The following is a 68,674-nucleotide window of genomic DNA, read 5'->3' on the forward strand; positions in this document are numbered from 1 at the left end:
CCGATCGCGCTAGCCAATTGCGCCACGAAGACAGTGAGGCTCCACTTTCACCACCATCAGAACATATCTTCAAAGCTATCAGCTATCAGCAAAGCTATCAGCGCAAAAAAAAAGCGACACACCGTCCCCAGTGGGCTCGAAACTCCAAGCTTTCGGTTAACAGCCGATCACGCTAGCCAATTGCGCCACGGAGACAGTCCTGCTCTACTCTCACCACCATCAGAACATATCTTCAAAGCTATCAGCCCAAAGAAAAAAAGCGCCGCACCACCACCGGGTGGGCTCGAACCTCAAACCTTTTGGTTAACAGTCGATCGCGCTAGCCAATTGCGCCACAGAGACAGTCGTGTCCCACTTTCACCACCATCAGAACATATCTTCAGAGCTATCAGCGCAAAGAAAAAAGCAACACACCACTCCCGGGAGGGCTCGAAACTCCAACCTTTCGGTTAACAGCCAATTGCGCTAGCCAATTGCGCCACGGAGACAGTCCTGCTCCACTCTCACCACCATCAGAACATATCTTCAAAGCTATCAGCCCAAAGAAAAAAAAGCGCCGCACCACCACCGGGTGTGGTCGAAACTCCAACCTTTCGGTTAACAGCCGATCGCGCTAGCCAATTGCGCCACGGAAACAGTCCTGCTCCAAACTCACCACCATCAGAACATATCTTGAAAGCTATCAGACCAAAGAAAAAAAAGCGCCAAACCACCACCGGGTGGGCTCGAACCTCCAACCTTTCGGTTAACAGCCGATCGGACTAGCCAATTCCGCCACGGAAACTGTCGTGCTCCACTTTCACCACCATCAGAACATATCTTCAAAGCTATCAAAGCAAAGAAAAAAGCAACACACCACTCCCGGGAGGGCTCGAAACTCCAAACTTTCGGTTAACAGCCGATCGCGCTAGCCAATTGCGCCGCGAAGACAGTCGTGCTCCACTCTCACCACCATCAGAACATATCTTCAAAGCTATCAGTGCAAAGAAAAAAGCAACACACCACTCCCGGGAGCGCTCGAACCTCCAACTTTTCGGTTAACAGCCGATCGCACTAGCCAATGGCGCCACGGAGACAGTCCTGCTCCACACTCACCACCATAAGAACATTTCTTCAAAGCTATCAGGCCAAACAAAAAGAGCGCCAAACAACCACCTAGTGGGCTCGAACCTCCAACCTTTCGGTTAACAGCCGATCGCACTAGCCAATTCCGCCACGGAAACAGTCGTGCTCCACTCTCACCACCATCAGAACATATCTTCAAAGCTATCAGACCAACGAAAAAAAGCGCCGCACCACCCCCGGGTGGCCTCGAAACTTCAACCTTTCAGTTAACAGCCGATCGCGCTAGCCGATTGCCCTACGGAGACAGTCGTGCTCCACTCTCATCACCATCAAAACATATCTTCAAAGCTATCAGCCCGAAAAAAAGCGCTGCACCACCAAAGGGTGGGCTCAAACCTCCAATGTTTCGGTTAACCGCCGATCGCGCTAGCCAATTGCGCCACGGAGACAGTCCTGCTCCACTCTCACCACCATCAGAACATATCTTCAAAGTTATCAGCCCAAAGAAAAAAAGCGCAGCACCAATACCGGGTTGGCTCGAAACTCCAAGCTTTCAGTTAACAGCCGATCACGCTAGCCCATTGCGCCACGGAGACAGTCCTGCTCCACTCTCACCACCATCATAACATATCTTCAAAGCTATCAGCCCAAAGAAAAAAAGCGCCGCACCACCACCGGGTGGGCACGAACCTCCAACCTTTCGGTTAACAGTCGATCGCGCTAGCCAATTGCGCCACGGAGAAAGTCCTGCTTCACTCTCACCACCATCAGAACATATCTTCAAAGCTATCAGCCCATAGAAAAAAGCCAGCACCACCACCGGGTGTGCTCGAACCTCCAACCTTTCGGTTAACGGCCGAACGCGCTAGCCCATTGCGCCACGGAGACAGTCCTGCTCCACTCTAGCCACCATCAGAACATATCTTTAAAGCTATCAGCGCAAAGAAAAAAGCAACACACCACTCCCGGGAGGGCTCAAACCTCCAACCTTTCGCTTAACAGCCGATCGCGCTAGCAAATTGCGCCACGGAGGCAGTCCTGCTATACTCTCACCACCATCAGAACATATCTTCAAAGCTATCAGCCCAAAGAAAAAAAAGTGCCGCACCACCACCGTGTGGGCTCGAACCTCCAACTTTTCGGTTAACTGCAAATCGCGCTAGCCAACTGCGTCACGGAGACAGTCGTGCTGAACTCTCACCACCACCAGGACATTTCTTCAGAGTTATCAACCCAAAGAAAAAGAAGCGCCGCACCACCACCAGGTGGGCTCGAACCTCCAAGCTTTCGGTTAACAGCCGATCACGCTAGCCAATTGCGCAACGGAGACAGTCCTGCTCCACTCTCAACACCATCACAACATATCTTCAAAGCTATCAGCCCAAAGAAAAAAAAGCGCCGCACTACCACCGGGTGGGCTCGAACCTGCAACCTTTCGGTTAACAGCCGATCGCGCTAGCCAATTGCGCCACGGAGACAGTCGTGCTCCACTCTCACCACCATCAGAACATATCTTCAAAGCTATCAGCGCAAAGAAAAAAAACTGCCGAACCACCGGGTGTGCTCGAACCTCCAACTTTTCTGTTAACTGCAAATCGCGCTAGCCAACTGCGCCACGGAGACAGTCGTGCTCCACTCTCACCACCGTCAAAACATTTCTTCACAGCTATCAGCCCAAAGAAAAAGAAGCGCCACACAACCACCGGGTGAGCTCGAACCTCCAACCAATCGGTCAACAGCAGATCGAGCTACCCAATTGCGCCACGGACACAGTCGTGCTCCACTCTCACCACCATCAGAACATATCTTCAAAGTTATCAGCGAAAAAAAAAGCGACACACCGTCCCCGGGTGGGCTCAAACCTCCAACCTCTCGGTTACCAGCCGATCGTGCAAGTCAATTGCGGCACGGAGACAGTCCTGCTACACTCTCACCACCGTCAGAACATATCTTCGAAGCTATCAGCCCAAAGAAAAAAAGCGCCGCACCACCCCCAGGTGGGCTCGAACCTCCAACCTATCGGCTAACAGCCGATCGCGCTAGCCAATTGCGCCACGGAGACAGTCGTGCTCCACTTTCACCACCATCAGAACATATCTTCAAAGCTATCACCGCAAAGAAAAAAAAGCGACACACCGTCCCCGGGTGGGCTCAAAACTCCAACCTTTCGGTTAACAGCCGATCGCGCTCGCCAATTGCGCCATGGAGAAAGTCGTGCTCCACTCTCACCAACATCAAAACGTATCTTCAAAGCTATCAGCCCAAAGAAAAAAAAGCGCCGCACCACCCCCGGCCGGGCTCGAACCTCCATCCTTTCTGTTAACAGCCGATCGCGATAGCCAATTGCGTCACGGAGACAGTCGTGCTCCACTCTCACCACCATTAGAACATATCTTCAAAGCAATCAGCGCAAAGAAAAAAAAGCGACACACTGTCCCCAGGTGGGCTCGAAACTCCAACTTTTCGGTTAACAGCCGATCGCGCTAGCAAATTGCGCCACGGAGACAGTCCTGCTCTACTCTCACCACCATCAGAACATATCTTCAAAGCTATCAGCTCAAAGAAAAAAAAGCGCCGCACCACTACCGGGTGGGCTCGAAACTCCAAGCTTTCAGTTAACAGCCGATCGCGCTAGCCAATTGCGCCACGGAGGCAGTCCTGCTCCACTCTCACCACCATCAGAACATATCTTCAAAGCTATCAGCCCAAAGAAAAAAAGCACCGCACCACCACTGGGTGGGCTCGAACCTCCAACCTTTCGGTTAACAGTCGATCGCGCTAGCCAATTGCGCCACGGAGACAGTCCTGCTTCACTCTCACCACCATCAGAACATATCTTCAAAGCTATCAGCCCATAGAAAAAAGCCAGCACCACCACCGGGTGTGCTCGAACCTCCAACCTTTCGGTTAACGGCCGAACGCGCTAGCCAATTGCGCCACGGAGACAGTCCTGCTCCACTCTAGCCACCATCAGAACATATCTTTAAAGCTATCAGCCTAAAGAAAAAAAGGCAACACACCACTCCCGGGAGGGCTCGAACCTCCAACCTTCCGGTTAACAGCCGATCGCGCTAGCCAATGGTGCCACGGAGACAGTCGTGCTCCACGCTCACCACCGTCAGAACATTTCTTCGGAGCTATCAGCCCAAAGAAAAAAAAGCGCCGCACCACCACCTGGTGGGCTCAAACCTCCAACCTTTACGTTAAAAGCGGATCGCGCTAGCCAATTGGGCCACGGAGACAGTCGTGCTCCACTCTCACCACCGTGAGAACATGTCCCTCAAGTTATCAGCGCAAAGAAAAAAGCAACACACCACTCCCAGGAGGGCTCCAACCTCCAACCTTTCGCTTAACAGCCGATCGCGCTAGCAAATTGCGCCATGGAGGCAGTCCTGCTATACTCTCACCACCATCACAACATATCTTCAAAGCTATCAGCCCAAAGAAAAAAAGTGCCGCACCACCACCGGGTGGGCTCAAACCTCCAACTTTTCGGTTAACTGCAAATCGCGTTAGCCAACTGCGCCACGCAGACAGTCGTGCTCCACTCTCACCACCGCCAGGACATTTCTTCAGAGCTATCAGCCCAAAGAAAAAGAAGCGCCGCACCACCACCAGGTGGGCTCGAACCTCCAACCTTTCAGTCAACAGCAGATCGCGCTAGCCAATTGCGCCACAGAGACAGTCGTGCTCCACTCTCACCACCATCAGGACATATCTTCAAAGCTATCAGCGAAATGAAAAAAAGTGACACACCGTCCCCGGGTGGGCTCAAACCTCCAACCTCTCAGTTAACAGCCGATCGCGCTAGCCAATTGCGCCACGGAGACAGTCCTGCTATACTCTCACCACCCTCAGAACATATCTTCAAAGCTATCAGTCTAAAGAAAAAAAGCGCTGCACCACTCCGGGTGGGCTCGAACCTCCCACTTTTCGTCTAACAGCCGATCGCGCTAGCCAATTGCGCCACGGAGACAGTGAGGCTCCACTTTCACCACCATCACAACATATCTTCAAAGCTTTCAGCGCAAAAAAAACGACACACCGTCCCCAGTGGGCTCGAAACTCCAAGCTTTCGGTTAATAGCCGATCACGCTAGCCAATTGCGCAACGGAGACAGTCCTGCTCCACTCTCACCACCATCAGAACATATCTTCAAAGCTATCAGCCCAAAGAAAAAAAGCGCCGCACTACCACCGGGTGGGCTCGAACCTCCAACCTTTCGGTTAACAGCCGATCACGCTCGCCAATTGCGCCATGGAGACAGTCGGGCTCCACTCTCACTAACGTCAGAACATATGTTCAACGCTATCAGCCCAAAGAAAAAAAAGCGGCGCACCACCCCCGGGTGGGCTCGAACCTCCATCCTTTCTGTTAACAGCCGATCGCGCTAGCCAATTGCGCCACGGAGAGAGTCGTGCTCCACTCTCACCACCATCAGAACATATCTTCAAAGCTATCAGCGCAAAGAAAAAAAAAGCGACACACCGTCCCCGGGTGGGCTCGAAACTCCAACCTTTCGGTTAACAGCCGATCGCGCTAGCCAATTGCGCCACGGAGACAGTCCTGCTCTACTCACACCACCATCAGAACATATCTTCAAAGCTATCAGCTCAAAGAAAAAAAAAGCGCCGCGATACTACCGGGTGGCCTCGAAACTCCAAGCTTTCGGTTAACAGCCGATCGCGCTAGCCAATTGTGCCACGGAGACAGTCGTGCTCAGATCTCACCACCGTGAGAACATGTCTCCAAAGTTATCAGCGCAAAAAAAAGCAACACACCACTCCCGGGAGGGCTCGAACCTCCAACCTTTCGCTTAACAGCCGATCGCGCTAGCAAATTGCGCCACGGAGACAGTCCTGCTATACTCTCAATACCATCAGAACATATCTTCAAAGCTATCAGCCCAAAGAAAAAGAAGCGCCCCACCACCACCGGGTGGGCTCGAACCTGCAACCTTTCGGTCAACAGCAGAACGCGCTAGCCAATTGCGCCACGGAGACAGTCGTGCTCCACTCTCACCACCATCAGAACATATTTTCAAAGCTGTCAGCGAAAAGAAAAAAAAAGCGACACACCGTCCCCGGGTGGGCTCAAACCTCCAACCTCTCGGTTAACAGCCGATCGCGCTAGCCAATTGCGTCACGGAGACAGTCCTGCTATACTCTCACCACCATCAGAACATATCTTCAAAGCTATCAGCCCAAAGAAAAAAAGCGCCGCACCACCCCCGGGTGGGCTCGAGCCTCCAACCTTTCGGCTATAAGCCGATCGCGCTAGCCAATTGCGCCACGGAGACAGTCGTGCTCCACTTTCACCACCATCAGAACATATCTTCAAAGCTATCACCGCAAAGAAAAAAAAGCGACACACCGTCCCCAGTGGGCTCGAAACTCCAAGCTTTCGGTTAACAGCCGATCACGCTAGCCAATTGCGCAACGGAGACAGTCCTGCTCCACTCTCACCACCATCAGAACATATCTTCAACGCTATCAGCCCAAAGGAAAAAAGGCGGCGCACCACCCCCGGGTGGGCTCGAACCTCCATCCTTTCTGTCAACAGCCGATCGCGCAAGCCAATTGCGCCACGGAGACAGTCGTGCTCCACTCTCACCACCATCAGAGCATATCCTCAAAGCTATCAGCTCAAAGAAAAAAAAAAGCGCCGCGATACTACCGGGTGGGCTCCAAACCCCAAGCTTTCGGTTAACAGCCGATCGCGCTAGCCTATTGCGCCACGGAGACAGCCCTGCTCTACTCTCACCACCATCAGAACATATCTTCAAAGCTATCAGCCCAAAAAAAAAGCGCCGCACCACCACCGGGTGGGCTCGAACCTCAAACCTTTTGGTTAACAGTCGATCGCGCTAGCCAATTGCGCCACAGAGACAGTCCTGCTTCACTCTCACCACCATCAGAACATATCTTCGAAGCTATCAGCCCATAGAAAAATAAGCCCACACCACCACCGAGTGGGCTCGAACCTCCAACCTTTTGGTTAACAGCCGATTGCGCTAGCCAATTACTCCACGGAGAGATTCGTGCTCCACTCTCACCACCATTCGAACATGTTTTCAAAGCTATCAGCGCAAAGAAAAAAGCAACACACCACTCCTGGGAGGGCTCAAACCTCCAATTCTTCGGTTAACAGCCGAACGAGCTAGCCAATTGCGCCACGGAGACAGCCGTGCTCAGATCTCACCACCATGAGAACATATCTTCAAAGCTATCAGCCCCAAAAAATAGCACCGCACCACCACCTGGTGGGCTCGAACCGCCAACCTTTCGGTTAACAGTCGATCGCGCTAGCCAATTGCGCCACGGAGACAGTCCTGCTTCACTCTCACCACCATCAGAACATATCTTCAAAGCTATCAGCCCATAGAAAAAAGCCAGCACCACCACCGGGTGTGCTCGAACCTCCAATATTTCGGTTAACGGCCGAACGCGCTAGCCAATTGCGCCACGGAGACAGTCCTGCTCCACTCTAGCAACCATCAGAACATATCTTCAAAGCTATCAGCCCAAAGAAAAAAACCGCCGCCTCACCACCGGGTGGGCTCGAACCTCAAACCTTTTCGTTAACAGTCGATCGCGCTAGCCGATTGCGCCACGGAGACAGTCCTGCTTCACTCTCACCACCATCAGAACATATCTTCAAAGCTATCAGCCCATAGAAAAATAAGCCCTCACCACCACCGGGTGGGCTCGAACCTCCAACCTTTTGGTTAACAGCCGATCGCACTAGCCAATGGCGCCACGGAGAGAGTCGTGCTCCACTCTCACCACCATTCGAACATGTTTTCAAAGCTATCAGCGCAAAGAAAAAAGCAACACCCCACTCCTGGGAGGGCTCAAACCTCCAATTCTTCGGTTAACAGCCGAACGGGCTAGCCAATTGCGCCACGGAGACAGCCGTGCTCAGATCTCACCACCGTGAGAACATGTCTCCAAAGTTATCAGTGCAAAATAAAGCAACACACCACTCCCGGAAGGGCTCGAACCTCCAACCTTTCGCTTAACAGCCGATCGCGCTAGCAAATTGCGCCACGGAGACAGTCCTGCTATACTCTCAATACCATCAGAAAATATCTTCAAACCTATCAGCCCAAAGAAAAAAAAAGTGCCGCACCACCACCGGGTGGGCTCGAACCTCCAACTTTTTGGTTAACTGCAAATCGCGCTAGCCAACTGCCCCACGGAGACAGTCGTGCTCCACTCTCACCACCGTCCGAACATTTCTTCACAGCTATCAGCCCAAAGAAAAAGAAGCACCCCACCACAACCGGGTGGGCTCGAACCTGCAACCTTTCGGTCAACAGCAGATCGCGCTAGCCAATTGCGCCACGGAGACAGTCGTGCTCACCTCTCACCACCTTCAGAACATATTTTCAAAGCTGTCACCGAAAAGAAAAAAAAAGCGACACACCGTCCCCGGGTGGGCTCAAACCTCCAACCTCTCGGTTAACAGCCGATTGCGCTAGCCAATTGCGTCACGGAGACAGTCCTGCTATACTCTCACCACCATCAGAACATATCTTCAGAGCTATCAGCCCAAAGAAAAAGAAGCGCCGCACCACCACCAGGTGGGCTCGAACCTCCAACCTTTCAGTCAACAGCAGATCGCGCTAGCCAATTGCGCCACAGAGACAGTCGTGCTCCCCTCTCTCCACCATCAGAACATATCTTCAAAGCTATCAGCGAAAAGAAAAAAAAAGCGACACACCGTCCCCGGGTGGGCTCAAACCTCCAACCTCTCGGTTAACAGCCGATCGCGCTAGCCAATTGCGCCACGGAGACAGTCCTGCTATACTCTCACCACCATCAGAACATATCTTCAAAGCTATCAGTCCAAAGAAAAAAAGCGCCGCACCACTCCGGGTGGGCTCGAACCTCAAACCTTTCGTCTAACAGCCGATTGCGCTCGCCAATTGCGCCATGGAGACAGTCGTGCTCCACTCTCACTAACAACAGAACATATCTCCAACGCTATCAGCCCAAAGAAAAAAAAGCGGCGCACCACCCCCGGGTGGGCTCGAACCTCCATCCTTTCTGTTAACAGCCGATCGCGCTAGCCAATTGCGCCACGGAGACAGTCCTGCTCTACTCTCACCACCATCAGAACATATCTTCAAAGCTATCAGCTCAAAGAAAAAAAAGCGCCGCACCACTACCGGGGGGGCTCGAAACTCCAAGCTTTCAGTTAACAGCCGATCGCGCTAGCCAATTGCGTCACGGAGACAGTCCTGCTCCACTCACACCACCATCAGAACAAATCTTCAAAGCTATCAGCTCAAAGAAAAAAAGCGCCGCGATACTACCGGGTGGGCTCGAAACTCCAAGCTTTCGGTTAACAGCCGATCGCGCTAGCCAATTGCGCCACGGAGACAGTCCTGCTCTACTCTCACCACCATCAGAACATATCTTCAAAGCTATCAGCCCAAAGAAAAAAAGCGCCGCACCACCACCGGGTGGGCTCGAACCTCCAACCTTTCGGTTCAAAGCCGATCGCGCTAGCCAATGGCGCCACGGAGACAGTCGTGCTCCACCCTCACCACCGTCAGAACATTTCTTCAGAGCTATCAGCCCAAAGAAAAAAAAGCGCCGCACCACCACCGGGTGGGCTCGAACCTCCAACCTTTACGTTAACAGCGGATCGCGCTAGCCAATTGGGCCACGGAGACAGTCGTGCTCCACTCTCACCACCATTAGAACATATCTTCAAAGCTATCAGCGCAAAGAAAAAAGCAACACACCACTCCCGGGAGGGCTCAAACCTCCAACCTTTCGCTTAACAGCCGATCGCGCTAGCAAATTGCGCCATGGAGGCAGTCCTGCTATACTCTCACCACCATCAGAACATATCTTCAAAGCTATCAGCCCAAAGAAAAAAGCAACACACCACTCCCGGGTGTGCTCGAAACTCCAACTTTTCGGTTAACAGCCGATCGCGCTAGCCAATTGCCCTACGGAGACAGTCGTATTCCACTCTCACCACCGTAAGAACATTTCTTCGGAGCTATCAGCCCAAAGAAAAAAACGCCGAACCACCACCGGGTGGGCTCGAACCTCCAACCTTTCGGTTAAAAGCCGATCGCGCTAGCCAATGGCGCCACGGAGACAGTCGTCCTCCACGCTCACCACCGTCAGAACATTTCTTCAGAGCTATCAGCCCAAAGAAAAAAAAGCGCCGCACCCTCACCGGGTGGGCTCGAACCTCCAACCTTTACGTTAACAGCGGATCGCGCTAGCCAATTGGGCCACGGAGACAGTCGTGCTCCACTCTCACCACCATTAGAACATATCTTCAAAGCTATCAGCGCAAAGAAAAAAGCAACACACCACTCCCGGGAGGGCTCAAACCTCCAACCTTTCGCTTAACAGCCGATCGCGCTAGCAAATTGCGCCATGGAGGCAGTCCTGCTATACTCTCACCACCATCAGAACATATCTTCAAAGCTATCAGCCCAAAGAAAAAAAAGCGCCAAACCACCACCGGGTGGGCTCGAACCTCCAACCTTTCGGTTAACAGCCGATCGCGCTAGCCAATTGCGCCGCGGAGACAGTCGTGCTCCACTCTCACCACCATCAGAACATATCTTCAAAGCTATCAGTGCAAAGAAAAAAGCAACACACCACTCCCGGTAGCGCTCGAACCTCCAACTTTTCGGTTAACAGCCGATCGCACTAGCCAATTGCGCCACGGAGACATTCCTGCTCCACACTCACCACCATAAGAACATTTCTTCAAAGCTATCAGCCCAAACAAAAAGAGCGCTAAACCACCACCGGGTGGGCTCGAACCTCCAACCTTTCGGTTAACAGCCGATCGCACTAGCCAATTCCGCCACGGAAACAGTCGTGCTCCACTTTCACCACCATCAGAACATATCTTCAAAGCTATCAAAGCAAAAAAAAAAGCAACAGACCACTCCCGGGAGGGCTCAAAACTCCAACCTTATGGTTAACAGCCGATCGCGCTAGCCAATTGCGCCACCGAGACAGTCCTGCTCCACTCTCACCACCATCAGAACATATCTTCAAAGCTAACAGCCCAAAGAAAAAAAGCGCCGAACCACCACCGGGTGGGCTCGAACCTCCAACCTTTCGGTTTAAAGCCGATCGCGCTAGCCAATGGCGCCACGGAGACAGTCGTGCTCCACCCTCACCACCGTCAGAACATTTCTTCAGAGCTATCAGCCCAAAGAAAAAAAAGCGCCGCACCACCACCGGGTGGGCTCGAACCTCCAACTTCTCGGTTAACTGCAAATCGCGCTAGCCAACTGCGTCACGGAGACAGTCGTGCTCAACTCTCACCACCACCGGGACATTTCTTCAGAGCTATCAGCCCAAAGAAAAAGAAGCGCCGCACCACCACCAGGTGGGCTCGAACCTCCAACCTATCAGTCAACAGCAGATCGCGCTAGCCAATTGCGCCACAGAGACAGTCGTGCTCAACTCTCACCACCATCAGAACATATCTTTAAAGCTATCAGCGAAAAGAAAAAAAAGCGACACACCGTCCCCAGTGGGCTCGAAACTCCAAGCTTTCGGTTAACAGCCGATCACGCTAGCCAATTGCGCAACGGAGACAATCCTGCTCCACTCTCAACACCATCACAACATATCTTCAAAGCTATCAGCCCAAAGAAAAAAAAGCGCCGCACTACCACCGGGTGGGCTCGAACCTGCAACCTTTCGGTTAACAGCCGATCGCGCTAGCCAATTGCGCCACGGAGACTGTCGTGCTCCACTCTCACCACCATCAGAACATATCTCCAAAGCTATCAGCGCAAAGAAAAAAAACTGCCGAACCACCGGGTGGGCTCGAACCTCCAACTTTTCGGTTAACTGCAAATCGCGCTAGCCAACTGCGCCACGGAGACAGTCGTGCTCCGCTCTCACCACCGTCAAAACATTTCTTCACAGCTATCAGCCCAAAGAAAAAGAAGCGCCACACAACCACCGGGTGAGCTCGAACCTCCAACCAATCGGTCAACAACAGATCGCGCTAGCCAATTGCGCCACGGACACAGTCGTGCTCCACTCTCACCACCATCAGAACATATCTTCAAAGTTATCAGCGAAAAAAAAAGCGACACACCGTCCCCGGGTGGGCTCAAACCTCCAACCTCTCGGTTACCAGCCGATCGCGCAAGTCAATTGCGGCACGGAGACAGTCCTGCTACACTCTCACCACCGTCAGAACATATCTTCAAAGCTATCAGCCCAAAGAAAAAAAGCGCCGCACCACCCCCGGGTGGGCTCAAACCTCCAACCTTTCGGCTAACAGCCGATCGCGCTAGCCAATTGCGCCACGGAGACAGCCGTGCTCCACTTTCACCACCATCAGAACATATCTTCAAAGCTATCACCGCAAAAAAAAAAAGCGACACACCGTCCCCGGGTGGGCTCGAAACTCCAACCTTTCGGTTAACAGCCGAACGCGCTCGCCAATTTCACCATGGAGACAGTCGTGCTCCACTCTCACCAACATCAAAACATATCTTCAAAGCTATCAGCCCAAAGAAAAAAAAAGCGCCGCAACACCCCCGGCCGGGCTCGAACCTCCAACCTTTCTGTTAACAGCCGATCGCGATAGCCAATTGCGTCACGGAGACAGTCGTGCTCCACTCTCACCACCGTCAGAACATATCTTCAAAGCTATCAGCTCAAAGAAAAAAAGCGCCGCACCACTACCTGGTGGGCTCGAAACTCCAAGCTTACAGTTAACAGCCGATCGCGCTAGCCAATTGCGCCACGGAGACAGTCCTGCTCCACTCTCACCACCATCAGAACATATCTTCAAAGCTATCAGCCCAAAGAAAAAAAGCGCCGCACCACCACCGGGTGGGCTCGAACCTCCAACCTTTCGGTTAACAGTCGATCGCGCTAGCCAATTGCGCCACGGAGACAGTCCTGCTTCACTCTCACCACCATCAGAACATATCTTCAAAGCTATCAGCCCATAGAAAAAAGCCAGCACCACCACCGGGTGTGCTCGAACCTCCAACCTTTCGGTTAACGGCCGAACGCGCTAGCCAATTGCGCCACGGAGACAGTCCTGCTCCACTCTAGCCACCATCAGAACATATCTTTAAAGCTATCAGCCCAAAGAAAAAAAAGCAACACACCACTCCCAGGAGGGCTCGAACCTCCAACCTTTCGGTTAACAGCCGATAGCGCTAGCCACTTGCGCCACGGAGACAGTCGTGCTCCACTCTCACCACCGTCAAAACATTTCTTCGGAGCTATCAGCCCAAAGAAAAAAAAGCGCCGAACCACCACCGGGTGGGCTCGAACCTCCAACCTTTCGGTTAACAGGCGATCGCGCTAGCCAATGGTGCCACGGAGACAGTCGTGCTCCACGCTCACCACCGTCAGAACATTTCTTCAGAGCTATCTGCCCAAAGAAAAAAAAGCGCCGCACCACCACCTGGTGGGCTCGAACCTCCAACCTTTACGTTAACAGCGGATCGCGCTAGCCAATTGGGCCACGGAGACAGTCGTGCTCCACTCTCACCACCGTGAGAACATGTCTCTAAAGTTATCAGCGCAAAGAAAAAAGCAACACACCACTCCCAGGAGGGCTCGAACCTCCAACCTTTCGGTTAACAGTCGATCGCGCTAGCCAATTGCGCCACGGAGACAGTCCTGCTTCACTCTCACCACCATCAGAACATATCTTCAAAGCTATCAGCCCATAGAAAAAAGCCAGCACCACCACCGGGTGTGCTCGAACCTCCAACCTTTCGGTTAACGGCCGAACGCGCTAGCCAATTGCGCCACGGAGACAGTCCTGCTCCACTCTAGCCACCATCAGAACATATCTTTAAAGCTATCAGCCCAAAGAAAAAAAAGCAACACACCACTCCCGGGAGGGCTCGAACCTCCAACCTTTCGCTTAACAGCCGATCGCGCTAGCAAATTGCGCCACGGAGGCAGTCCTACTATACTCTCACCACCATCAGAACATATCTTCAAAGCTATCAGCCCAAAGAAAAAAAAGTGCCGCACCACCACCGGGTGGGCTCAAACCTCCAACTTTTCGGTTAACTGCAAATCGCGTTAGCCAACTGCGCCACGCAGACAGTCGTGCTCCACTCTCACCACCGCCAGGACATTTCTTCAGAGCTATCAGCCCAAAGAAAAAGAAGCGCCACACCACCACCAGGTGGGCTCGAACTTCCAACCTTTCAGTCAACAGCAGATCGCGCTAGCCAATTGCGCCACAGAGACAGTCGTGCTCCACTCTCACCACCATCAGGACATATCTTCAAAGCTTTCAGCGCAAAAAAAAAAACGACACACCGTCCCCAGTGGGCTCGAAACTCCAAGCTTTCGGTTAACAGCCGATCGCGCTAGCCCATTGCGCCACGGAGACAGTCCTGCTCTACTCTCACCACCATCAGAACATATCTTCAAAGCTATCAGCCCAAAGAAAAAAAGCGCCGCACCACCACCGGGTGGGGTCGAACCTCAAACCTTTCGGTTAACAGCCGATCGCACTAGCCAATTGCGCCACGGAGACAGTCCTGCTCCACACTCACCACCATAAGAACATTTCTTCAAAGCTATCAGCCCAAACAAAAAGAGCGCCAAACCACCACCGGGTGGGCCCGAACCTCCAACCTTTCGGTTAACAGCCAATCGCACTAGCCAATTCCGCCACGGAAACAGTCGTGCTCCACTTTCACCACCATCAGAACATATCTTCAAAGCTATCAAAGCAAAGAAAAAAGCAACAGACCACTCCCGGGAGGGCTCAAAACTCCAACCTTATGGTTAACAGCCGATCGCGCTAGCCAATTGCGCCACCGAGACAGTCCTGCTCCACTCTCACCACCATCAGAACATATCTTCAAAGCTATCAGACCAACAAAAAAAAAGCGCCGCACCACCACCGGGTGGCCTCAAAACTTCAACCTTTCGGTTAACCAGCGATCGCGCTAGCCAATTGCCCTACGGAGACAGTCGTGCTCCACTCTCACCACCATCAGAACATATCTTCAAAGCTATCAGCCCGAAAAAAAGCGCTGCACCACCAAAGGGTGGGCTCAAACCTCCAATTTTTCGGTTAACAGCCGATCGCGCTAGCCAATTGCGCCACGGAGACAGTCCTGCTCCACTCTCACCACCATCAGAACATATCTTCAAAGTTATCAGCCTATAGAAAAAAGCCAGCACCACCACCGGGTGTGCTCGAACCTCCAACCTTTCGGTTAACGGCCGAACGCGCTAGCCCATTGCGCCACGGAGACAGTCCTGCTCCACTCCAGCCACCATCAGAACATATCTCTAAAGCTATCAGCCCAAAGAAAAAAAAGCAACACACCACTCCCGGGAGGGCTCGAACCTCCAACCTTTCGGTTAACAGCCGATAGCGCTAGCCAATCGCGCCACGGAGACAGTCGTGCTCCACTCTCACCACCGTAAGAACATTTCTTCGGAGCTATCAGCCCAAAGAAAAAAAGCGCCGAACCACCACCGGGTGGGCTCGAACCTCCAACCTTTCGGTTAAAAGCCGATCGCGCTAGCCAATGGCGCCACGGAGACAGTCGTGCTCCACGCTCACCACCGTCAGAACATTTCTTCAGAGCTATCAGCCCAAAGAAAAAAAATCGCCGCACCCTCACCGGGTGGGCTCGAACCTCCAACCTTTACGTTAACAGCGGATCGCGCTAGCCAATTGGGCCACGGAGACAGTCGTGCTCCACTCTCACCACCATTAGAACATATCTTCAAAGCTATCAGCGCAAAGAAAAAAGCAACACACCACTCCCGGGAGGGCTCAAACCTCCAACCTTTCGCTTAACAGCCGATCGCGCTAGCAAATTGCGCCATGGAGGCAGTCCTGCTATACTCTCACCACCATCAGAACATATCTTCAAAGCTATCAGCCCAAAGAAAAAAAGCGCCAAACCACCACCGGGTGGGCTCGAACCTCCAACCTTTCGGTTAACAGCCGATCGGACTAGCCAATTCCGCCACGGAAACAGTCGTGCTCTACTTTCACCACCATCAGAACATATCTTCAAAGCTATCAAAGCAAAGAAAAAAGCCACACACCACTCCCGGGAGGGGTCGAAACTCCAAACTTTCGGTTAACAGCCGATCGCGCTAGCCAATTGCGCCGCGGAGACAGTCGTGCTCCACTCTCACCACCATCAGAACATATCTTCAAAGCTATCAGTGCAAAGAAAAAAGCAACACACCACTCCCGGGAGCGCTCGAACCTCCAACTTTTCGGTTAACAGCCGATCGCACTAGCCAATTGCGCCACGGAGACATTCCTGCTCCACACTCACCACCATAAGAACATTTCTTCAAAGCTATCAGCCCAAACAAAAAGAGCGCTAAACCACCACCGGGTGGGCTCGAACCTCCAACCTTTCGGTTAACAGCCGATCGCACTAGCCAATTCCGCCACGGAAACAGTCGTGCTCCACTTTCACCACCATCAGAACATATCTTCAAAGCTATCAAAGCAAAAAAAAAAGCAACAGACCACTCCCGGGAGGGCTCAAAACTCCAACCTTATGGTTAACAGCCGATCGCGCTAGCCAATTGCGCCACCGAGACAGTCCTGCTCCACTCTCACCACCATCAGAACATACCTTCAAAGCTAACAGCCCAAAGAAAAAAAGCGCCGAACCACCACCGGGTGGGCTCGAACCTCCAACCTTTCGGTTTAAAGCCGATCGCGCTAGCCAATGGCGCCACGACGACAGTCGTGCTCCACCCTCACCACCGTCAGAACATTTCTTCAGAGCTATCAGCCCAAAGAAAAAAAAGCGCCGCACCACCGCCGGGTGGGCTCGAACCTCCAACTTTTCGGTTAACTGCAAATCGCGCTAGCCAACTGCGTCACGGAGACAGTCGTGCTCAACTCTCACCACCACCGGGACATTTCTTCAGAGCTATCAGCCCAAAGAAAAAGAAGCGCCGCACCACCACCAGGTGGGCTCGAACCTCCAACCTATCAGTCAACAGCAGATCGCGCTAGCCAATTGCGCCACAGAGACAGTCGTGCTCAACTCTCACCACCATCAGAACATATCTTTAAAGCTATCAGCGAAAAGAAAAAAAAGCGACACACCGTCCCCAGTGGGCTCGAAACTCCAAGCTTTCGGTTAACAGCCAATCACGCTAGCCAATTGCGCAACGGAGACAATCCTGCTCCACTCTCAACACCATCACAACATATCTTCAAAGCTATCAGCCCAAAGAAAAAAAAGCGCCGCACTACCACCGGGTGGGCTCGAACCTGCAACCTTTCGGTTAACAGCCGATCGCGCTAGCCAATTGCGCCACGGAGACAGTCGTGCTCCACTCTCACCACCATCAGAACATATCTCCAAAGCTATTAGCGCAAAGAAAAAAAACTGCCGAACCACCGGGTGGGCTCGAACCTCCAACTTTTCGGTTAACTGCAAATCGCGCTAGCCAACTGCGCCACGGAGACAGTCGTGCTCCGCTCTCACCACCGTCAAAACATTTCTTCACAGCTATCAGCCCAAAGAAAAAGAAGCGCCACACAACCACCGGGTGAGCTCGAACCTCCAACCAATCGGTCAACAGCAGATCGCGCTAGCCAATTGCGCCACGGACACAGTCGTGCTCCACTCTCACCACCATCAGAACATATCTTCAAAGTTATCAGCGAAAAAAAAAGCGACACACCGTCCCCGGGTGGGCTCAAACCTCCAACCTCTCGGTTACCAGCCGATCGCGCAAGTCAATTGCGGCACGGAGACAGTCCTGCTACACTCTCACCACCGTCAGAACATATCTTCAAAGCTATCAGCCCAAAGAAAAAAAGCGCCGCACCACCCCCGGGTGGGCTCGAACCTCCAACCTTTTGGCTAACAGCCGATCGCGCTAGCCAATTGCGCCACGGAGACAGCCGTGCTCCACTTTCACCACCATGAGAACATATCTTCAAAGCTATCACCGCAAAGAAAAAAAAAGCGACACACCGTCCCCGGGTGGGCTCGAAACTCCAACCTTTCGGTTAACAGCCGAACGCGCTCGCCAATTTCGCCATGGAGACAGTCGTGCTCCACTCTCACCAACATCAAAACATATCTTCAAAGCTATCAGCCCAAAGAAAAAAAAAGCGCCGCAACACCCCCGGCCGGGCTCGAACCTCCATCCTTTCTGTTAACAGCCTATCGCGATAGCCAATTGCGTCACGGAGACAGTCGTGCTCCACTCTCACCACCATTAGAACATATCTTCAAAGCTATCAGCCCAAAGAAAAAAAAAGCGCCGCAACACCCCCGGCCGGGCTCGAACCTCCATCCTTTCTGTTAACAGCCTATCGCGATAGCCAATTGCGTCATGGAGACAGTCGTGCTCCACTCTCACCACCATTAGAACATATCTTCAAAGCAATCAGCGCAAAGAAAAAAAAGCGACACACTGTCCCCGGGTGGGCTCGAAACTCCAACTTTTCGGTTAGCGGCCGATCGCGCTAGCGAATTGCGCCACGGAGACAGTCCTGCTCCACTCTCACCACCGTCAGAACATATCTTCAAAGCTATCAGCTCAAAGAAAAAAAGCGCCGCACCACTACCTGGTGGGCTCGAAACTCCAAGCTTACAGTTAACAGCCGATCGCGCTAGCCAATTGCGCCACGGAGACAGTCCTGCTCCACTCTCACCACCATCAGAACATATCTTCAAAGCTATCAGCCCAAAGAAAAAAAAGCGCCGCACCACCACCGGGTGGGCTCGAACCTCCAACCTTTCGGTTAACAGTCGATCGCGCTAGCCAATTGCGCCACGGAGACAGTCCTGCTTCACTCTCACCACCATCAGAACATATCTTCAAAGCTATCAGCCCATAGAAAAAAGCCAGCACCACCACCGGGTGTGCTCGAACCTCCAACCTTTCGGTTAACGGCCGAACGCGCTAGCCAATTGCGCCACGGAGACAGTCCTGCTCCACTCTAGCCACCATCAGAACATATCTTTAAAGCTATCAGCCCAAAGAAAAAAAAGCAACACACCACTCCCGGGAGGGCTCGAACCTCCAACCTTTCGGTTAACAGCCGATAGCGCTAGCCACTTGCGCCACGGAGACAGTCGTGCTCCACTCTCACCACCGTCAGAACATTTCTTCAGAGCTATCTGCCCAAAGAAAAAAAAGCGCCGCACCACCACCTGGTGGGCTCGAACCTCCAACCTTTACGTTAACAGCGGATCGCGCTAGCCAATTGGGCCACGGAGACAGTCGTGCTCCACTCTCACCACCGTGAGAACATGTCTCTAAAGTTATCAGCGCAAATAAAAAAGCAACACACCACTCCCAGGAGGGCTCGAACCTCCAACCTTTCGGTTAACAGTCGATCGCGCTAGCCAATTGCGCCACGGAGACAGTCCTGCTTCACTCTCACCACCATCAGAACATATCTTCAAAGCTATCAGCCCATAGAAAAAAGCCAGCACCACCACCGGGTGTGCTCGAACCTCCAACCTTTCGGTTAACGGCCGAACGCGCTAGCCAATTGCGCCACGGAGACAGTCCTGCTCCACTCTAGCCACCATCAGAACATATTGCCGCATGAATTCGCGTGGTTTTCGTGTGGAAGAGGACGAAGAGGTTGGGATTGAGCCGCTTTTTAATGCCGCATGAATTCGCGTGGTTTTCGTGTGGAAGAGGACGAAGAGGTTGGGTTGGAGCAGTTCTTCTTTTTGTCCTAGCTTGACGAGCAGTTCTGCGGAAGGTTTCCTTGAGTGAGACAAGATTGGTGACAAGATTGGTGGAGCTGCTGGGTACGACAACTGACGACGCACCCCATGCACAAGAGCCCATCCAGGAGCCGGAACACAAGCCCTGTGCCCGTGGACACGCCAGTTCACAGAACAAGCCGCCGCCAACGAGGCCTACCACCAGAGACACCGGCACAGCTTATCCATAGAGCGACTATGACTTCGCCTCAAGGCGTCATGGAAACTCCTACGTCGTCGGCACCAATTTATTGCACTGTCCAGAACCCGCTGATGCCTAGTCCCTTTCACGGAGAGCTGTTTGAGGATGTGGACGACTGGCTGAGCGAGTTCGAACACGTCGCAGCGATCAACTACTGGGACGAAGCCGCCAAACTCCGCAACGTCTACGCGTGTTTGAAAGACGGCGCCCGAACGTGGTTCATGAACAGAAGTGATGTCTTGACATCCTGGCGCGAGTTCCAGCATCGCCTCTTGGAGACCTACCGGAGCCCCGACCGCCGCGATCGTGCTGAACGTGCATTGCATTCACGCATCCAGATGCCTAATGAGACCGTCACCATGTACGTGGAGGACATGACGCAGCTTTTCAGGCGAGCGGATCCGGCAATGCCAGAAGAAAAAAAGCTACGCTATCTGATGCGAGGCGTGAAGGAGCAGCTTTTTGCTGGTCTAGTGCGGAGTCCTCCGAAGAGTGTAGCAGAATTCCTGACCGAAGCCACTACGATGGAGAGGGTACTTCATCAGCGGTCAGCCCTACTCAACCGGCAAGTGAATTCTGCATCACCTACTGAATTCTCCGCCAGCTTCGGGAGCAACAGCATTGAGTGGATTCGCGAAATCGTCCGCTCCGTCGTCCGCGAGGAAATCGCGAAACTACACGGGGCGAGACAGCCGGAGGTAAGCAGCATCACCAATATTATTCGGGACGAGGTCCAGCAGGTGCTTCACAGCCGTCGCCCTCAACCAACGGTTACAAATCTAGAACCACCTCCTGCGTCCACTGATGTTGGGAACCGCACATATGCCGAAGCTCTGCGCACTTCCATGCCGGTCTCAAGCCCTGCAGTCCCAATCCAGACGATGCCGCCAGTTTCAATTCAATCTGCGCATGCTGGTTTGGACATCGACGGTCGCCGTGCCCCTCCGCGGAAGTCCGATATTTGGCGTACGTCGGATAGAAGACCCCTCTGCTTCCATTGCGGTGAAGCCGGTCACATCTACCGGGAATGTCCATACCGACAACTTGGACTGCGCGGTTTCTCTATTCATTCGCCTCGTCCCCTAGTTGGTCAGAGGCCAAGAGAAATTGAGGACTACCTCGCGCAGCAACGTCTGCCTTTCCCACGGCGTCAATCGCGGTCTCCATCTCCACGACGACCCGCAGCTATTGGACCACGTCTCAGTACGATGGCACGGGGACGTTCCCCAAGCCCTCGTCGGGAAAACTGAAGGCAGCGACCTTCGGGGGCGAGGTCGCTGGGACTAAAAGTGCGGAAGACCTCCTATCGACGCTTCCACAAAACGCTGCAGACATTGAATTGACGTCTGAGTGCAGTGCGAGAGAAATGCCGGATTGTGCGTCTGAACCCAGTGGCCGAGTCTCACTCGACATTCCCGTGCTGATAGACGGTCTTCAGGTCAGCGCATTGGTGGACACAGGTGCAGATTATTCTATTATGAGCGGAAAATTGGCAACCAGTCTTAAGAAAGTGATGACACCTTGGAATGGGACGCGTATTCGCACTGCTGGAGGCCACGTTATTACTCCATTGGGTCGCTGTACCGCAAGAGTGGAAATACGCGAGTCAACGTTTGTGGTAACCTGCCTCGTACTACGCGACTGTTCTCGTCAGCTCATCCTTGGAATGGACTTCCTTCGAGAGAATGGCGCGATCATAAATCTCCGCGAGCGAATGGTGACTTTCTCGACGCAACTTGCAACCGATCGAGGCGCTGATAGCTGTCGTAGACCTGCGCTGCGTGTTGCCGACGAAAGCGTGACGTTGCCTCCCCGAGCGACTGCTTTCGTAGAAGTCACCTGTGAAGACCTCCAAGACGGTGACGTGGTCGCCGAGAGCAACGTATCCCTTTTACTGCTTCAAGGTGTGTGTGCAGTGCGAAGCATTCTGCGTGTGCGTGACGGACGGTCGCAGATACTCGTCACAAATTTTAACTTCGAGCACCGACATCTTTTCCGCGGCACCACCGTGGCCTTCGGAGACCGTGTAGCGGATGTCACCGAGTGCTTCGCATCCGAGGAAATGGTTGATGGAGATAAGTTTCTGGACCACATCGACGTCAGTTCGAAGCTTTCGGACGAGAAGAAGGCCGCACTGCATACCCTGCTGAAGGAATTTAAATCTTGCTTCGCCTCTTCATCTAGAGTCGGTCAAACACCCCTCATAAAGCACCGAATTATTACCGACGATGATGTTCGCCCAATCCGCCAGCAACCTTACCGTGTTTCGGCTAAAGAACGCGAGACTATACAGACGCAGGTAAAGGAGATGCTTGACGACGGGGTGATACAACCGTCGAGCAGCCCGTGGTCCTCGCCAGTCGTTCTAGTAAAGAAGAAAGACGGAACGCTGCGATTCTGTGTTGACTACAGGAAACTCAATAGCGTCACCAAAAAAGACGTCTACCCGCTTCCACGGGTTGATGATTCTCTCGACAGGCTACGACACGCGAAGTATTTTTCATCGATAGATTTGAAGAGCGGCTATTGGCAGATAGAGGTCGATGAGCGAGACAGAGAGAAGACAGCGTTTGTAACTCCCGATGGGCTTTATGAATTCAGAGTTCTTCCTTTCGGCCTCTGTTCGGCTCCCGCAACATTCCAGCGAATGATGGATACCGTCCTCGCTGGCTTGAAGTGGCAAAGCTGCCTTGTATACCTTGATGATGTGGTCATCTTTGCCGAGAGTTTCGAAGAACATCTGAAGCGTCTAAGAATGGTTCTGGAAGCTATTCGTTCGGCCGAACTCACGCTAAAACCCCAGAAGTGCCATTTCGGCTACGATGAGCTGAAATTTCTGGGACATGTTGTGAGTGCGGATGGAGTGCGGCCTGACCCAGAAAAAACTGCAGCAGTCGCCACCTTTCCTGTGCCGTCAGACAAAAAAGCGGTACGGCGTTTTCTCGGCTTGTGTGCTTATTATCGCCGATTCATTACCAACTTCTCGACGATAGCCGAACCGCTCACGCGACTCACCCGAGATGATGTACCGTTTGCCTGGACTACAGAGCAAGAAGCAGCTTTCACAGAGTTACGGCAGCGAATGCAAGAGGCACCTGTTCTTGCGCATTTTGATGAGGACGCTGATACCGAAGTTCACACGGATGCAAGCAACGTCGGACTTGGCGCTGTCCTTGTACAACGGCACAACGGCGTAGAACATGTCATAGCTTACGCCAGTCGTACTCTCTCTCGAGCCGAGGCCAACTACTCCACTTCAGAGAAGGAATGCCTCGCAGTCGTGTGGGCAACGGCAAAGTTTCGACCTTACCTCTACGGCCGTCCCTTCAAGGTGGTGACCGATCACCATTCGCTGTGTTGGCTGGCCAATCTCCGTGACCCGTCTGGTCGTCTCGCTCGGTGGAGTTTGCGCTTGCAAGAGTTTGACATCATGATTGTGTATAGGTCTGGGCGCAAGCACGAAGATGCCGACGCACTTTCTCGAGCACCCGTGGGACATCCTGATATGGACTCGGAATATGCTGATGGTTTTCTCGGAGCCCTCAGTGATTCTGACTTTATGTCTAGACAGAGAGCCGATCAGGAATTGCGCCCTATTATTGATTCCTTAGAAGGCCGAAATTCTCACACTCCTCGGCGCATCGCTCGCGAATTGTCATCCTTTTGTCTAAGGAGGGGCATTCTTTACAAGAAAAATGCTCGAGGTAGCAACAAAGCCTTCCTCCTCGTTGTACCAGCCGACATGCGGGATGACATCCTCCTCGCGTGCCATGACGAGCCCACGTCGGGACACTTGGGCTACTCGCGGACTCTCGCCAGAGTGCGCCAGCAGTACTATTGGCCACGACTTTCGACCAGTGTACACCGCTACGTGCAAGGCTGCCGCGAGTGCCAGCGTCGCAAGACGCCACCCGTGAAACCTGCGGGCCTTCTCCACCCTATTACACCACCACGGACACCTTTCGACCTCGTGGGAATGGACCTTCTAGGACCCTTCCCTTTGTCGGCCACTGGTAACAAATGGATTATAGTGGCAACCGATTACTTGACCCGGTATGCTGAGACAAAGGCATTACCCCGCGGCACGGCGTCTGAAGTGGCGAAGTTCTTCGTGCAGCACATCGTCCTCCGGCACGGCGCGCCGTCATGTGTGATTACGGATAGAGGAACATCATTTACGGCACAAATGCTAGAGGACATTTTCAGACTGAGCTGCACGAGTCACCGAAAAACAACGGCTTACCACCCACAAAGTAATGGACTGACGGAAAGGCTCAACAAGACCATAGCGGACATGCTGTCAATGTACGTGGACGTGCAGCACAAAACCTGGGACGATATCCTCCCATACGTCACGTTCGCATACAATACGGCAATGCAGGAAACAACCCGATTTTCACCTTTCCACCTTGTTTATGGACGCAACGTACAAACGATGCTTGACGCTATGCTGCCGTACGATAATAGCGATGCTCTTGCTCCAGAAGCCGAGCAATACACGCAGTACGCCGAAGAGGCTCGTCAACTGGCTCGCGTGAACATCGGTCACCAACAAGACGCAGATGCACGACGTTACAACCTTCGCCGTCGAAACGTCGCATACCACCCGGGTGAACGAGTGTGGGTGTGGACTCCTGTCCGACGACCAGGCTTGTCTGAAAAGCTTCTGAGCCGTTATTTCGGACCATACAAGGTTATCCGACGTGTGAGTGACCTTACATACGAAGTACTTCCGGACGGCACAGTGTCGTCACGTCGACAACATCGGCCCGAAACTGTGCATGTCGTACGACTCAAGCCGTACTACACACAATAGTCTCTGTGCTTGCGAGTTACTTCGCAAACGTGACAGTGATCTCATGTGGTGTTTTTTTTTTCTTGACTCTTCCACTGGTGCTGTTGTGTTCGCGCATGGTCCAAGTGCTTGTGCGCCCTCTTTGTTTTCCCTGGCACTCACTTTGTCATTCTCTGCGTCAACGCGTGTTCTAATTATGGGTTTTTTTTTTCTTCTTCTTTTTATTTAGAAGCATCGAGTCGATGCTTTTTAAAAGGGGGGACTAATGCCGCATGAATTCGCGTGGTTTTCGTGTGGAAGAGGACGAAGAGGTTGGGATTGAGCCGCTTTTTAATGCCGCATGAATTCGCGTGGTTTTCGTGTGGAAGAGGACGAAGAGGTTGGGTTGGAGCAGTTCTTCTTTTTGTCCTAGCTTGACGAGCAGTTCTGCGGAAGGTTTCCTTGAGTGAGACAAGATTGGTGACAATATCTTTAAAGCTATCAGCCCAAAGAAAAAAAAGCAACACACCACTCCCGGGAGGGCTCGAACCTCCAACCTTTCGCTTAACAGCCGATCGCGCTAGCAAATTGCGCCACGGAGGCAGTCCTGCTATACTCTCACCACCATCAGAACATATCTTCAAAGCTATCAGCCCAAAGAAAAAAAAGTGCCGCACCACCACCGGGTGGGCTCAAACCTCCAACTTTTCGGTTAACTGCAAATCGCGTTAGCCAACTGCGCCACGCAGACAGTCGTGCTCCACTCTCACCACCGCCAGGACATTTCTTCAGAGCTATCAGCCCAAAGAAAAAGAAGCGCCACACCACCACCAGGTGGGCTCGAACCTCCAACCTTTCAGTCAACAGCAGATCGCGCTAGCCAATTGCGCCACAGAGACAGTCGTGCTCCACTCTCACCACCATCAGGACATATCTTCAAAGCTTTCAGCGCAAAAAAACGACACACCGTCCCCAGTGGGCTCGAAACTCCAAGCTTTCGGTTAACAGCCGATCGCGCTAGCCCATGGCGCCACGGAGACAGTCCTGCTCTACTCTCACCACCATCAGAACATATCTTCAAAGCTGTCAGCCCAAAGAAAAAAAGCGCCGCACCACCACCGGGTGGGCTCGAACTTCAAACCTTTCGGTTAACAGCCGATCGCACTAGCCAATTGCGCCACGGAGACAGTCCTGCTCCACACTCACCACCATAAGAACATTTCTTCAAAGCTATCAGCCCAAACAAAAAGAGCGCCAAACCACCACCGGGTGGGCCCGAACCTCCAACCTTTCGGTTAACAGCCGATCGCACTAGCCAATTCCGCCACGGAAACAGTCGTGCTCCACTTTCACCACCATCAGAACATATCTTCAAAGCTATCAAAGCAAAGAAAAAAGCAACAGACCACTCCCGGGAGGGCTCAAAACTCCAACCTTATGGTTAACAGCCGATCGCGCTAGCCAATTGCGCCACCGAGACAGTCCTGCTCCACTCTCACCACCATCAGAACATATCTTCAAAGCTATCAGACCAACAAAAAAAAGCGCCGCACCACCACCGGGTGGCCTCGAAACTTCAACCTTTCGGTTAACAACCGATCGCGCTAGCCAATTGCCCTACGGAGACAGTCGTGCTCCACTCTCACCACCATCAGAACATATCTTCAAAGCTATCAGCCCGAAAAAAAGCGCTGCACCACCAAAGGGTGGGCTCAAACCTCCAATTTTTCGGTTAACAGCCGATCGCGCTAGCCAATTGCGCCACGGAGACAGTCCTGCTCCACTCTCACCACCATCAGAACATATCTTCAAAGTTATCAGCCTATAGAAAAAAGCCAGCACCACCACCGGGTGTGCTCGAACCTCCAACCTTTCGGTTAACGGCCGAACGCGCTAGCCCATTGCGCCACGGAGACAGTCCTGCTCCACTCCAGCCACCATCAGAACATATCTCTAAAGCTATCAGCCCAAAGAAAAAAAAGCAACACACCACTCCCGGGAGGGCTCGAACCTCCAACCTTTCGGTTAACAGCCGATAGCGCTAGCCAATCGCGCCACGGAGACAGTCGTGCTCCACTCTCACCACCGTAAGAACATTTCTTCGGAGCTATCAGCCCAAAGAAAAAAAGCGCCGAACCACCACCGGGTGGGCTCGAACCTACAACCTTTCGGTTAAAAGCCGATCGCGCTAGCCAATGGCGCCACGGAGACAGTCGTGCTCCACGCTCACCACCGTCAGAACATTTCTTCAGAGCTATCAGCCCAAAGGAAAAAAAGCGCCGCACCCTCACCGGGTGGGCTCGAACCTCCAACCTTTACGTTAACAGCGGATCGCGCTAGCCAATTGGGCCACGGAGACAGTCGTGCTCCACTCTCACCACCATTAGAACATATCTTCAAAGCTATCAGCGCAAAGAAAAAAGCAACACACCACTCCAGGGAGGGCTCAAACCTCCAACCTTTCGCTTAACAGCCGATCGCGCTAGCAAATTGCGCCATTGAGGCAGTCCTGCTATACTCTCACCACCATCAGAACATATCTTCAAAGCTATCAGCCCAAAGAAAAAAAAGCGCCAAACCACCACCGGGTGGGCTCGAACCTCCAACCTTTCGGTTAACAGCCGATCGGACTAGCCAATTCCGCCACGGAAACAGTCGTGCTCCACTTTCACCACCATCAGAACATATCTTCAAAGCTATCAAAGCAAAGAAAAAAGCAACACACCACTCCCGGGAGGGGTCGAAACTCCAAAAGTTCGGTTAACAGCCGATCGCGCTAGCCAATTGCGCCGCGGAGACAGTCGTGCTCCACTCTCACCACCATCAGAACATATCTTCAAAGCTATCAGTGCAAAGAAAAAAGCAACACACCACTCCCGGGAGCGCTCGAACCTCCAACTTTTCGGTTAACAGCCGATCGCACTAGCCAATTGTGCCACGGAGACATTCCTGCTCCACACTCACCACCATAAGAACATTTCTTCAAAGCTATCAGCCCAAACAAAAAGAGCGCTAAACCACCACCGGGTGGGCTCGAACCTCCAACCTTTCGGTTAACAGCCGATCGCACTAGCCAATTCCGCCACGGAAACAGTCGTGCTCCACTTTCACCACCATCAGAACATATCTTCAAAGCTATCAAAGCAAAAAAAAAGCAACAGACCACTCCCGGGAGGGCTCAAAACTCCAACCTTATGGTTAACAGCCGATCGCGCTAGCCAATTGCGCCACCGAGACAGTCCTGCTCCACTCTCACCACCATCAGAACATATCTTCAAAGCTAACAGCCCAAAGAAAAAAAGCGCCGAACCACCACCGGGTGGGCTCGAACCTCCAACCATTCGGTTTAAAGCCGATCGCGCTAGCCAATGGCGCCACGGAGACAGTCGTGCTCCACCCTCACCACCGTCAGAACATTTCTTCAGAGCTATCAGCCCAAAGAAAAAAAAGCGCCGCACCACCACCGGGTGGGCTCGAACCTCCAACTTTTCGGTTAACTGCAAATCGCGCTAGCCAACTGCGTCACGGAGACAGTCGTGCTCAACTCTCACCACCACCGGGACATTTCTTCAGAGCTATCAGCCCAAAGAAAAAGAAGCGCCGCACCACCACCAGGTGGGCTCGAACCTCCAACCTATCAGTCAACAGCAGATCGCGCTAGCCAATTGCGCCACAGAGACAGTCGTGCTCAACTCTCACCACCATCAGAACATGTCTTTAAAGCTATCAGCAAAAAGAAAAAAAAGCAACACACCGTTTCAGTGGGCTCGAAACTCCAAGCTTTCGGTTAACAGCCGATCACGCTAGCCAATTGCGCAACGGAGACAGTTCTGTTCCACTCTCAACACCATCACAACATATCTTCAAAGCTGTCAGCCCAAAGAAAAAAAAGCGCCGCACTACCACCGGGTGGGCTCGAACCTGCAACCTTTCGGTTAAGAGCCGATCGCGCTAGCCAATTGCGCCACGGAGACAGTCGTGCTCCACTCTCACCACCATCAGAACATATCTCCAAAGCTATCAGCGCAAAGAAAAAAAACTGCCGAACCACCGGGTGGGCTCGAACCTCCAACTTTTCGGTTAACTGCAAATCGCGCTAGCCAACTGCGCCACGGAGACAGTCGTGCTCCGCTCTCACCACCGTCAAAACATTTCTTCACAGCTATCAGCCCAAAGAAAAAGAAGCGCCACACAACCACCGGGTGAGCTCGAACCTCCAACCAATCGGTCAACAGCAGATCGCGCTAGCCAATTGCGCCACGGACACAGTCGTGCTCCACTCTCACCACCATCAGAACATAACTTCAAAGCTATCACCGCAAAGAAAAAAAAGCGACACACCGTCCCCGGGTGGGCTCGAAACTCCAACCTTTCGGTTAACAGCCGAACGCGCTCGCCAATTTCGCCATGGAGACAGTCGTGCTCCACTCTCACCAACATCAAAACATATCTTCAAAGCTATCAGCCCAAAGAAAAAAAAAAGCGCCGCAACACCCCCGGCCGGGCTCGAACCTCCATCCTTTCTGTTAACAGCTGATCGCGATAGCCAATTGCGTCACGGAGACAGTCGTGCTCCACTCTCACCACCATTAGAACATATCTTCAAAGCAATCAGCGCAAAGAAAAAAAAGCGACACACTGTCCCCGGGTGGGCTCGAAACTCCAACTTTTCGGTTAGCGGCCGATCGCGCTAGCGAATTGCGCCACGGAGACAGTCCTGCTCTACTCTCACCACCGTCAGAACATATCTTCAAAGCTATCAGCTCAAAGAAAAAAAGCGCCGCACCACTACCTGGTGGGCTCGAAACTCCAAGCTTACAGTTAACAGCCGATCGCGCTAGCCAATTGCGCCACGGAGACAGTCCTGCTCCACTCTCACCACCATCAGAACTTATCTTCAAAGCTATCAGCCCAAAGAAAAAAAGCGCCGCACCACCACCGGGTGGGCTCGAACCTCCAACCTTTCGGTTAACAGTCGATCGCGCTAGCCAATTGCGCCACGGAGACAGTCCTGCTTCACTCTCACCACCATCAGAACATATCTTCAAAGCTATCAGCCCATAGAAAAAAGCCAGCACCACCACCGGGTGTGCTCGAACCTCCAACCTTTCGGTTAACGGCCGAACGCGCTAGCCAATTGCGCCACGGAGACAGTCCTGCTCCCCTCTAGCCACCATCAGAACATATCTTTAGAGCTATCAGCCCAAAGAAAAAAAGCAACACACCACTCCCGGGAGGGTTCGAACCTCCATCCTTTCGGTTAACAGCCGATAGCGCTAGCCAATTGCGCCACGGAGACAGTCGTGCTCCACTCTCACCACCGTCAAAACATTTCTTCGGAGCTATCAGCCCAAAGAAAAAAAAGCGCCGAACCACCACCGGGTGGGCTCGAACCTCCAACCTTTCGGTTAACAGGCGATCGCGCTAGCCAATGGTGCCACGGAGACAGTCGTGCTCCACGCTCACCACCGTCAGAACATTTCTTCAGAGCTATCTGCCCAAAGAAAAAAAAGCGCCGCACCACCACCTGGTGGGCTCGAACCTCCAACCTTTACGTTAACAGCGGATCGCGCTAGCCAATTGGGCCACGGAGACAGTCGTGCTCCACTCTCACCACCGTGAGAACATGTCTCTAAAGTTATCAGCGCAAATAAAAAAGCAACACACCACTCCCAGGAGGGCTCGAACCTCCAACCTTTCGGTTAACAGTCGATCGCGCTAGCCAATTGCGCCACGGAGACAGTCCTGCTTCACTCTCACCACCATCAGAACATATCTTCAAAGCTATCAGCCCATAGAAAAAAGCCAGCACCACCACCGGGTGTGCTCGAACCTCCAACCTTTCGGTTAACGGCCGAACGCGCTAGCCAATTGCGCCACGGAGACAGTCCTGCTCCACTCTAGCCACCATCAGAACATATCTTTAAAGCTATCAGCCCAAAGAAAAAAAAGCAACACACCACTCCCGGGAGGGCTCGAACCTCCAACCTTTCGCTTAACAGCCGATCGCGCTAGCAAATTGCGCCACGGAGGCAGTCCTGCTATACTCTCACCACCATCAGAACATATCTTCAAAGCTATCAGCCCAAAGAAAAAAAAGTGCCGCACCACCACCGGGTGGGCTCAAACCTCCAACTTTTCGGTTAACTGCAAATCGCGTTAGCCAACTGCGCCACGCAGACAGTCGTGCTCCACTCTCACCACCGCCAGGACATTTCTTCAGAGCTATCAGCCCAAAGAAAAAGAAGCGCCACACCACCACCAGGTGGGCTCGAACCTCCAACCTTTCAGTCAACAGCAGATCGCGCTAGCCAATTGCGCCACAGAGACAGTCGTGCTCCACTCTCACCACCATCAGGACATATCTTCAAAGCTTTCAGCGCAAAAAAACGACACACCGTCCCCAGTGGGCTCGAAACTCCAAGCTTTCGGTTAACAGCCGATCGCGCTAGCCCATTGCGCCACGGAGACAGTCCTGCTCTACTCTCACCACCATCAGAACATATCTTCAAAGCTGTCAGCCCAAAGAAAAAAAGCGCCGCACCACCACCGGGTGGGCTCGAACTTCAAACCTTTCGGTTAACAGCCGATCGCACTAGCCAATTGCGCCACGGAGACAGTCCTGCTCCACACTCACCACCATAAGAACATTTCTTCAAAGCTATCAGCCCAAACAAAAAGAGCGCCAAACCACCACCGGGTGGGCCCGAACCTCCAACCTTTCGGTTAACAGCCGATCGCACTAGCCAATTCCGCCACGGAAACAGTCGTGCTCCACTTTCACCACCATCAGAACATATCTTCAAAGCTATCAAAGCAAAGAAAAAAGCAACAGACCACTCCCGGGAGGGCTCAAAACTCCAACCTTATGGTTAACAGCCGATCGCGCTAGCCAATTGCGCCACCGAGACAGTCCTGCTCCACTCTCACCACCATCAGAACATATCTTCAAAGCTATCAGACCAACAAAAAAAAGCGCCGCACCACCACCGGGTGGCCTCGAAACTTCAACCTTTCGGTTAACAACCGATCGCGCTAGCCAATTGCCCTACGGAGACAGTCGTGCTCCACTCTCACCACCATCAGAACATATCTTCAAAGCTATCAGCCCGAAAAAAAGCGCTGCACCACCAAAGGGTGGGCTCAAACCTCCAATTTTTCGGTTAACAGCCGATCGCGCTAGCCAATTGCGCCACGGAGACAGTCCTGCTCCACTCTCACCACCATCAGAACATATCTTCAAAGTTATCAGCCTATAGAAAAAAGCCAGCACCACCACCGGGTGTGCTCGAACCTCCAACCTTTCGGTTAACGGCCGAACGCGCTAGCCCATTGCGCCACGGAGACAGTCCTGCTCCACTCCAGCCACCATCAGAACATATCTCTAAAGCTATCAGCCCAAAGAAAAAAAAGCAACACACCACTCCCGGGAGGGCTCGAACCTCCAACCTTTCGGTTAACAGCCGATAGCGCTAGCCAATCGCGCCACGGAGACAGTCGTGCTCCACTCTCACCACCGTAAGAACATTTCTTCGGAGCTATCAGCCCAAAGAAAAAAAGCGCCGAACCACCACCGGGTGGGCTCGAACCTACAACCTTTCGGTTAAAAGCCGATCGCGCTAGCCAATGGCGCCACGGAGACAGTCGTGCTCCACGCTCACCACCGTCAGAACATTTCTTCAGAGCTATCAGCCCAAAGGAAAAAAAGCGCCGCACCCTCACCGGGTGGGCTCGAACCTCCAACCTTTACGTTAACAGCGGATCGCGCTAGCCAATTGGGCCACGGAGACAGTCGTGCTCCACTCTCACCACCATTAGAACATATCTTCAAAGCTATCAGCGCAAAGAAAAAAGCAACACACCACTCCAGGGAGGGCTCAAACCTCCAACCTTTCGCTTAACAGCCGATCGCGCTAGCAAATTGCGCCATTGAGGCAGTCCTGCTATACTCTCACCACCATCAGAACATATCTTCAAAGCTATCAGCCCAAAGAAAAAAAAGCGCCAAACCACCACCGGGTGGGCTCGAACCTCCAACCTTTCGGTTAACAGCCGATCGGACTAGCCAATTCCGCCACGGAAACAGTCGTGCTCCACTTTCACCACCATCAGAACATATCTTCAAAGCTATCAAAGCAAAGAAAAAAGCAACACACCACTCCCGGGAGGGGTCGAAACTCCAAAAGTTCGGTTAACAGCCGATCGCGCTAGCCAATTGCGCCGCGGAGACAGTCGTGCTCCACTCTCACCACCATCAGAACATATCTTCAAAGCTATCAGTGCAAAGAAAAAAGCAACACACCACTCCCGGGAGCGCTCGAACCTCCAACTTTTCGGTTAACAGCCGATCGCACTAGCCAATTGTGCCACGGAGACATTCCTGCTCCACACTCACCACCATAAGAACATTTCTTCAAAGCTATCAGCCCAAACAAAAAGAGCGCTAAACCACCACCGGGTGGGCTCGAACCTCCAACCTTTCGGTTAACAGCCGATCGCACTAGCCAATTCCGCCACGGAAACAGTCGTGCTCCACTTTCACCACCATCAGAACATATCTTCAAAGCTATCAAAGCAAAAAAAAAGCAACAGACCACTCCCGGGAGGGCTCAAAACTCCAACCTTATGGTTAACAGCCGATCGCGCTAGCCAATTGCGCCACCGAGACAGTCCTGCTCCACTCTCACCACCATCAGAACATATCTTCAAAGCTAACAGCCCAAAGAAAAAAAGCGCCGAACCACCACCGGGTGGGCTCGAACCTCCAACCATTCGGTTTAAAGCCGATCGCGCTAGCCAATGGCGCCACGGAGACAGTCGTGCTCCACCCTCACCACCGTCAGAACATTTCTTCAGAGCTATCAGCCCAAAGAAAAAAAAGCGCCGCACCACCACCGGGTGGGCTCGAACCTCCAACTTTTCGGTTAACTGCAAATCGCGCTAGCCAACTGCGTCACGGAGACAGTCGTGCTCAACTCTCACCACCACCGGGACATTTCTTCAGAGCTATCAGCCCAAAGAAAAAGAAGCGCCGCACCACCACCAGGTGGGCTCGAACCTCCAACCTATCAGTCAACAGCAGATCGCGCTAGCCAATTGCGCCACAGAGACAGTCGTGCTCAACTCTCACCACCATCAGAACATGTCTTTAAAGCTATCAGCAAAAAGAAAAAAAAGCAACACACCGTTTCAGTGGGCTCGAAACTCCAAGCTTTCGGTTAACAGCCGATCACGCTAGCCAATTGCGCAACGGAGACAGTTCTGTTCCACTCTCAACACCATCACAACATATCTTCAAAGCTGTCAGCCCAAAGAAAAAAAAGCGCCGCACTACCACCGGGTGGGCTCGAACCTGCAACCTTTCGGTTAAGAGCCGATCGCGCTAGCCAATTGCGCCACGGAGACAGTCGTGCTCCACTCTCACCACCATCAGAACATATCTCCAAAGCTATCAGCGCAAAGAAAAAAAACTGCCGAACCACCGGGTGGGCTCGAACCTCCAACTTTTCGGTTAACTGCAAATCGCGCTAGCCAACTGCGCCACGGAGACAGTCGTGCTCCGCTCTCACCACCGTCAAAACATTTCTTCACAGCTATCAGCCCAAAGAAAAAGAAGCGCCACACAACCACCGGGTGAGCTCGAACCTCCAACCAATCGGTCAACAGCAGATCGCGCTAGCCAATTGCGCCACGGACACAGTCGTGCTCCACTCTCACCACCATCAGAACATAACTTCAAAGCTATCACCGCAAAGAAAAAAAAGCGACACACCGTCCCCGGGTGGGCTCGAAACTCCAACCTTTCGGTTAACAGCCGAACGCGCTCGCCAATTTCGCCATGGAGACAGTCGTGCTCCACTCTCACCAACATCAAAACATATCTTCAAAGCTATCAGCCCAAAGAAAAAAAAAAGCGCCGCAACACCCCCGGCCGGGCTCGAACCTCCATCCTTTCTGTTAACAGCTGATCGCGATAGCCAATTGCGTCACGGAGACAGTCGTGCTCCACTCTCACCACCATTAGAACATATCTTCAAAGCAATCAGCGCAAAGAAAAAAAAGCGACACACTGTCCCCGGGTGGGCTCGAAACTCCAACTTTTCGGTTAGCGGCCGATCGCGCTAGCGAATTGCGCCACGGAGACAGTCCTGCTCTACTCTCACCACCGTCAGAACATATCTTCAAAGCTATCAGCTCAAAGAAAAAAAGCGCCGCACCACTACCTGGTGGGCTCGAAACTCCAAGCTTACAGTTAACAGCCGATCGCGCTAGCCAATTGCGCCACGGAGACAGTCCTGCTCCACTCTCACCACCATCAGAACTTATCTTCAAAGCTATCAGCCCAAAGAAAAAAAGCGCCGCACCACCACCGGGTGGGCTCGAACCTCCAACCTTTCGGTTAACAGTCGATCGCGCTAGCCAATTGCGCCACGGAGACAGTCCTGCTTCACTCTCACCACCATCAGAACATATCTTCAAAGCTATCAGCCCATAGAAAAAAGCCAGCACCACCACCGGGTGTGCTCGAACCTCCAACCTTTCGGTTAACGGCCGAACGCGCTAGCCAATTGCGCCACGGAGACAGTCCTGCTCCCCTCTAGCCACCATCAGAACATATCTTTAGAGCTATCAGCCCAAAGAAAAAAAGCAACACACCACTCCCGGGAGGGTTCGAACCTCCATCCTTTCGGTTAACAGCCGATAGCGCTAGCCAATTGCGCCACGGAGACAGTCGTGCTCCACTCTCACCACCGTCAAAACATTTCTTCGGAGCTATCAGCCCAAAGAAAAAAAAGCGCCGAACCACCACCGGGTGGGCTCGAACCTCCAACCTTTCGGTTAACAGGCGATCGCGCTAGCCAATGGTGCCACGGAGACAGTCGTGCTCCACGCTCACCACCGTCAGAACATTTCTTCAGAGCTATCTGCCCAAAGAAAAAAAAGCGCCGCACCACCACCTGGTGGGCTCGAACCTCCAACCTTTACGTTAACAGCGGATCGCGCTAGCCAATTGGGCCACGGAGACAGTCGTGCTCCACTCTCACCACCGTGAGAACATGTCTCTAAAGTTATCAGCGCAAAGAAAAAAGCAACACACCACTCCCAGGAGGGCTCGAACCTCCAACCTTTCGGTTAACAGTCGATCGCGCTAGCCAATTGCGCCACGGAGACAGTCCTGCTTCACTCTCACCACCATCAGAACATATCTTCAAAGCTATCAGCCCATAGAAAAAAGCCAGCACCACCACCGGGTGTGCTCGAACCTCCAACCTTTCGGGTAACGGCCGAACGCGCTAGCCAATTGCGCCACGGAGACAGTCCTGCTCCACTCTAGCCACCATCAGAACATATCTTTAAAGCTATCAGCCCAAAGAAAAAAAAGCAACACACCACTCCCGGGAGGGCTCGAACCTCCAACCTTTCGCTTAACAGCCGATCGCGCTAGCAAATTGCGCCACGGAGCCAGTCCTGCTATACTCTCACCACCATCAGAACATATCTTCAAAGCTATCAGCCCAAAGAAAAAAAAGTGCCGCACCACCACCGGGTGGGCTCAAACCTCCAACTTTTCGGTTAACTGCAAATCGCGTTAGCCAACTGCGCCACGCAGACAGTCGTGCTCCACTCTCACCACCGCCAGGACATTTCTTCAGAGCTATCAGCCCAAAGAAAAAGAAGCGCCACACCACCACCAGGTGGGCTCGAACCTCCAACCTTTCAGTCAACAGCAGATCGCGCTAGCCAATTGCGCCACAGAGACAGTCGTGCTCCACTCTCACCACCATCAGGACATATCTTCAAAGCTTTCAGCGCAAAAAAACGACACACCGTCCCCAGTGGGCTCGAAACTCCAAGCTTTCGGTTAACAGCCGATCGCGCTAGCCCATTGCGCCACGGAGACAGTCCTGCTCTACCCTCACCACCATCAGAACATATCTTCAAAGCTATCAGCCCAAAGAAAAAAAGCGCCGCACCACCACCGGGTGAGCTCGAACCTCAAACCTTTCGGTTAACAGCCGATCGCACTAGCCAATTGCGCCACGGAGACAGTCCTGCTCCACACTCACCACCATAAGAACATTTCTTCAAAGCTATCAGCCCAAACAAAAAGAGCGCCAAACCACCACCGGGTGGGCTCGAACCTCCAACCTTTCGGTTAACAACCGATCGCGCTAGCCAATTGCCCTACGGAGACAGTCGTGCTCCACTCTCACCACCATCAGAACATATCTTCAAAGCTATCAGCCCGAAAAAAAGCGCTGCACCACCAAAGGGTGGGCTCAAACCTCCAATTTTTCGGTTAACAGCCGATCGCGCTAGCCAATTGCGCCACGGAAACAGTCGTGCTCCACTTTCACCACCATCAGAACATATCTTCAAAGCTATCAAAGCAAAGAAAAAAGCAACAGACCACTCCCGGGAGGGCTCAAAACTCCAACCTTATGATTAACAGCCGATCGCGCTAGCCAATTGCGCCACCGAGACAGTCCTGCTCCACTCTCACCACCATCAGAACATATCTTCAAAGCTATCAGACCAACAAAAAAAAGCGCCGCACCACCACCGGGTGGCCTCGAAACTTCAACCTTTCGGTAAACAACCGATCGCGCTAGCCAATTGCCCTACGGAGACAGTCGTGCTCCACTCTCACCACCATCAGAACATATCTTCAAAGCTATCAGCCCGAAAAAAAGCGCTGCACCACCAAAGGGTGGGCTCAAACCTCCAATTTTTCGGTTAACAGCCGATCGCGCTAGCCAATTGCGCCAGGGAGACAGTCCTGCTCCACTCTCACCACCATCAGAACATATCTTCAAAGTTATCAGCCTATAGAAAAAAGCCAGCACCACCACCGGGTGTGCTCGAACCTCCAACCTTTCGGTTAACGGCCGAACGCGCTAGCCCATTGCGCCACGGAGACAGTCCTGCTCCACTCCAGCCACCATCAGAACATATCTCTAAAGCTATCAGCCCAAAGAAAAAAAAGCAACACACCACTCCCGGGAGGGCTTGAACCTCCAACCTTTCGGTTACCAGCCGAGAGCGCTAGCCAATCGCGCCACGGAGACAGTCGTGCTCCACTCTCACCACCGTAAGAACATTTCTTCGGAGCTATCAGCCCAAAGAAAAAAAGCGCCGAACCACCACCGGGTGGGCTCGAACCTCCAACCTTTCGGTTAAAAGCCGATCGCGCTAGCCAATGGCGCCACGGAGACAGTCGTGCTCCACGCTCACCACCGTCAAAACATTTCTTCAGAGCTATCAGCCCAAACAAAAAGAGCGCTAAACCACCACCGGGTGGGCTCGAACCTCCAACCTTTCGGTTAACAGCCGATCGCACTAGCCAATTCCGCCACGGAAACAGTCGTGCTCCACTTTCACCACCATCAGAACATATCTTCAAAGCTATCAAAGCAAAAAAAAAGCAACAGACCATTCCCGGGAGGGCTCAAAACTCCAACCTTATGGTTAACAGCCGATCGCGCTAGCCAATTGCGCCACCGAGACAGTCCTGCTCCACTCTCACCACCATCAGAACATATCTTCAAAGCTAACAGCCCAAAGAAAAAAAGCGCCGAACCACCACCGGGTGGGCTCGAACCTCCAACCTTTCGGTTTAAAGCCGATCGCGCTAGCCAATGGCGCCACGGAGACAGTCGTGCTCCACCCTCACCACCGTCAGAACATTTCTTCAGAGCTATCAGCCCAAAGAAAAAAAAGCGCCGCATCACCACCGGGTGGGCTCGAACCTCCAACTTTTCGGTTAACTGCAAATCGCGCTAGCCAACTGCGTCACGGAGACAGTCGTGCTCAACTCTCACCACCACCGGGACATTTCTTCAGAGCTATCAGCCCAAAGAAAAAGAAGCGCCGCACCACCACCAGGTGGGCTCGAACCTCCAACCTATCAGTCAACAGCAGATCGCGCTAGCCAATTGCGCCACAGAGACAGTCGTGCTCAACTCTCACCACCATCAGAACATGTCTTTAAAGCTATCAGCGAAAAGAAAAAAAAAGCGACACACCGTTTCAGTGGGCTCGAAACTCCAAGCTTTCGGTTAACAGCCGATCACGCTAGCCAATTGCGCAACGGAGACAGTTTTGTTCCACTCTCAACACCATCACAACATATCTTCAAAGCTGTCAGCCCAAAGAAAAAAAAGCGCCGCACTTCCACCGGGTGGGCTCGAACCTGCAATCTTTCGGTTAACAGCCGATCGCGCTAGCCAATTGCGCCACGGAGACAGTCGTGCTCCACTCTCACCACCATCAGAACATATCTCCAAAGCTATCAGCGCAAAGAAAAAAAACTGCCGAACCACCGGGTGGGCTCGAACCTCCAACTTTTCGGTTAACTGCAAATCGCGCTAGCCAACTGCGCCACGGAGACAGTCGTGCTCCGCTCTCACCACCGTCAAAACATTTCTTCACAGCTATCAGCCCAAAGAAAAAGAAGCGCCACACAACCACCGGGTGAGCTCGAACCTCCAACCAATCGGTCAACAGCAGATCGCGCTAGCCAATTGCGCCACGGACACAGTCGTGCTCCACTCTCACCACCATCAGAACATATCTTCAAAGTTATCAGCGAAAAAAAAAGCGACACACCGTCCCCGGGTGGGCTCAAACCTCCAACCTCTCGGTTACCAGCTGATCGCGCAAGTCAATTGCGGCACGGAGACAGTCCTGCTACACTCTCACCACCGTCAGAACATATCTTCAAAGCTATCAGCCCAAAGAAAAAAAGCGCCGCACCACCCCCGGGTGGGCTCGAACCTCCAACCTTTCGGCTAACAGCCGATCGCGCTAGCCAATTGCGCCACGGAGACAGCCGTGCTCCACTTTCACCACCATCAGAACATATCTTCAAAGCTATCACCGCAAAGAAAAAAAAGCGACACACCGTCCCCGGGTGGGCTCGAAACTCCAACCTTTCGGTTAACAGCCGAACGCGCTCGCCAATTGCGTCACGGAGACAGTCGTGCTCCACTCTCACCACCATTAGAACATATCTTCAAAGCAATCAGCGCAAAGAAAAAAAAGCGACACACTGTCCCCGGGTGGGCTCGAAACTCCAACTTTTCGGTTAGCGGCCGATCGCGCTAGCGAATTGCGCCACGGAGACAGTCCTGCTCTACTCTCACCACCGTCAGAACATATCTTCAAAGCTATCAGCTCAAAGAAAAAAAGCGCCGCACCACTACCTGGTGGGCTCGAAACTCCAAGCTTACAGTTAACAGCCGATCGCGCTAGCCAATTGCGCCACGGAGACAGTCCTGCTCCACTCTCACCACCATCAGAACATATCTTCAAAGCTATCAGCCCAAAAAAAAAAGCGCCGCACCACCACCGGGTGGACTCGAACCTCCAACCTTTCGGTTAACAGTCGATCGCGCTAGCCAATTGCGCCACGGAGACAGTCCTGCTTCACTCTCACCACCATCAGAACATATCTTCAAAGCTATCAGCCCATAGAAAAAAGCCAGCACCACCACCGGGTGTGCTCGAACCTCCAACCTTTCGGTTAACGGCCGAACGCGCTAGCCAATTGCGCCACGGAGACAGTCCTGCTCCCCTCTAGCCACCATGAGAACATATCTTTGGAGCTAGCAGCCCAAAGAAAAAAAGCAACACACCACTCCCGGGAGGGCTCGAACCTCCATCCTTTCGGTTAACAGCCGATAGCGCTAGCCAATTGCGCCACGGAGACAGTCGTGCTCCACTCTCACCACCGTCCAAACATTTCTTCGGAGCTATCAGCCCAAAGAAAAAAAAGCGCCGAACCACCACCGGGTGGGCTCGAACCTCCAACCTTTCGGTTAACAGGCGATCGCGCTAGCCAATGGTGCCACGGAGACAGTCGTGCTCCACGCTCACCACCGTCAGAACATTTCTTCAGAGCTATCTGCCCAAAGAAAAAAAAGCGCCGCACCACCACCTGGTGGGCTCGAACCTCCAACCTTTACGTTAACAGCGGATCGCGCTAGCCAATTGGGCCACGGAGACAGTCGTGCTCCACTCTCACCACCGTGAGAACATGTCTCTAAAGTTATCAGCGCAAAGAAAAAAGCAACACACCACTCCCAGGAGGGCTCGAACCTCCAACCTTTCGGTTAACAGTCGATCGCGCTAGCCAATTGCGCCACGGAGACAGTCCTGCTTCACTCTCACCACCATCAGAACATATCTTCAAAGCTATCAGCCCATAGAAAAAAGCCAGCACCACCACCGGGTGTGCTCGAACCTCCAACCTTTCGGGTAACGGCCGAACGCGCTAGCCAATTGCGCCACGGAGACAGTCCTGCTCCACTCTAGCCACCATCAGAACATATCTTTAAAGCTATCAGCCCAAAGAAAAAAAAGCAACACACCACTCCCGGGAGGGCTCGAACCTCCAACCTTTCGCTTAACAGCCGATCGCGCTAGCAAATTGCGCCACGGAGGCAGTCCTGCTATACTCTCACCACCATCAGAACATATCTTCAAAGCTATCAGCCCAAAGAAAAAAAAGTGCCGCACCACCACCGGGTGGGCTCAAACCTCCAACTTTTCGGTTAACTGCAAATCGCGTTAGCCAACTGCGCCACGCAGACAGTCGTGCTCCACTCTCACCACCGCCAGGACATTTCTTCAGAGCTATCAGCCCAAAGAAAAAGAAGCGCCACACCACCACCAGGTGGGCTCGAACCTCCAACCTTTCAGTCAACAGCAGATCGCGCTAGCCAATTGCGCCACAGAGACAGTCGTGCTCCACTCTCACCACCATCAGGACATATCTTCAAAGCTTTCAGCGCAAAAAAACGACACACCGTCCCCAGTGGGCTCGAAACTCCAAGCTTTCGGTTAACAGCCGATCGCGCTAGCCCATTGCGCCACGGAGACAGTCCTGCTCTACCCTCACCACCATCAGAACATATCTTCAAAGCTATCAGCCCAAAGAAAAAAAGCGCCGCACCACCACCGGGTGAGCTCGAACCTCAAACCTTTCGGTTAACAGCCGATCGCACTAGCCAATTGCGCCACGGAGACAGTCCTGCTCCACACTCACCACCATAAGAACATTTCTTCAAAGCTATCAGCCCAAACAAAAAGAGCGCCAAACCACCACCGGGTGGGCTCGAACCTCCAACCTTTCGGTTAACAGCCGATCGCACTACCCAATTCCGCCACGGAAACAGTCGTGCTCCACTTTCACCACCATCAGAACATATCTTCAAAGCTATCAAAGCAAAGAAAAAAGCAACAGACCACTCCCGGGAGGGCTCAAAACTCCAACCTTATGATTAACAGCCGATCGCGCTAGCCAATTGCGCCACCGAGACAGTCCTGCTCCACTCTCACCACCATCAGAACATATCTTCAAAGCTATCAGACCAACAAAAAAAAGCGCCGCACCACCACCGGGTGGCCTCGAAACTTCAACCTTTCGGTTAACAACCGATCGCGCTAGCCAATTGCCCTACGGAGACAGTCGTGCTCCACTCTCACCACCATCAGAACATATCTTCAAAGCTATCAGCCCGAAAAAAAGTGCTGCACCACCAAAGGGTGGGCTCAAACCTCCAATTTTTCGGTTAACAGCCGATCGCGCTAGCCAATTGCGCCAGGGAGACAGTCCTGCTCCACTCTCACCACCATCAGAACATATCTTCAAAGTTATCAGCCTATAGAAAAAAGCCAGCACCACCACCGGGTGTGCTCGAACCTCCAACCTTTCGGTTAACGGCCGAACGCGCTAGCCCATTGCGCCACGGAGACAGTCCTGCTCCACTCCAGCCACCATCAGAACATATCTCTAAAGCTATCAGCCCAAAGAAAAAAAAGCAACACACCACTCCCGGGAGGGCTTGAACCTCCAACCTTTCGGTTAACAGCCGATAGCGCTAGCCAATCGCGCCACGGAGACAGTCGTGCTCCACTCTCACCACCGTAAGAACATTTCTTCGGAGCTATCAGCCCAAAGAAAAAAAGCGCCGAACCACCACCGGGTGGGCTCGAACCTCCAACCTTTCGGTTAAAAGCCGATCGCGCTAGCCAATGGCGCCACGGAGACAGTCGTGCTCCACGCTCACCACCGTCAAAACATTTCTTCAGAGCTATCAGCCCGAAGAAAAAAAAGCGCCGCACCACCACCTGGTGGGCTCGAACCTCCAACCTTTACGTTAAAAGCGGATCGCGCTAGCCAATTGGGCCACGGAGACAGTCGTGCTCCACTCTCACCACCATTAGAACATATCTTCAAAGCTATCAGCGCAAAGAAAAAAGCAACACACCACTCCCGGGAGGGCTCAAACCTCCAACCTTTCGCTTAACAGCCGATTGCGATAGCAAATTGCGCCACGGAGGCAGTCCTGCTATACTCTCACCACCATCAGAACATATCTTCAAAGCTATCAGCCCAAAGAAAAAAAAGTGCCGCACCACCACCGGGTGGGCTCGAACCTCCAACTTTTCGGTTAACTGCAAATCGCGCTAGCCAACTGCGTCACGGAGACAGTCGTGCTCAACTCTCACCACCACCAGGACATTTCTTCAGAGCTATCAGCCCAAAGAAAAAGAAGCGCCGCACCACCACCAGGTGGGCTCGAACCTCCAACCTTTCAGTCAACAGCAGATCGCGCTAGCCAATTGCGCCACAGAGACAGTCGTGCTCAACTCTCACAACCATCAGAACATATCTTTAAAGCTATCAGCGAAAAGAAAAAAAAAGCGACACACCGTCCCCAGTGGGCTCGAAACTCCAAGCTTTCGGTTAACAGCCGATCACGCTAGCCAATTGCGCAACGGAGACAGTCCTGCTCCACTCTCAACACCATCACAACATATCTTCAAAGCTATCAGCCCAAAGAAAAAAAGCACCGCACTACCACCGGGTGGGCTCGAACCTGCAACCTTTCGGTTAACAGCCGATCGCGCTAGCCAATTGCGCCACGGAGACAGTCGTGCTCCACTCTCACCACCATCAGAACATATCTTCAAAGCTATCAGCGCAAAGAAAAAAAACTGCCGAACCACCGGGTGGGCTAGAACCTCCAACTTTTCGGTTAACTGCAAATCGCGCTAGCCAACTGCGTCACGGAGACAGTCGTGCTCCACTCTCACCACCGTCAAAACATTTCTTCACCGCTATCAGCCCAAAGAAAAAGAAGCGCCACACAACCACCGGGTGAGCTCGAACCTCCAACCAATCGGTCAACAGCAGATCGCGCTAGCCAATTGCGCCACGGACACAGTCGTGCTCCACTATCACCACCATCAGAACATATCTTCAAAGCAATCAGCGCAAAGAAAAAAAAAGCGACACACTGTCCCCGGGTGGGCTAGAAACTCCAACTTTTCGGTAAACAGCCGATCGCGCTAGCAAATTGCGCCACGGAGACAGTCCTGCTCTACTCTTACCACCGTCAGAATATATCTTCAAAGCTATCAGCTCAAAGAAAAAAAGCGCCGCACCACCACCGGGTGGGCTCGAACCTCCAACCTTTCGGTTAACAGTCGATCGCGCTAGCCAATTGCGCCACGGAGACAGTCGTGCTCCACTCTCACCACCGTCAGAACATTTCTTCGGAGCTATCAGCCCAAAGAAAAAAAAGCGCCGAACCACCACCGGGTGGGCTCGAACCTCCAACCTTTCGGTTAACAGCCGATCGCGCTAGCCAATGGTGCCACGGAGACAGTCGTGTTCCACGCTCACCACCGTCAGAACATTTCTTCAGAGCTATCAGCCCAAAGAAAAAAAAAGCGCCAGACCACCACCTGGTGGGCTCGAACCTCCAACCTTTACGTTAACAGCGGATCGCGCTAGCCAATTGGGCCACGGAGACAGTCGTGCTCCACTCTCACCACCGTGAGAACATGTCTCTAAAGTTATCAGCGCAAAGAAAAAAGCAACACACCACTCCCAGGAGGGCTCGAACCTCCAACCTTTCGCTTAACAGCCGATCGCGCTAGCAAATTGCGCCACGGAGGCAGTCCTGCTATACTCTCACCACCATCAGAACATATCTTCAAAGCTATCAGCCGAAAGAAAAAAAAGTGCCGCACCACCACCGGGTGGGCTCAAACCTCCAACTTTTCGGTTAACTGCAAACCGCGTTAGCCAACTGCGCCACGCAGACAGTCGTGCTCCACTCTCACCACCATCAGGACATATCTTCAAAGCTATCAGCGAAATGAAAAAAAAAGTGACACACCGTCCCCGGGTGGGCTCAAACCTCCAACCTCTCGGTTAACAGCCGATCGCGCTAGCCAATTGCGCCACGGAGACAGTCCTGCTATACTCTCACCACCCTCAGAACATATCTTCAAAGCTATCAGTCCAAAGAAAAAAAGCGCTGCACCATTCCGGGTGGGCTCGAACCTCCAACCTTTCGTCTAACAGCCGATCGCGCTAGCCAATTGCGCCACGGAGACAGTGAGGCTCCACTTTCACCACTATCAGAACATATCTTCAAAGCTTTTAGCGCAAAAAAAAACGACACACCGCCCCAGTGGGCTCGAAACTCCAAGCTTTCGGTTAACAGCCGATCACGCTAGCCAATTGCGCAACGGAGACAGTCCTCCACTCTCACCACCATCAGAACATATCTTCAAAGCTATCAGCCCAAAGAAAAAAAAGCGCCGCACTACCACCGGGTGGGCTCGAACCTCCAACGTTTCGGTTAACAGCCGATCACGCTCGCCAATTGCGCCATGGAGACAGTCGTGCTCCACTCTCACTAACATCAGAACATATCTTCAACCCTATCAGCCCAAAGAAAAAAAGCGGCGCACCACCCCCGGGTGGGCTCGAACCTCCATCCTTTCTGTTAACAGCCGATCGCGCTAGCCAATTGCGCCACGAACAGAGTCGTGCTCCACTCTCACCACCATCAGAACATATCTTCAAAGCTATCAGCGCAAAGAAAAAAAAAGCGACACACCGTCCCCAGGTGGGCTCGAAACTCCAACCTTTCGGTTAACAGCCGATCGCGCTAGCCAATTGCGCCACGGAGACTGTCCTGCTCCACTCACACCACCATCAGAACATATCTTCAAAGCTATCAGCTCAAAAAAAAAGCGCCGCGATACTACCGGGTGGGCTCGAAACTCCAAGCTTTCGGTTAACAGCCGATCGCGCTAGCCAATTGTGCCACGGAGACAGTCCTGCTCTACTCTCACCACCATCAGAACATATCTTCAAAGCTATCAGCCCAAAGAAAATAGCGCCGCCCCACCACCGGGTGGGCTCGAACCTCTAACCTTTTCGTTAACAGTCGATCGCGTTAGCCAATTGCGCCACGGAGACAGTCCTGCTTCACTCTCACCACCATAAGAACATATCTTGAAAGTTTTCAGCCCTCAGAAAAATAAGCCCTCACCACCACCGGGTGGGCTCGAACCTCCAACCTTTTGGTTAACAGCCGATCGCGCTAGCCAATTGCGCCACGGAGACAGTCGTGCTCAGGTCTCACCACCGTGAGAACATGTCTCCAAAGTTATCAGCGCAAAAAAAAGCAACACACCACTCCCGGGAGGGCTCGAACCTCCAACCTTTCGCTTAACAGCCGATCGCGCTAGCAAATTGCGCCACGGAGACAGTCCTGCTATACACTCAATACCATCAGAACATATCTTCAAAGCTATCAGCCCAAAGAAAAAAAGTGCCGCACCACCACCAGGTGGGCTCGAACCTCCAACTTTTTGGTTAACTGCAAATCGCGCTAGCCAACTGCGCCACGGAGACAGTCGTGCTCCACTCTCACCACCGTACGAACATTTCTTCACAGCTATCAGCCCAAAGAAAAAGAAGCGCCCCACCACCACCGGGTGGGCTCGAACCTGCAACCTTTCGGTCAACAGCAGATCGCGCTAGCCAATTGCGCCACGGAGACAGTCGTGCTCCACTCTCACCACCACCAGAACATATTTTCAAAGCTGTCAACGAAAAGAAAAAAAAAGCGACACACCGTCCCCGGGTGGGCTCAAACCTCCAACCTCTCGGTTAACAGCCGATCGCGCTAGCCAATTGCGTCACGGAGACAGTCCTGCTATACTCTCACCACCATCAGAACATATCTTCAAAGCTATCAGCCCAAAGAAAAAAAGCGCCGCACCACCCCCGGGTGGGCTCGAGCCTCCAACCTTTCGGCTAACAGCCGATCGCGCTAGCCAATTGCGCCACGGAGACAGTCCTGCTCCACTCTCACCACCATCAGAACATATCTTCAAAGTTATCAGCCTATAGAAAAAAGCCAGCACCACCACCGGGTGTGCTCGAACCTCCAACATTTCGGTTAACGCCCGAACGCGCTAGCCCATTGCGCCACGGAGACAGTCCTGCTCCACTCCAGCCACCATCAGAACATATCTCTAAAGCTATCAGCCCAAAGAAAAAAAAGCAACACACCACTCCCGGGAGGGCTCGAACCTCCAACCTTTCGGTTAACAGCCGATAGCGCTAGCCAATCGCGCCACGGAGACAGTCGTGCTCCACTCTCACCACCGTAAGAACATTTCTTCGGAGCTATCAGCCCAAAGAAAAAAAGCGCCGAACCACCACCGGGTGGGCTCGAACCTCCAACCTTTCGGTTAAAAGCCGATCGCGCTAGCCAATGGCGCCACGGAGACAGTCGTGCTCCACGCTCACCACCGTCAAAACATTTCTTCAGAGCTATCAGCCCGAAGAAAAAAAAGCGCCGCACCACCACCTGGTGGGCTCGAACCTCCAACCTTTACGTTAACAGCGGATCGCGCTAGCCAATTGGGCCACGGAGACAGTCGTGCTCCACTCTCACCACCATTAGAACATATCTTCAAAGCTATCAGCGCAAAGAAAAAAGCAACACACCACTCCCGGGAGGGCTCAAGCCTCCAACCTTTCGCTTAACAGCCGATTGCGATAGCAAATTGCGCCACGGAGGCAGTCCTGCTATACTCTCACCACCATCAGAACATATCTTCAAAGCTATCAGCCCAAAGAAAAAAAAGTGCCGCACCACCACCGGGTGGGCTCGAACCTCCAACTTTTCGGTTAACTGCAAATCGCGCTAGCCAACTGCGTCACGGAGACAGTCGTGCTCAACTCTCACCACCACCAGGACATTTCTTCAGAGCTATCAGCCCAAAGAAAAAGAAGCGCCGCACCACCACCAGGTGGGCTCGAACCTCCAACCTTTCAGTCAACAGCAGATCGCGCTAGCCAATTGCGCCACAGAGACAGTCGTGCTCAACTCTCACAACCATCAGAACATATCTTTAAAGCTATCAGCGAAAAGAAAAAAAAAGCGACACACCGTCCCCAGTGGGCTCGAAACTCCAAGCTTTCGGTTAACAGCCGATCACGCTAGCCAATCGCGCAACGGAGACAGTCCTGCTCCACTCTCACCACCATCACAACATATCTTCAAAGCTATCAGCGCAAAGAAAAAAAACTGCCGAACCACCGGGTGGGCTAGAACCTCCAACTTTTCGGTTAACTGCAAATCGCGCTAGCCAACTGCGCCACGGAGACAGTCGTGCTCCACTCTCACCACCGTCAAAACATTTCTTCACCGCTATCAGCCCAAAGAAAAAGAAGCGCCACACAACCACCGGGTGAGCTCGAACCTCCAACCAATCGGTCAACAGCAGATCGCGCTAGCCAATTGCGCCACGGACACAGTCGTGCTCCACTATCACCACCATCAGAACATATCTTCAAAGCAATCAGCGCAAAGAAAAAAAAAGCGACACACTGTCCCCGGGTGGGCTAGAAACTCCAACTTTTCGGTTAACAGCCGATCGCGCTAGCAAATTGCGCCACGGAGACAGTCCTGCTCTACTCTTACCACCGTCAGAATATATCTTCAAAGCTATCAGCTCAAAGAAAAAAAGCGCCGCACCACAACCGGGTGGGCTCGAACCTCCAACCTTTCGGTTAACAGTCGATCGCGCTAGCCAATTGCGCCACGGAGACAGTCCTGCTTCACTCTCACCACCATCAGAACATATCTTTAAAGCTATCAGCCCAAAGAAAAAAAAGCAACACACCACTCCCGGGAGGACTCGAACCTCCAACCTTTCGGTTAACAGCCGATAGCGCTAGCCAATTGCGCCACGGAGACAGTCGTGCTCCACTCTCACCACCGTCAGAACATTTCTTCGGAGCTATCAGCCCAAAGAAAAAAAAGCGCCGAACCACCACCGGGTGGGCTCGAACCTCCAACCTTTCGGTTAACAGCCGATCGCGCTAGCCAATGGTGCCACGGAGACAGTCGTGCTCCACGCTCACCACCGTCAGAACATTTCTTCAGAGCTATCAGCCCAAAGAAAAAAAAGCGCCAGACCACCACCTGGTGGGCTCGAACCTCCAACCTTTACGTTAACAGCGGATCGCGCTAGCCAATTGGGCCACGGAGACAGTCGTGCTCCACTCTCACCACCGTGACAACATGTCTCTAAAGTTATCAGCGCAAAGAAAAAAGCAACACACCACTCCCAGGAGGGCTCGAACCTCCAACCTTTTGCTTAACAGCCGATCGCGCTAGCAAATTGCGCCACGGAGGCAGTCCTGCTATACTCTCACCACCATCAGAACATATCTTCAAAGCAATCAGCCGAAAGAAAAAAAAGTGCCGCACCACCACCGGGTGGGCTCAAACCTCCAACTTTTCGGTTAACTGCAAACCGCGTTAGCCAACTGCGCCACGCAGACAGTCGTGCTCCACTCTCACCACCATCAGGACATATCTTCAAAGCTATCAGCGAAATGAAAAAAAAAGTGACACACCGTCCCCGGGTGGGCTCAAACCTCCAACCTCTCGGTTAACAGCCGATCGCGCTAGCCAATTGCGCCACGGAGACAGTCCTGCTATACTCTCACCACCCTCAGAACATATCTTCAAAGCTATCAGTCCAAAGAAAAAAAGCGCTGCACCACTCCGGGTGGGCTCGACCCTCCAACCTTTCGTCTAACAGCCGATCGCGCTAGCCAATTGCGCCACGGAGACAGTGAGGCTCCACTTTCACCACTATCAGAACATATCTTCAAAGCTTTCAGCGCAAAAAAAAAACGACACACCGCCCCAGTGGGCTCGAAACTCCAAGCTTTCGGTTAACAGCCGATCACGCTAGCCAATTGCGCAACGGAGACAGTCCTTCTCCACTCTCACCACCATCAGAACATATCTTCAAAGCTATCAGCCCAAAGAAAAAAAAGCGCCGCACTACCACCGGGTGGGCTCGAACCTCCAACCTTTCGGTTAACAGCCGATCACGCTCGCCAATTGCGCCATGGAGACAGTCGTGCTCCACTCTCACTAACATCAGAACATATCTTCAACGCTATCAGCCCAAAGAAAAAAAAGCGGCGCACCACCCCCGGGTGGGCTCGAACCTCCATCCTTTCTGTTAACAGCCGATCGCGCTAGCCAATTGCGCCACGAACAGAGTCGTGCTCCACTCTCACCACCATCAGAACATATCTTCAAAGCTATCAGCGCAAAGAAAAAAAAAGCGACACACCGTCCCCGGGTGGGCTCGAAACTCCAACCTTTCGGTTAACAGCCGATCACGCTAGCCAATTGCGCCACGGAGACAGTCATGCTTCACTCTCACCACCATCAGAACATATCTTCAAAGGTATCAGCCCAAAGAAAAAAAAGCGCCGCACTACCACCGGGTGGGCTCTAACCTCCAACCTTTCGGTTAACAGCCGATCGCGCTCGCCAATTGCGCCATGGAGACAGTCGTGCTCCACTCTCGCCAACATCAGAACATATCTTCAAGCTATCAGCCCAAAGAAAAAAAAGCGCCGCACCACCCCCGGCCGGGCTCGAACCTCCATCCTTTCTGTTAACAGCCGATCGCGATAGCCAATTGCGTCACGGAGACAGTCGTGCTCCACTCTCACCACCATTAGAACAAATCTTCAAAGCAATCAGCGCAAAGAAAAAAAAGCGACACACCGTCCCCGGGTGGGCTCGAAACTCCAAAATTTCGGTTAACAGCCGATCGCGCTAGCTAATTGCGCCACGGAGACAGTGAGGCTCTACTTTCACCACCATCAGAACATATCTTCAAAGCTATCAGCTCAAAGAAAAAAAAGCGCCGCGATACTACCGGGTGGGCTCGAAACCCCAAGCTTTCGGTTAACAGCCGATCGCGCTAGTCAATTGCGCCACGGAGACAGTCCTGCTCTACTCTCACCACCATCAGAACATATCTTCAAAGCTATCAGCCCAAAGAAAAAAACCGCCGCACCACCACCGGGTGGGCTCGAACCTCAAACCTTTTGGTTAACAGCCGATCGCGCTAGCCAATTGCGCCACAGAGACAGTCCTGCTTCACTCTCACCACCATCAGAACATATCTTCAAAGCTATCAGCGCAAAGAAAAAAGCAACACACCACTCCTGGGAGGGCTCAAACCTCCAATTCTTCGGTTAACAGCCGAACGGGCTAGCCAATTGCGCCACGGAGACAGCCGTGCTCAGATCTCACCACCGTGAGAACATGTCTCCAAAGTTATCAGTGCAAAAAAAAAGCAACACACCACTCCCGGAAGGGCTCGAACCTCCAACCCTTCGCTTAACAGCCGATCGCGCTAGCAAATTGCGCCACGGAGACAGTCCTGCTTCACTCTCACCACCATCAGAACATATCTTCAACGCTATCAGCCCAAAGAAAAAAAAGCGGCGCACCACCCCCGGGTGGGCTCGAACCTCCATCCTTTCTATTAACAGCCGATCGCGCTAGCCAATTGCGCCACGAACAGAGTCGTGCTCCACTCTCACCACCATCAGAACATATCTTCAAAGCTATCAGCGCAAAGAAAAAAAAAGCGACACACCGTCCCCGGGTGGGCTCGAAACTCCAACCTTTCGGTTAACAGCCGATCACGCTAGCCAATTGCGCCACGGAGACAGTCATGCTTCACTCTCACCACCATCAGAAAATATCTTCAAAGCTATCAGCCCAAAGAAAAAAAAGTGCCGCACCACCACCGGGTGGGCTCGAACCTCCAACTTTTTGGTTAACTGCAAATCGCGCTAGCCAACTGCGCCACGGAGACAGTCGTGCTCCACTCTCACCACCGTCCGAACATTTCTTCACAGCTATCAGCCCAAAGAAAAAGAAGCACCCCACCACAACCGGGTGGGCTCGAACCTGCAACCTTTCGGTCAACAGCAGATCGCGCTAGCCAATTGCGCCACGGAGACAGTCGTGCTCCACTCTCACCACCATCAGAACATATTTTCAAAGCTGTCAGCGAAAAGAAAAAAAAAGCGACACACCGTGCCCGGGTGGGCTCAAACCTCCAACCTCTCGGTTAACCTTTTAAATGCCGCACTATGAAGCAGTAAGAAAAAAACTAAAATTTATGTTGATAATTTGCATTGGCCTTCTAAATTAACTATGATCAAAAATACAGCCACATTCACAATGACTAAGCATGTTTTTTCGCATGTTCCATTTTTGGAACATTGGCATTTCCCATATGCAAAACACACATTTTTTCTGGAACAACATCAGTCGGGTTTCCTTATTCAGGATAACCGAAGAATAATATTTAGCGTCATACGATGTCTCTGAAAAGTATGAATATTTATAACAACACTTTCTGAAAATTTCTTCTTTCATACTACTGGCTGTACTACAGTGAGCAAATCAAAAAACGCGGTAAGCGGCAAAGCCTTTCTTGTGCAGCCGCTTTTTGCACTGCTGGCACTGATTCGTTGTATTCTTCTTGCATTCCGCGCACCTTCCCCGAGTCGTTGAGATGATGTAGTGGCCATCAGTTTTTCTGTCCTCATGTCTCGGATGAACCCGGGGTCCAGGTTTTAAAGTGAGTTTCTGCTTGAGCTGCAGCAAGGACACGGTGACGTCCCGCCGAAAGGCGATGTGCGTCATGGCGGCATCACTACCCTTGTGAAGCTCGCAGTGGAGGAGCCATCCTGCGACGATAGCCATGTTCAAACCCTTGCTGGAAAGGTTTTACCACCATTTCTTGCTCCTCAGTCTCGGTCAATAGCTTCCGAGGAGGCGGTCCATCACATCTACTCCACCCCTGCCCTCATTGTATTTTCTGATCAATTATGGTTGAAGAATGTCCACCTTTTTCTTTGAGCGTCGTGAGGAGCATTTCGCACTTCCAACAGGCTTGTGGCTGAGGTGGTTAGAAGAAACTGTGACGACAGCATTGTCATTCCACCTGCATGCGCAGACTGCCCCGTCACACTTTTAGTGGAGAGATCCTCTTTCTTCCTTTTCGATGTTTTTCAAGCTCTTCAGTGGACAACCACCGGTTCTTGTATCTCGCACAGCCCCTGTCGCTCGAATCCCCTTGTCAGCCAGTTTCGTCAAGAGGCCGTGAGAAGTGAAGAAGTTGTCAAAGTAGACTTCGTGATGTTCAGGCGCTTCCAGGACCGATACCATATTGCTAACAACCCTGGTCCCGAGAGGTGTCTTGTCGTCCTTCTCCTTCTTCTCACAATATATTTCCATCGCATAGGGGTACCCCTTCGAAGAGCACATCATCCATATTTTGTACCCGAATCGAAATGGTTTACCGCGAATGAACATTTTGCACGAGTGGTGGCCATAATAGGGCACCATTGACTTGTCGATGCTGAGCCTTTCTTTGAACACTCCAAACTGGCGGAAACATTTGGAGATTTCGTCGTAAAACGGCTGATGTGTGCCCATTTTTTCCCCTGCTTTCAACTGAGTGTTGTCAACAACATGAAAGAACCTCTTCAACTGCCGGAACCTTTTTGCGGGCCATCACTGTCGCGACTTTAGACACACAAAGATCTTCTGCAGTGCTTCAATACGAGTGCTCAGACGGAACAGAGTGGTACGAGCTGAAAAGTAAGATGCCGAAAAACTGACCTATGTCCGCTCCTGTGACGTCTACCTCCTCCCTCTTTTGGAGTGCGTATCTTGCAGTTAGTTCAGCCAGTGAACCAAGATACTCCGGAGAAATAAATTTGCTGACAGCATAAATGGGCTCATGTTTTGCAGGATCAGGAAATGCCTCTAGCAATAATGGAGGACTCTCGCTGGGAAGTGTTTTGTCAAACGTGGCATGGTCACCCCATACTGGTGTATGGGAGTGCTTTGTAGTATTTGTTTTCCGAGCGTTCGTTGAAGCTTTCCGTCCTTTTCCAGCAGTGAATTGCCGCCCCGCTGGTTTCTTTTGTCGTGGCTCAGGACTCGAACATGCAGAAGGCGAATCAACGTCTTCATCCCTGCACTGCATAACTTCAACGTGCCCACAAACATCATCAGGGACAACTTCAGAAAAGTCGTTTTCGATCACGTGCTCCTCGTCAGTAATATTGCCATCTCCAACAGGCGGCAATTGGCATACAGACGCACCTTGGCGTTCGTCATCGGGAAGGCTGAACAAAAGGTCAATTGCTGCCTCCAAAGTCAGGAAGCGTTGTTCCATGACCTACCACGAAAGTTATTGCGGTGTAAAGCACAGTACTGCAAAAATAAAACCAGCCGCAAGGTAGTTTTCTACTCACATTCACAGGGATTGATGCAGCTAGGCACTGTAGTTCAATGCTGCTCTTTCCACGTGTCTGAAAAACTCAAAATGACGCCCAGGAAAGCTAATGTTCAAGTTTCTGCCAAGCGCCGCCCAGCGGGCGCCATCGACAAGGCAAAAAAAGAAAAAGAACAAGGCGAAACGCTCGCGCTCGTCTACGCTGCGTTTGACACTGTGAAACGGCAATGTTCCAAAAAAGGAACATCCGCACAAAGCTCTCAAGCTGAAAACTAGATTGTCTTTGTTATTTTTTTATTGTATTGCCACGTAATCCCGAACTATTTGCCGATATTTTAGTTCTGCTTTGCTCACTGCAACATTACTTTTTCCTGCGGAATAGTGCAACAAACATCTGGTGGTCAAGGAGCGCAAAATATGCCTATTTTAAAAAATTTATCTATTGATTCTCCGCAGGTTCATAATAGAAATTAAAACTGCTACGTTCTTCACAAGCATCAATGAGTATGCGTAAACATAAAATTTTAATATGCGATATATTGGAGAGGAAACAAAAAATTAGGTTTCGTATGTTCCAATTTTGGAACATTGGCAAGTAAAAGGATAACAGCCGATCACTCTAGCCAATTGCGCCACGGAGACAGTCATGCTCCACTCTCACCACCATAAGAACATATCTTCAAAGCTATCAGCCCAAAGAAAAAAAAGCGCCGCACTACCACCGGGTGGGCTCTAACCTCCAACTTTTCGGTTAACAGCCGATCGCGGTCGCCAATTGCGCCATGGAGACAGTCGTGCTCCACTCTCACCAACATCAGAACATATCTTCAAGCTATCAGCCCAAAGAAAAAAAAAGCGCCGCACCACCCCCGGCCGGGCTCGAACCTTTATCCTTTCTGTTAACAGCCGATCGCGATAGCCAATTGCGTCACGGAGACAGTCGTGCTCCACTCTCACCACCATTAGAACATATCTTCAAAGCAATCAGCGCAAAGAAAAAAAAAGCGACACACCGTCCCCGGGTGGGCTCGAAACTCCAACTTTTTGGTTAACAGCCGATCGCGCTAGCCAATTGCGCAACGGAGACAGTCCAGCTCTACTCTCACCACCATCAGAACATATCTTCAAAGCTATCAGCTCAAAGAAAAAAAAAGCGCCGCACCACTACCGGGTGGGCTCGAAACTCCAAGCTTTCAGTTAACAGCCGATCGCGCTAGCCAATTGCGCCACGGAGACAGTCCTGCTCCACTCTCACCACCATCAGAAAATATCTTCAAAGCTATCAGCCCCCAAAAAAAGCACCGCACCACCACCTGGTGGGATCGCACCGCCAACCTTTTGGTTAACAGTCGATCGCGCTAGCCAATTGCGCCACGGAGACAGTCCTGCTTCACTCTCACCACCATCAGAATATATCTTCAAAGCTATCAGCCCATAGAAAAAAGCCAGCACCACCACCGGGTGTGCTCGAACCTCCAACCTTTCGGTTAACGGCCGAACGCGCTAGCCAATTGCGCCACGGAGACAGTCCTGCTCCACTCTAGCAACCATCAGAACATATCTTCCAAGCTATCAGCCCAAAGAAAAAAAGCGCCGCCTCACCACCGGGCGGGCTCGAACCTCAAACCTTTTCGTTAACAGTCGATCGCGCTAGCCAATTGCGCCACGGAGACAGTCCTGCTTCACTCTCACCACCATCAGAACATATCTTCAAAGCTATCAGCCCATAGAAAAATAAGCCCTCACCACCACCGGGTGGGCTCGAACCTCCAACCTTTCGGTTAACAGCCGAGCGGGCTAGCCGATTGCGCCACGGAGACAGTCGTGCTCAGATCTCACCACCATTCGAACATATTTTCAAAGCTATCAGCGCAAAGAAAAAAACAACACACCACTCCCGGGAGGGCTCAAACCTCCAATTCTTCGGTTAACAGCCGAACGGGCTAGCCGATTGCGCCACGGAGACAGTCGTGCTCAGATCTCACCACCGTGAGAACATGTCTCCAAAGTTATCAGCGCAAAAAAAAGCAACACACCACTCCCGGGAGGGCTCGAACCTCCAACCTTTCGCTTAACAGCTGATCGCGCTAGCAAATGGCGCCACGGAGACAGTCCTGCTATACTATCAATACCATAAGAACATATCTTCAAAGCTATCAGCCCAAAGAAAAAGAAGCGCCCCACCACCACCGGGTGGGCTCGAACCTGCAACCTTTCGGTCAACAGCAGATCGCGCTAGCCAATTGCGCCACGGAGACAGTCGTGCTCCACTCTCACCACCATCAGGACATATCTTCAAAGCTATCACCGCAAAGAAAAAAAAGCGACACACCGTCCCCGGGTGGGCTCGAAACTCCAAGCTTTCGGTTAACAGCCGATCACGCTAGCCAATTGCGCCACGGAGACAGTCATGCTTCACTTTCACCAACATCAGAACATATCTTCAAGCTATCAGCCCAAAGAAAAAAAAGCGCCGCACCACCCCCGGCCCGGCTCGAACCTCCATCCTTTCTGTTAACAGCCGATCGCGATAGCCAATTGCGTCACGGAGACAGTCGTGCTCCACTCTCACCAACATTAGAACAAATCTTCAAAGCAAGCAGCGCAAAGAAAAAAAAGCGACACACCGTCCCCGGGTGGGCTCGAAACTCCAACATTTCGATTAACAGCCGATCGCGCTAGCCAATTGCGCCACGGAGACAGTCCTGCTCTACTCTCACCACCATCAAAACATATCTTCAAAGCTATCAGCTCAAAGAAAAAAAAAGCGCTGCACCACTACCGGGTGGGCTCGAAACTCCAAGCTTTCAGTTAACAGCCCATTGCGCTAGCCAATTGCGCCACGGAGACAGTCCTGCTCCACTCTCACCACCCTCAGAACATTTCTTCGGAGCTATCAGCCCAAAGAAAAAAAAGCGCCGCACAACCACCGGGTGGGCTCGAACCTAAAACCTTTCGGTTAACAGCTGATCGCGCTAGCCAATGGCGCCACGTAGATAGTCGAGCTCCACGCTCACCACCGTCAGAACATTTCTTCAGAGCTATCAGCCCAAAGAAAAAAAAGCGCCGCACCACCACCTGGTGGGCTCGAACCTCCAACCTTTACGTTAACAGCGGATCGCGCTAGCCAATTGGGCCACGGAGACAGTCGTGCTCCACTCTCACCACCGTCAGAACATTTCTTCGGAGCTATCAGCCCAAAGAAAAAAAAGCGCCGCACCACCACCGGATGGGCTCGAACCTAAAACCTTTCGGTTAACAGCTGATCGCGCTAGCCAATGGCGCCACGTAGATAGTCGTGCTCCACGCTCACCACCGTCAGAACATTTCTTCAGAGCTATCACCGCAAAGAAAAAAAAGCGACACACCGTCCCCGGGTGGGCTCGAAACTCCAAGCTTTCGGTTAACAGCCGATCACTCTAGCCAATTGCGCCACGGAGACAGTCATGCTCCACTCTCACCACCATCAGAACATATCTTCAAAGCTATCAGCCCAAAGAAAAAAAAGCGCAGCACTACCACCGGGTGGGCTCTAACCTCCAACCTTTCGGTGAACAGCCGATCGCGCTCGCCAATTGCACCATGGAGACAGTCGTGCTCCACTCTCACCAACATCAGTACATATCTTCAAGCTATCAGCCCAAAGAAAAAAAGCGCCGCACCACCCCCGGCCGGGCTCGAACCTTTATCCTTTCTGTTAACAGCCGATCGCGATAGCCAATTGCGTCACGGAGACAGTCGTGCTCCACTCTCACCACCGTCAGAACATTTCTTCGGAGCTATCAGCCCAAAGAAAAAAAAGCGCCGCACCACCACCGGGTGGGCTCGAACCTCCAACCTTTCGGTTAACAGCCGATCGTTCTAGCCAATGGCGCCACGGAGACAGTCGTGCTCCACGCTCATCACCGTCAGAACATTTCTTCAGAGCTATCAGCCCAAAGAAAAAAAAAGCGCCGCACCACCACCTGGTGGGCTCGAACCTCCAACCTGTACGTTAACAGCGGATCGCGCTAGCCAATTGGGCCACGGAGACAGTCGTGCTCCACTCTCACCACCATAAGACATATCTTCAAAGCTATCAGCGCAAAGAAAAAAGCAGCACACCACTCCCAGGAGGGATCGAACCTCCAACCTTTCGCTTAACAGCCGATCGCGCTAGCAAATTGCGCCACGGAGGCAGTCCTGCTATACTCTCACCACCATCAGAACTTATCTTCAAAGCTATCAGCCCAAAGAAAAAAAAGCGACACACCGTCCCCGGGTGGGCTCGAAACTCCAACATTTCGATTAACAGCCGATCGCGCTAGCCAATCGCGCCACGGAGACAGTCCTGCTCTACTGTCACCACCATCAGAACATATCTTCAAAGCTATCAGCTCAAAGAAAAAAAAGCGCCGCACCACTACCGGGTGGGCTCGAAACTCCAAGCTTTCAGTTAACAGCCGATCGCGCTAGCCAATTGCGCCACGGAGACAGTCCTGCTCCACTCTCACCACCATCAGAACATATCTTTAAAGCTATCAGCCCAAAGAAAAAAAAGCAACATACCACTCCCGGGAGGGCTCGAACCTCCAACCTTTCGGTTAACAGCCGATAGCGCTAGCCAATTGCGCCACGGAGACAGTCGTGCTCCACTCTCACCACCGTCAGAACATTTCTTCGGAGCTATCAGCCCAAAGAAAAAAAAGCGCCGCACCACCACCGGGTGGGCTCGAACCTAAAACCTTTCGGTTAACAGCTGATCGCGCTAGCCAATGGCGCCACGTAGATAGTTGTGCTCCACGCTCACCACCGTCAGAACATTTCTTCAGAGCTATCAGCCCAAAGAAAAAAAAGCGCCGCACCACCACCTGGTGGGCTTGAACCTCCAACCTTTACGTTAACAGCGGATCGCGCTAGCCAATTGGGCCACGGAGACAGTCGTGCTCCACTCTCACCACCATTAGAACATATCTTCAAAGCTATCAGCGCAAAGAAAAAAGCAGCACACCACTCCCAGGAGGGATCGAACCTCCAGCCTTTCGCTTAACAGCCGATCGCGCCAGCCAATTGCGCCACGAACAGAGTCGTGCTCTACTCTCACCACCATCAGAACATATCTTCAAAGCTATCAGCCCAAAGAAAAAAAAGCGACACACCGTCCCCGGGTGGGCTCGAAACTCCAAGCTTTCAGTTAACAGCCGATCGCGCTAGCCAATTGCGCCACGGAGACAGTCCTGCTCCACTCTCACCACCATCAGAACATATCTTAAAGCTATTAGCCCAAAGAAAAAAAAGCAACATACCACTCCCGGGAGGGCTCGAACCTCCAACCTTTCGGTTAACAGCCGATAGCGCTAGCCAATTGGGCCACGGAGACAGTCGTGCTCCACTCACCACCATTAGAACATATCTTCAAAGCTATCAGCGCAAAGAAAAAAGCAGCACACCACTCCCAGGAGGGATCGAACCTCCAACCTTTCGCTTAACAGCCGATTGCGCTAGCAATTTGCGCCACGGAGGCAGTCCTGCTATACTCTCACCACCATCAGAACATATCTTCAAAGCTATCAGCCCAAAGAAAAAAAAGTGCCGCACCACCACCGGGTGGGCTCGAACCTCCAGCTTTTCGGTTAACTGCAAATCGCGCTAGCCAACTGCGCCACGGAGACAGTCGTGCTCCACTCTCACCACCGCCAGGACATTTCTTCATAGCTATCAGCCCAAAGAAAAAAAGCGCCGCACCACCACCGGGTGGGCTCGAACCTCAAACCTTTTGGTTAACAGTCGATCGCGCTAGCCAATTGCGCCACAGAGACAGTCCTGCTTCACTCTCACCACCATCAGAACATATCTTCAAAGCTATCAGCCCATAGAAAAATAAGCCCACACCACCACCGGGTGGGCTCGAACCTCCAACCTTTTGGTTAACAGCCGATCGCGCTAGCCAATTACGCCACGGAGAGAGTCGTGCTCCACTCTCACCACCATTCGAACATATTTTCAAAGCTATCAGCGCAAAGAAAAAAGCAACACACCACTCCTGGGAGGGCTCAAACCTCCAATTCTTCGGTTAACAGCCGAACGGCCTAGCCAATTGCGCCACGGAGACAGCCGTGTTCAGATCTCACCACCGTGAGAACATGTCTCCAAAGTTATCAGTGCAAAAAAAGCAACACACCACTCCTGGGAGGGCTCGAACCTCCAACCTTTCGCTTAACAGCCGATCGCGCTAGCAAATTGCGCCACGGAGACAGTCCTGCTATACTCTCAATACCATCAGAAAATATCTTCAAAGCTATCAGCCCAAAGAAAAAAAAGTGCCGCACCACCACCGGGTGGGCTCGAACCTCCAACTTTTTGGTTAACTGCAAATCGCGCTAGCCAACTGCGCCACGAAGACAGTCGTGCTCCACTCTCACCACCGTCCGAACGTTTCTTCACAGCTATCAGCCCAAAGAAAAAGAAGCGCCCCACCACAACCGGGTGGGCTTGAACCTGCAACCTTTCGGTCAACAGCAGATCGCGCTAGCCAATTGCGCCACGGAGACAGTCGTGCTCCACTCTCACCACCATCAGAACATATTTTCAAAGCTGTCAGCGAAAAGAAAAAAAAAGCGACACACCGTCCCCGAGTGGGCTAAAACCTCATACCTCTCGGTTAACAGCCGATCGCGCTAGCCAATTGCGTCACTGAGACAGTCCTGCTATACTCTCACCACCATCAAAACATATCTTCAAAGCTATCAGCCCAAAGAAAAAAAGCGCCGCACCACCCCAGGGTGGGCTCGAACCTCCAACCTTTCGGCTAACAGCCGATCGCGCTAGCCAATTGCGCCACGGAGACAGCCGTGCTCCACTTTCACCACCATCAGAACATATCTTCAAAGCTATCACCGCAAAGAAAAAAAAGCGACACACCGTCCCCGGGTGGGCTCGAAACTCCAAGCTTTCGGTTAACAGCCGATCACTCTAGCCAATTGCGCCACGGAGACAGTCATGCTCCACTCTCACCACCATCAGAACATATCTTCAAAGCTATCAGCCAAAAGAAAAAAAAGCGCAGCACTACCACCGGGTGGGCTCTAACCTCCAACCTTTCGGTTAACAGCCGATCGCGCTCGCCAATTGTGCCATGGAGACAGTCGTGCTTCACTCTCACCAACATCAGAACATATCTTCAAGCTATCAGCCCAAAGAAAAAAAAGCGCCGCACCACCCCGGCCGGGCTCGAACCTTTATCCTTTCTGTTAACAGCCGATCGCGATAGCCAATTGCGTCACGGAGACAGTCGTGCTCCACTCTCACCACCGTCAGAACATTTCTTCGGAGCTATCAGCCCAAAGAAAAAAAAGCGCCGCACCACCACCGGGTGGGCTCGAACCTCCAACCTTTCGGTTAACAGCCGATCGCTCTAGCCAATGGCGCCACGGAGACAGTCGTGCTCCACGCTCATCACCGTCAGAACCTTTCTTCAGAGCTATCAGCCCAAAGAAAAAAAAAGCGCCGCACCACCACCTGGTGGGCTCGAACCTCCAAGCTGTACGTTAACAGCGGATCGCGCTAGCCAATTGGGCCACGGAGACAGTCGTGCTCCATTCTCACCACCATTAGAACATATCTTCAAAGCTATCAGCGCAAAGAAAAAAGCAGCACACCACTCCCAGGAGGGATCGAACCTCCAACCTTTCGCTTAACAGCCGATCGCGCTAGCAAATTGCGCCACAGAGGCAGTCCTGCTATACTCTCACCACCATCAGAACATATCTTCAAAGCTATCAGCCCAAAGAAAAAAAAGCGACACACCGTCCCCGGGTGGGCTCGAAACTCCAACATTTCGATTAACAGCCGATCGCGCTAGCCAATTGCGCCACGGAGGCAGTCCTGCTCTACTGTCACCACCATCAGAACATATCTTCAAAGCTATCAGCTCAAAGAAAAAAAAGCGACACACCGTCCCCGGGTGGGCTCGAAACTCCAACCTTTCGGTTAACAGCCGATCGCGCAAGCCAATTGCGCCACGAAGACAGTCGTGCTCCACTCTCACTAACATCAGAACATATCTTAAAAGCTATCAGCCCAAAGAAAAAAAGCGGCGCACCACCCCCGGGTGGGCTCGAACCTCCACCCTTACTGTTAACAGCCGATCGCGCTAGCCAATTGCGCCACGGAGACAGTCGTGCTCCACTCTCACCACCATCTGAACATATCTTCAAAGCTATCAGCGCAAAGAAAAAAAAACCGACACACCGTCCCCGAGTGGGCTCGAAACTCCAACCTTTCGGTTAACAGCCGATCGCGCTAGCCAATTGCGCCACGGAGACAGTCCTGCTCCGCTCTCACCACCATCAGAACATATCTTCAAAGCTATCAGCTCGAAGAAAAAAAAAGCGCCGCGCCGCTACCGGGTGGGCTCGAACCTCCAACCTTTCGGTTAACACCCGATCACGCTCGCCAATTGCGCCATGGAGACAGTCGTGCTCCACTCTCACTATCAGAACATATCTTCAAAGCTATCAGCCCAAAGAAAAAAAGCGGCGCACCACGCCCGGGTGCGCTCGAACCTCCATCCTTTCTGTTAACAGCCGATCGCGCTAGCCAATTGCGCCACGGAGACAGTCGTGCTCCACTCTCACCACCATCAGAACATATCTCCAAAGCTATCAGCTCAAAGAAAAAAAAGCGCCGCGCCACTACCGGGTGGGCTCGAAACTCCAAGCTTTCGGTTAACAGCCGATCGCGCTAGCCAATTGCGCCACGCAGACAGTCCTGCTCTACTCTCACCACCATCAGAACATATCTTCAAAGCTATCAGCTCAAAGAAAAAAAAGCGCCGCACCACTACCGGGTGGGCTCGAAACTCCAAGCTTTCAGTTAACAGCCGATCGCGCTAGCCAAATGCGCCACGGAGACAGTTCTGCTCCACTCTCACCACCATCAGAACATATCTTCAAAGCTATCAGCCCAAAGAAAAAATGCGCCGCACCACCACCGGGTGGGCTCGAACCTCCAACCTTTCGGTTAACAGTCGACCGCGCTAGCCAATTGCGCCACGGAGACAGTCCTGCTTCACTCTCACCACCATTAGAACATAACTTCAAAGCTATCAGCGCAATGAAAAAAGAAACACACCACTCCCAGGAGGGCTCGAACCTCCAACCTTTCGCTTAACAGCCGATCGCGCTAGCAAATTGCGCCACGGAGGCAGTCCTGCTATACTCTCACCCCCATCAGAACATATCTTCAAAGCTATCAGCACAAAGAAAAAAAAGTGCCGCACCACCACCGGGTGGGCTCGAACCTCCAACTTTTCGGTTAACTGCAAATCGCGCTAGCCAACTGCGCCACAGAGACAGTCGTGCTCCACTCTCACCACCGCCAGGACATTTCTTCAGAGCTATCAGCCCAAAGAAAAAGAAGCGCCGCACCACCACCAGGTGGGCTCAAACCTCCAACCTTTCAGTCAACAGCAGATCGCGCTAGCCAATTGCGCCACAGAGACAGTCGTGCTCCACTCTCACCACCATCAGAACATATCTTCAAAGCTATCAGCGAAAAGAAAAAAAAGCGACACACCGTCCCCGGTTGGGCTCAAACCTCCAACCTCTCGGTTAACAGCCGATCGCGCTAGCCGATTGCGCCACGGAGACAGTCCTGGTATACTCTCACCACCCTCAGAACATTTCTTCGGAGCTATCAGCCCAAAGAAAAAAAAGCGCCGCACCACCACCGGGTGGGCTCGAACCTAAAACCTTTCGGTTAACAGCTGATCGCGCTAGCCAATGGCGCCACGTAGATAGTCGAGCTCCACGCTCACCACCGTCAGAACATTTCTTCAGAGCTATCAGCCCAAAGAAAAAAAAGCGCCGCACCACCACCTGGTGGGCTCGAACCTCCAACCTTTACGTTAACAGCGGATCGCGCTAGCCAATTGGGCCACGGAGACAGTCGTGCTCCACTCTCACCACCGTCAGAACATTTCTTCGGAGCTATCAGCCCAAAGAAAAAAAAGCGCCGCACCACCACCGGATGGGCTCGAACCTAAAACCTTTCGGTTAACAGCTGATCGCGCTAGCCAATGGCGCCACGTAGATAGTCGTGCTCCACGCTCACCACCGTCAGAACATTTCTTCAGAGCTATCACCGCAAAGAAAAAAAAGCGACACACCGTCCCCGGGTGGGCTCGAAACTCCAAGCTTTCGGTTAACAGCCGATCACTCTAGCCAATTGCGCCACGGAGACAGTCATGCTCCACTCTCACCACCATCAGAACATATCTTCAAAGCTATCAGCCCAAAGAAAAAAAAGCGCAGCACTACCACCGGGTGGGCTCTAACCTCCAACCTTTCGGTGAACAGCCGATCGCGCTCGCCAATTGCACCATGGAGACAGTCGTGCTCCACTCTCACCAACATCAGTACATATCTTCAAGCTATCAGCCCAAAGAAAAAAAGCGCCGCACCACCCCCGGCCGGGCTCGAACCTTTATCCTTTCTGTTAACAGCCGATCGCGATAGCCAATTGCGTCACGGAGACAGTCGTGCTCCACTCTCACCACCGTCAGAACATTTCTTCGGAGCTATCAGCCCAAAGAAAAAAAAGCGCCGCACCACCACCGGGTGGGCTCGAACCTCCAACCTTTCGGTTAACAGCCGATCGTTCTAGCCAATGGCGCCACGGAGACAGTCGTGCTCCACGCTCATCACCGTCAGAACATTTCTTCAGAGCTATCAGCCCAAAGAAAAAAAAAGCGCCGCACCACCACCTGGTGGGCTCGAACCTCCAAGCTGTACGTTAACAGCGGATCGCGCTAGCCAATTGGGCCACGGAGACAGTCGTGCTCCATTCTCACCACCATTAGAACATATCTTCAAAGCTATCAGCGCAAAGAAAAAAGCAGCACACCACTCCCAGGAGGGATCGAACCTCCAACCTTTCGCTTAACAGCCGATCGCGCTAGCAAATTGCGCCACAGAGGCAGTCCTGCTATACTCTCACCACCATCAGAACATATCTTCAAAGCTATCAGCCCAAAGAAAAAAAAGCGACACACCGTCCCCGGGTGGGCTCGAAACTCCAACATTTCGATTAACAGCCGATCGCGCTAGCCAATTGCGCCACGGAGGCAGTCCTGCTCTACTGTCACCACCATCAGAACATATCTTCAAAGCTATCAGCTCAAAGAAAAAAAAGCGACACACCGTCCCCGGGTGGGCTCGAAACTCCAACCTTTCGGTTAACAGCCGATCGCGCAAGCCAATTGCGCCACGAAGACAGTCGTGCTCCACTCTCACTAACATCAGAACATATCTTAAAAGCTATCAGCCCAAAGAAAAAAAGCGGCGCACCACCCCCGGGTGGGCTCGAACCTCCACCCTTACTGTTAACAGCCGATCGCGCTAGCCAATTGCGCCACGGAGACAGTCGTGCTCCACTCTCACCACCATCTGAACATATCTTCAAAGCTATCAGCGCAAAGAAAAAAAAACCGACACACCGTCCCCGAGTGGGCTCGAAACTCCAACCTTTCGGTTAACAGCCGATCGCGCTAGCCAATTGCGCCACGGAGACAGTCCTGCTCCGCTCTCACCACCATCAGAACATATCTTCAAAGCTATCAGCTCGAAGAAAAAAAAAGCGCCGCGCCGCTACCGGGTGGGCTCGAACCTCCAACCTTTCGGTTAACACCCGATCACGCTCGCCAATTGCGCCATGGAGACAGTCGTGCTCCACTCTCACTATCAGAACATATCTTCAAAGCTATCAGCCCAAAGAAAAAAAGCGGCGCACCACGCCCGGGTGCGCTCGAACCTCCATCCTTTCTGTTAACAGCCGATCGCGCTAGCCAATTGCGCCACGGAGACAGTCGTGCTCCACTCTCACCACCATCAGAACATATCTCCAAAGCTATCAGCTCAAAGAAAAAAAAGCGCCGCGCCACTACCGGGTGGGCTCGAAACTCCAAGCTTTCGGTTAACAGCCGATCGCGCTAGCCAATTGCGCCACGCAGACAGTCCTGCTCTACTCTCACCACCATCAGAACATATCTTCAAAGCTATCAGCTCAAAGAAAAAAAAGCGCCGCACCACTACCGGGTGGGCTCGAAACTCCAAGCTTTCAGTTAACAGCCGATCGCGCTAGCCAAATGCGCCACGGAGACAGTTCTGCTCCACTCTCACCACCATCAGAACATATCTTCAAAGCTATCAGCCCAAAGAAAAAATGCGCCGCACCACCACCGGGTGGGCTCGAACCTCCAACCTTTCGGTTAACAGTCGACCGCGCTAGCCAATTGCGCCACGGAGACAGTCCTGCTTCACTCTCACCACCATTAGAACATAACTTCAAAGCTATCAGCGCAATGAAAAAAGAAACACACCACTCCCAGGAGGGCTCGAACCTCCAACCTTTCGCTTAACAGCCGATCGCGCTAGCAAATTGCGCCACGGAGGCAGTCCTGCTATACTCTCACCCCCATCAGAACATATCTTCAAAGCTATCAGCACAAAGAAAAAAAAGTGCCGCACCACCACCGGGTGGGCTCGAACCTCCAACTTTTCGGTTAACTGCAAATCGCGCTAGCCAACTGCGCCACAGAGACAGTCGTGCTCCACTCTCACCACCGCCAGGACATTTCTTCAGAGCTATCAGCCCAAAGAAAAAGAAGCGCCGCACCACCACCAGGTGGGCTCAAACCTCCAACCTTTCAGTCAACAGCAGATCGCGCTAGCCAATTGCGCCACAGAGACAGTCGTGCTCCACTCTCACCACCATCAGAACATATCTTCAAAGCTATCAGCGAAAAGAAAAAAAAGCGACACACCGTCCCCGGTTGGGCTCAAACCTCCAACCTCTCGGTTAACAGCCGATCGCGCTAGCCGATTGCGCCACGGAGACAGTCCTGGTATACTCTCACCACCCTCAGAACATTTCTTCGGAGCTATCAGCCCAAAGAAAAAAAAGCGCCGCACCACCACCGGGTGGGCTCGAACCTAAAACCTTTCGGTTAACAGCTGATCGCGCTAGCCAATGGCGCCACGTAGATAGTCGAGCTCCACGCTCACCACCGTCAGAACATTTCTTCAGAGCTATCAGCCCAAAGAAAAAAAAGCGCCGCACCACCACCTGGTGGGCTCGAACCTCCAACCTTTACGTTAACAGCGGATCGCGCTAGCCAATTGGGCCACGGAGACAGTCGTGCTCCACTCTCACCACCGTCAGAACATTTCTTCGGAGCTATCAGCCCAAAGAAAAAAAAGCGCCGCACCACCACCGGATGGGCTCGAACCTAAAACCTTTCGGTTAACAGCTGATCGCGCTAGCCAATGGCGCCACGTAGATAGTCGTGCTCCACGCTCACCACCGTCAGAACATTTCTTCAGAGCTATCACCGCAAAGAAAAAAAAGCGACACACCGTCCCCGGGTGGGCTCGAAACTCCAAGCTTTCGGTTAACAGCCGATCACTCTAGCCAATTGCGCCACGGAGACAGTCATGCTCCACTCTCACCACCATCAGAACATATCTTCAAAGCTATCAGCCCAAAGAAAAAAAAGCGCAGCACTACCACCGGGTGGGCTCTAACCTCCAACCTTTCGGTGAACAGCCGATCGCGCTCGCCAATTGCACCATGGAGACAGTCGTGCTCCACTCTCACCAACATCAGTACATATCTTCAAGCTATCAGCCCAAAGAAAAAAAGCGCCGCACCACCCCCGGCCGGGCTCGAACCTTTATCCTTTCTGTTAACAGCCGATCGCGATAGCCAATTGCGTCACGGAGACAGTCGTGCTCCACTCTCACCACCGTCAGAACATTTCTTCGGAGCTATCAGCCCAAAGAAAAAAAAGCGCCGCACCACCACCGGGTGGGCTCGAACCTCCAACCTTTCGGTTAACAGCCGATCGTTCTAGCCAATGGCGCCACGGAGACAGTCGTGCTCCACGCTCATCACCGTCAGAACATTTCTTCAGAGCTATCAGCCCAAAGAAAAAAAAAGCGCCGCACCACCACCTGGTGGGCTCGAACCTCCAACCTGTACGTTAACAGCGGATCGCGCTAGCCAATTGGGCCACGGAGACAGTCGTGCTCCACTCTCACCACCATAAGACATATCTTCAAAGCTATCAGCGCAAAGAAAAAAGCAGCACACCACTCCCAGGAGGGATCGAACCTCCAACCTTTCGCTTAACAGCCGATCGCGCTAGCAAATTGCGCCACGGAGGCAGTCCTGCTATACTCTCACCACCATCAGAACTTATCTTCAAAGCTATCAGCCCAAAGAAAAAAAAGCGACACACCGTCCCCGGGTGGGCTCGAAACTCCAACATTTCGATTAACAGCCGATCGCGCTAGCCAATCGCGCCACGGAGACAGTCCTGCTCTACTGTCACCACCATCAGAACATATCTTCAAAGCTATCAGCTCAAAGAAAAAAAAGCGCCGCA

The 68,674-nt window shown here is 52.4% G+C and overlaps 3 non-coding genes across 3 annotated transcripts; all 3 read right to left on the minus strand.

The window, feature by feature from the left end:
- Positions 1 to 8,790: 8,790 nt before the first annotated feature.
- TRNAN-GUU (transfer RNA asparagine (anticodon GUU)) lies at positions 8,791 to 8,864 on the minus strand. Its single transcript has one exon. It is a non-coding gene; the product is annotated as a tRNA-Asn (tRNA).
- A 36,105-nt stretch (positions 8,865 to 44,969) lies between these two features.
- On the minus strand, positions 44,970 to 45,043 carry TRNAN-GUU (transfer RNA asparagine (anticodon GUU)). Its single transcript has one exon. It is a non-coding gene; the product is annotated as a tRNA-Asn (tRNA).
- Positions 45,044 to 49,525: 4,482 nt separating this feature from the next.
- TRNAN-GUU (transfer RNA asparagine (anticodon GUU)) lies at positions 49,526 to 49,599 on the minus strand. Its single transcript has one exon. It is a non-coding gene; the product is annotated as a tRNA-Asn (tRNA).
- Positions 49,600 to 68,674: the final 19,075 nt, after the last annotated feature.

This window comes from Rhipicephalus microplus, unplaced genomic scaffold, assembly GCF_043290135.1.
Source record: "Rhipicephalus microplus isolate Deutch F79 unplaced genomic scaffold, USDA_Rmic scaffold_40, whole genome shotgun sequence".
In the NCBI taxonomy this organism is placed as follows: Eukaryota; Metazoa; Arthropoda; class Arachnida; order Ixodida; family Ixodidae; genus Rhipicephalus; species Rhipicephalus microplus.